Here is a 72089-nt window from a genome sequence, read left to right on the forward strand (position 1 = left end):
TTGGGTGAAATAACCCTTTAATAGTGACCCAGCTAACAATTTTTGGTTCCCAGAACGTTCTGGGAACGTTAGTTTCTAGTTCCCAGAACGTTCTGGGAACGTTCCCAGAACATACATCCTAACGTTCTCTGTTGGTTAGCCAGGAAAGTTTTCTTTACGTAAATAGAACGTTCCCTGTTGGTTTGGAGAACGTTCCCCTAACCTTCCCAGAACGTTCTCAGAACGTTCCCGGAACGTTCCCCTAACCTCTTTTTACTCCGATATAATTTACCCTGTTGTAGGTTAGTTATCACTCTGTGTCCCATATGGTATAAGCGGCACGGAAGATCGGATGAATGGACGTCAATACTACAGACCATGTCTTGTTTTGAACTTTTATTTAATCAATAGAAATATATTATAAATAATCCGAGCACATAAAATTTATGGAGGATTAAATAAGATCGAATTTATGCATTAATATGTAAGATTTCGTGAATTGTATCACTGACACTGTACCTCTAGCAGATTTTACGTTTCTTAAGCCACAAACAATGACTTCAACACAATATGGGGTTTTTAAAATATTAATTTTATTCACAGACATACATTTTTTTATAACAATTATGTGACTTTAACTGGGATAACATTACATTCATTTCTTACCACTGAATTAGCGGGTGCTCTCTTTTGGTCGTTAACAAAAACTCCTCGGTTAACATCATGTTGTCTTCAATTACCTGTCGAATGTCTCTAAAAACACACTATTTACACTCCTACATATATTAATTATAAATAATTATTCAATAAAGAGATCGATAAACAAATATTATAGTCAGTCAGTAAAATGAAATGACCGTTATTTTAAATTACGCGAGTGCGCGGCTCTCTGTGGAAGACAGAAGCGCGTGCTGGAGAAGCGCGTGATCAGAGGCGCGCAGTAAAGAAAGATAACCCTTCATCTCTGTAGCCCATTTGTCTATCATAGTTTGGTTATAATGAAATCTAAAAATAAAAATAACCTGCAGGGAACGTTCTGGGAAGGTTCTCTTAAGGTTGAAAAAAAGGACCAAAAGTAACCTGCAGGGAACGTTCTGAGAACGTTCTCTTTAGGTTACAAAAAAGAACCAAAAAGTAACCTGCAGGGAACGTTCTGGGAACGTTCTCTTTAGGTTGCAAAAAAATAACCAAAAAGTAACCTGCAGGGAACATTCTGGGAACGTTCTCTTTAGGTAATAAAAATAAACCCCCAAAATAACCTGCAGGGAACGTTCTGAAAACGTTCTCTTTAGGTTGCAAAAAAAGAACCAAAAATAACCTGCAGGGAACGTTCTGGGAACGTCCTCTTTAGGTTCTAAAAATAAAACCCAAAAATAACCTGCAGGGAACGTTCTGAAAACGTTCTCTTTAGGTTGCAAAAAAAGAACCAATAGAGAACGTTCCCAGAACGTTCTTATTTGGTTCCCCAAAAAAATAACCAAATGGGAACCATATGGGAACGTTAGGGGAACGTTTGTGTTTGCTGGGGAGTAGTGACATTGGCGATAGCCAAGGGCGCCACCTCTTGGCGGCGCCAAATTTCTGTTTGTGCCATATACCCGTTCCTCGTTATGTCACGAGCATTAGTAAAATTTTGCTGATAAATCCTCTGACGAGTGAGATTACCGAATACCTATTTGAAAAACAGTGTTTTCCTGACTTAAAAAAAAAAAAAAAAAAAAAAAAAAAAAAAAATCAATGCCGTATTTTCTGTCTGCTGTTCAAGAATGAACATGAATAATTTTTCATGAATCGGTCTTAACAACTCACTCGCACACTGAATCGTTTAGAGCGGTTTTCTGAAAAACTGTAGAACAACAAACCGTTTAGAACACAATGAACTATAACTGTTACTTATAAACTGGACTAACCTACAAATCCATCCAATCGCCAAAGACGAGAAGGTCTTTGTGAAGATCACCTGCAAGTGCAGCTTATGAGACTGTGTAACCTTACTGCAGGTAAAAATATTTAGTAGCATACATGAAAACAAAATAACAAAAACGTCCCATGTACGGTTATTTCGAGGTTAACTGTTCTAGTCGTTCTTGTCAGATAAGCAATGATATATATGCATTTATTTCTGTCCTATGGAAAGGTTGTTCCTCAGTCTGTTGTTTGTTTGTACCAGACTCATTTGTCCTTGTTCTGTTTGTTTTGGTGGGCAGTGCTGTGAGGTTATTGTGGTTAATTCCTGATTTGTAGAACATATTTATCATGAAGGTGAGCTGCACTGGGGTAATAGGAATGGGTTTGTGTGGAACAAGAGTATCCTGTGATTATCAGAGGAGATTATGTATGACATAAGACATAGTCAAAATATGTAAGATGATGTGAACTGGCTCCAGGCTCCAAAGAGGACAGTAGGAGTTTTTTCACGTTGGTATAATGATGTTTTTAGCAATATTTAGCAAAAAGTTTGGTCTGGAACTGGGCCTGGCTTACAGTTTCAGACAAGACCGCAGTCTGACTTCCAGTGTAATGAAGATTTTAATGACCTCAGTCACTAGTCTGTGTGGTATCTACTGAAAACCCCACAGGCATTAATTGAAAAGGAAGTTGTGAACTTGCAATATTCTTTTCTTCCCTATTGTAACATATATCAAAGTCCCTTTCAAGGAAAGTCTGTTCACTCGGCGACCATATTTGCTAAGCCTCCAGGCACCTATTTCGGGCATCCAAAACAAATGGAGGAATCCTGAACTCTAAGAAAACTACTTGCTGAACTCACAATTAAAAAACATATTTCAAATCAGCAACAAAATAAATGTTGTTTCTTATGATGAATTTGATGAATTCATCCTGTTTTAAGGATTTGTAAGGATATTTTATCTCAAAAGCAAGTTTTTGCAGTACTGGTGTCTGATATTGGTCTGATATTTATTAGCATAAATTCATAGCTTAATTTCTAGAATATATTTGTGATATCATTAACAGCTTTTAGTTTCAGGGTCATTAGTCGCAGAAATCAGCAGTCAGTAACACATAGACGCTGACTTGCTTTATCTTAAACTGATTAGGGACCACTGAGCCCCACCCGAATCCCTGCACTATGATGTCATCACCGTCTCTTATACAAACCAGCTGTTTGCTTAAATGGCCTTTAGATAGCAGCCAAATTTTTGCACGTGTGTAGAGGAATGAGAGAGATAGATGAAGAGAGAACATATGCGTGCATATCATATCAAACAAAAAAGCTCTTGAGTAAACAGCCCAGCAGCCAAATAAATGAAAAACTGCATAATATAGATCCAAGGCACACAAAGACGAGGTCTCACTGGGGTAAAGTAGAAATGAATAGTGAACATGTACTGATTTATTTTCCAAAACTTTATTCCTATCACAAACATACATCAGTTTAACACAATGCTAGTACACCGATCCAAAATATAACAGAACACCGGAATGTTAAAACGAAATGTCATAGTTGAAATAAAGGACATGATATTCATATGTATATATGTTCATATATTCATATTAAACCTTAAAACATACAATTTCATTTCCTGTTGGTTTATTTCAAGAGATACAGTCACTCTAGCACCAAATTTTGACCCCAAGGTTCAGTTTAGTCTTGTGTCAGAAATCTTGTGAAGAAGTGTGAATGAGATATGGGTGTAGAAATGTTCTGCACTGTTTCTTGTTGTATTGTAGTGAATTTACTAAAACTGAAGGCAATGGTCCAGGGTTTCGTGGCTGCGCAATTACATACTTTCTTTGCCTAATGATTTATGTACAGTGTAGTAGCAAATGTAGATACAAAATAAAACACACCCACCCAAGAAAGTTCTAATAATTAAGGCAGGTTATTCAAACGATTTAGTCAGTCATTCAGTCCATAAACACTACATCTAGATGTCTAGAATAAAAATATTACAAAAAGAGCATAATACTGGTTTACAAAGTACGGTGTAACTCAATCCAGAAATGTCAGATAATATTTAGCTGTCACCCTGAGCGCTAACGGGCTTTGCAGCATACCTAATTTGTTGTATTTTATGTTAAGGGTTGTTCGCAGCAATGAAATGGAGTTCATGTTAACGCTTAAACTGATTTTTCATGCTCACCAACTCCATAAATCATTACTTTGTCATGCAGTGATATTAACAAAATTATACAAGACTATTAACTAGTCAAATCATACTGTACACAAAGACGAACATATGGAACATTTCATAGAGTCTACAAACAACGCAAACAAATCCACAACTCGCACCCAGTGGATTCTGAGTGTTTCTTTATGGTGTGATGGGCTTTACACTCAGCTGTGGAGCGCTGGGACTGGAGCATGAATCCTCCCAGTGTTATGTTCCAGTCCTGGCTGTACTAATGGAAGCTAGCAGTGACTCATGGGAAAGGTTCCCCACCCCACAGTTGTATTATACTCAAGGGATGCACCTCTTGGACTAAAACGATTTTTGTTGCATCATATGATTGAGTTTATATGATGTTCTCATTATAAATCATCACTGTCATAACTGGCATTTTACAACTTTCATAACATCACAACAATCTTTCATATAGCATTCAAACATTGATATTTATTTTGCTAGATAAGGAGGATGATTACTTGACCAATTATTTTATCCCATTTTTTATCCTGTATATGTGTATCCCATAGCTGTAACTTTGATTCAGATGTGTTTTTAATTGTTCCGTGTGACTTAAAGTTGAACATTTTGCATCGTATTTACATGTAAATGTGGGAATTTGAGTCTTTGTCTCCCTCGTGCCTTCTGACGGCCAAGGTCAATATGCAGTAGATTGAGTTGGGTTTAAGAAGCAGGGGCTGAGTGTTTCACCCACACCCTTGTTGGCAGAACGGCTCATTCACAGCTCTGTATCTGCCGTCTTGGTGGTAGAGTGGCCATTGGTGGCGGCAGGGGGAGTTTGGGGCTTCACTGCCTCTTGTGACTCTCCATTAAGACTTGGCTTCTCCTGGGGCTCGGGTTGGTTCAGAGGGGCCACGGACACCAGAGTGTTGCCCTGGTTCTCCTCGTCAGCCATGTATGACTCCTCAGCCTGTAGGAAAACAAGATACAACCAGATTTTGCTTTTTATTATTTCTCCTATTTTTATTATTATTATCATCATCATCAGATGCTAGCTTGGAAGACTTAATGGAGTTTATTTCAACTTTGCCTGAGATGTTTCTTTGATGAAAAATGTTGGAGTTCATATTGAGTTTATATCGAGATCTGACATTGATAAGATGTATTCAGAAACTCTAGAGAAGTTCTTAGTCCAAAAACAATAACAAAAAAATTACACACTCAGCTTGGTTACAAACATTCTTCCAAATATCTTCCTTTGGGTACAGCAGAACAAAGAAATGTATACAGGTTTGGAACAACTTGAGGGTGAGTAAATGATGACAGAATTTTCATTTTTGGGTGAACTATCCCTTTAATGAGCAAGACCCTTAAAATAAGGTTAGTGTGTTTTTTGAGCAGAATATGAAAACTGCTATAAAATCATTTTTATTTGATAGAATAAATTTCATGATGCATCTTCAAAGCTAAAGCTTTCATTGAGCAGCATATGGCTTACGAAATGTTTTTTTTTATAGTTTTTTTTTTTTTAGTGTAAGCCTCTTTTTGAGGTCCGATGGAGTTCACTTTGTTTCAATTTCATAATTTGACATCATTTAACAGAGAAGGAAAACAGCTTAGAACTATTGGCAAGAAGATGAAACAGTTTGTGTTTCACTAGCATGTGTTGTGGTTCTGAACATTAGATTGGGCGTGTGCTGGAGGAACTTTGCGCTGTACTGATATGCTGCCAATTGTTTCCTTCTTAATTAGAAGCTTGGCAGCACTTCCTTACCAAATACACTAAACTTTGCAATTAAAATGTGTGCATAACGCATTCAAAATGGGAATTTGATTGGGAACACTTGGTGGTGGAGATACAGTTGTTGAAGTCATCGATTTGGGGGTTTATCAGCAGGAAATGTAGGAAATGAATGAATGAATGTGTAAATTTGCTTTAAAGATTTGCTTGGTATTGATATTAGTAAGGATATTACAGTTAATGATTAAGGATGTTTTCTGGGGTTCACTAAGTCTGACTCTTTGCTGGTACTCACCAGTTTCATGCCTTTGCCGTTGCTTTGCCGATGGCACTTGAAGTAGTATATGCCGACTATTATGGCAGCAAGCAGTAAGCCAGTCACCAGCACAGACACGAAAACCGCAGGAGAAGACCCAGAGTTGGCATTCTCTTCTTTACTATCTTCCGCCTGTAGAGAAAAACATAAACATGATCATGATCATTTATAGCAAGGGCATAGGTTTGATTTTGACATTAATCATAATATCAACATAATATCAAAATATCAAAAATAATATAATATAATATCAAAAAACAAAACTTTATTTAGGGATTGACATTAAGGTTTTTAGTTGATATTGATTTCAATTAATCAGTTCTGTAATGTTATAAGTTAAAGGCAGTTTAACAGATACTACATAGGCCTATACATAATGTATATGTAATACTCTCTATATAATATATATATATATATATATATATATATATATATATATATATATATATATATATATATATTTTCAGAGCACTCTTGATAACTCTGCACATCACTTTATTTTAATATCAAAAATATACTGTCTGACCTATTGATGATTCTGAAAGGAAACTAGACTGGGAGTTTACTGTTGCTGTAGAAATGAACACAAATTTCACGTGCATCTGATTGAAAGATAACCCACACTGTTAGTTCAAATATCCACAAAATTAAAAACAACACTGAAATAAGAGGTTAACGCTTGTCCACGCACTAAATGCACATCCTTATAAGAGTGTAGTTTTTTACGAATTTACTTTGACTTCTCTGGGAATGCCAATGGACCCATTTCAGATTTGTCCAAAATTACAACAGCACTAGTTACATATATAATTTTTTTTTTTTTTTAAATCAAAATTATTGCTATACAATTCAGTATTGCTGAATATTGGTAGGGATTATGTTCCTTTGATATTTAGCATTCCTAAGCTTTCCCATTTTTAGACATTTCCCACTCGTCCTGACATGCGTCCCCTATATGAAACGTATCTGTTGATGTAGAAAACAAAAAGAGGAAGTGAACAGGAAGGAGTCTTTGTAGTACCTCTCCCTGCTTTTCACAAAGCATTTAGGTTATGATGTGTCGTGCCATGGTGTCAGAACGAACAACGCCTATCATGATGGGGAAAAAATTACTGATCCTGTATCAGACTGGCCTATCAAAGCTATCAACTCACCCACTGTAATTTCACTGGTCTCAGATCAGTTCTTGCCAACAATAGACACTCATCATCTCCCCCCACTTCTTCTGTCTAACCTCTTTCCTGGGTTATAACCGCATGGCAGCAGCGAGAGGAAGCCCCTCTTCTTTCTCACTCATTCATCTTTTGTATGCAGGGATTATTTATAGCGAATGACAAAACAGGATCTCCCTAATCTGAGCTCACAGGCATCAACAGCTCAAACTGCCTTGCTAAACTTTATCCTCTCAGACACGAAGCTTCCTTCCTTTCTAATGTACACGGACGCAGATGACAGCAACTGAAAACATCTGAAATCATTCTGTCCAAATGGTTTGGGTTGGCAAAGAGTCTTCAACTGTTGTAGAGAAAACTGTATAGTGGAGTTTAGATAACTGTTAATCTGTTCTGATGACCTTTTTTTGTACATATGATGCTGTTATGGCCTCACTGTAACATAAAAGTATGTAAATGCAGTGGAAACGCAGTGTTCCCTTGCAAAAAAAAAAAAAGAAAAGCATTTTGGAGGTGTACATTGGTGGTATTAGATGGTAATACTCTTGTACTTTGATGATGGTATTACGATGGTAATATAATATAAGGTACTTTGAAATATACCATGGTACTAAAATTAAAATGTACTTTCCTTTCAGAATTACCATAATACTGCTTTGGTAAATTTTCAGAAATATGGTAGTACCATGGCAATTTTTTGTAAGTAAATCACAAGGAGTACCAAAAAGACTAAAACAGAAACAACCATGTGTTTTGGAGACGTACCATGGTATTATTAGAAGTACCTTTACCGTACTTGTTTTTGTAAGGGACATGTAACAAACACCACAGCATTGGTGTTCTATTCCAAAATGTTACTTTTTATTTACTAATAATGAAATGTGAATAATGTGAATTCTAAATGTTGGGTTTAGGAAAATGTCAGCTTAATTAACATTGGTCAAATTAAATGAAATTAAATAAAAATACACATACAAAAAACATATGTATTTCATAAAACTTTTCTTTGTATTCTTCATGAAAGCTGTTGACCATTGAAAATCAGTGATCAATAATAAATTGAAAGAAAACTCTTACATTTCTTAATTAAACTGTCAAATTACATTCTTTTTGCACCATTGTTTTTTACACCCAGAATTCTAATCCATGAAATCAGTGACCCAAAATTACTTACTTTATAATGTATGGATTCTTGATTTGAGGCCGGATTGTTTGGGTTCACTGTTTCCCGTACCGCATTATCAATAGGGGCATTGGAGACTGTGGTTTCTGTTTGTATTGGTGGGGATTCAGTCAGGCTGGCATCTTTGCTGCTTCCAGAGGCGGTGGTTTCTGATGGAGCTAATAAAAACAAAGAATCAGGTAATAGTAGTTTCACCAACTAAAAACACTTCTGAAATTATTTTCTTGGATGCCTCATACCATTTGGGTCAGTAGTGTCAAGTATGGTTGGTTCAGGTGTTCCTTGAGCAGGGATCTCAGTGGTTGAGTATGCTGGCAAACGTGTGTTTGGGTTTGTTACTGTGATCATTGTTGATACCCCTGTGGCTGCTCCCGTGTTTGGATAAGTATCAGTTGAAGGTGTTGCGGTCTGTCCCTGACAACCTACATGGAAAAACAGAAAATGCTTTTAAGTTAGACTTCCACCTCACCTTGCTTAATTATGTTGGCTCCATGTTACATATCATGGGAACCATCTCATAACTCACATTCAGCTAAATTCTGCATACATAGCACTGATACAGGCAACCCTAATATTAATTTAAAAAACACATTTTAAAAGTTTGGATTTTAATCAAGGTTTCCATGCCACCCATTCATGCATATTACTATGCAATCACAAAGGGCTTGCAGGGTTGGCCCTGAGTGTCAGATGCTCCTCATCCAGCAATTGCCACACAATGTTTGCTAGCATGTGGGTGGTAGGTGAACCCTGAGGTTGAGAAGAGGTTAAAAAGGCTTGGCCCCTCCTGACTGTTATTTAATGCCCTTCTGTCTCCACCCTCTCCAAAAATGTGTCTTGTTTGCACAGCCACTCTACATTATTAATAACTTAAGCAGGAGGGTAATGCTGCCGACACTGACTGAGCAAATAAACATCACCCTCGAAAAGTCAAGACCTTTGGCTTTGCTGTACATTATCACACTCCTTAAGAAAGAGTTTTGTCTAGAGGCGTGGAATGCAGGAAGCGTGCGGCTGGGCGTAGTATGGGTGAATTCATTTTCTCATTTGTTTTAGGTGTTGCATCCTCAACTGACTACGCCATATCCGAAAGTCATTGAACTTGAATACTTGATTTTTCACTTTTAGGGTGCAATAAAAGTTAAGCTCAATCAACTCAAAAGCAAAACATTTTTGGTGGATATAAAAAAGCGTAAATTATTGTAATTGTAACACTTACACATTCATTCTATTGCTAAAACTGGTGCATTACAGTATTTGAGTAATTGGACAAATTTACACATAAAAGGTTTGTAAGCAATTTTTTTTCAAACTAGTTATGCTTATTGTTTACATCTTGTGGCTAAACTATCGAAACAGTGAATATTTTCACATTTTTTTGATTAGCCCCATTCTCTTCTATCACATTAAATTTGTAACCCAGAATTTTCCTTTTTTTTTTTAAGGAAACAGAGGACAAGTGGAATTGTTTTTTTTTTTTTTTTTGTGGTAGTTAACATGCCACAAATGCTGCTGATTGAGCACAACTTCTATTAATCCCAGAATACTCTTTTAAGTGTTTTTTTTTAGCAAAGAGTAGATTAGATTTTTGGGTGGGCATTTGGTATTTGAGCAGCTGAGCTCTAAATTTAGAACAATTTCTGGTGTCATTTAGGACACCACACGTCTTGCCGTCAAACTCATTGTCACGCAGGCTTCAGAATGTCATCTGGAGCTCATGCTGTGTGGCCTTGTGTTTTTCTAACTAGCAATACTAAGATATCTGCCACACCCTGATCATAAACTAATTCTACATTTGTCTCAACAGGTGTGACTGTAACAAGGCCACTGTACTGTATGGCAGCAATGCTGGAACAATGAACCTTGATGAATCTTTTTAGTTAAAACACCAAAAGAAATGATTGGTCAAGCTGAGATCTCATCGCTTTGATACCTCGCTTTCTGTTTGTGATTCTTAGCATTTTGTGATTTTAAGGGTGCATGGCCACCATGATAGCACTGGTCCGTGTTTACAGTGTGAAGCTCCCCTCCCTCATTTCAGATACTTACAGATGACTATCTTGTAAGCGGGTCTATCGTGCTTCATACTGTGAGTGGCTGGCCATATATTTTAATTGGCTGAACTGGGCATGTATCCTACAGCTCTTAAAAATGTTAATAAAACTAAGCACTGACTTACTCAAGCCAAAACCAGACATGTTTATTGATATAATAACTGTTAGGAAGAATGTTCCCTCTTCTCCCAACATCACATAAACAAGACCAGTATACGAGAACTCCTTTGTACACTTCTGTATTTGTGTGTTTACTACAAATGAGAAGCACCACAATATTAATTTTAACATGTATGATAATGAATGTCTATAATTATGCACAGACCAAAATACCCCTCCTACTTTTAAAAGCAACACACGCTCACACAGTAGTAACATCCTGTTTTTCATACTTTCTGTCTTAAAATGGTATTGGTTTGTGAAATTAGAATTAGTGCATCCCAAAAATCATAACTTTGGGGTTTTATAGCTAGATGTAAAAATGCAAATGCAGACAGTGTCCAAAAGGTGTGCTTCCTTGGTATGTTACTGTGCACAGACATGATTGTGTTGTGGTACATCATCATCATGATCCGTATAGCAGGGAACACTGATCTTTGAGGTGAATGAGGTCATCCTAGACAATTTGGGAGTTAGTCTTGGCTAACCCGTGAATTTCCATGTAAATATTGTTTCTCATAGCCAGACCTCTGATTAAACCTTGTGAACACACAACTTTGTTTCCACTGGGACTGATGAAAACCTTGTGTTGCGCAAAGTAAGCCAGTCAAATCTGAGTTCGCCAGATTGGGAAAGTACTTTCTAGTTTTTAAGTGGGCGGTCAGGGAGCATGCTGAATGAACGTATGCTTAAATTTTATGCACGAATTTATTTATGCATAAAACGCATATATTTTATCCATAAGTTTTATGTAGATCTTAGGCATACATTTTCTATATACATTTGTTTATGTATAATATGCAAAAAAATTTGTTACCACTTGTAGTACACTATGGGTTCAAGTGGTAACTAAATATTTCAACTTCATTTTTCATGGTGTCTCAAAATAGCACAGTTGAGTACACTTAGATGTTCTTAAGATTATCATAAGAAGTACCAAAGAATAATTTTTAGTACATCAAGTACAAAATTAGTGCATGAAAATAGAACACTTTTTTTTTTTTTTCACCTGGGAACTTATAGCTACATTCATCACACATACACTTGCACACACCCTCAAATATGCACATAGTCTAAAATGATATGCTAGAGATGAAAGGTAAAGATTAGCTAACGTCACCATGGCAGTATGAGACAAATTAGTGATTGGAAAATGCACATTTTAGTTCAGTGAATTTGGTCAGTTGTTTTAATTCAAGCCCAAAAAGCATACAACTCATCCCATCAAATTTTCATCCCAAATGAGATGTTCTTCTTGACATATCTAATATTTCACAATTTGTGTGGCAGTGAGATCTGGCCATCAAACTGACATCTGGATGCCCCGACAGCAAGCATAAACAGAGATCTGGAAGAGTGATGTTGTGGCTCCACCTAACCGCTTCAGTGCATGTTTTTCATCCACCAATACAACAGAAATATGACCGGAATCATTGTTTTCCTAAGAAAAGTGACACAACAGGGACTAAATGTGCTCTTCAGATTTTGGAATCACTCTAATCCGTTCCATGGTGTTCTGGCATGTCTGGTCTGATGTAATGAGACAATCTCAGGCAAAGACTCCCCAAATCCCCAGTTGTGCCTGAATGGACGTATGCAGTAAGCTTAACCAGACACGTCTTGACAGCTCTGATATAAACCTGCGAGCTAAAGCCTCCTTCTTCCACATTCCCTAAAAACATGAGCGATGCCTACAAAATGCTTAGGTTATTTTAAAGTAAGTACCTCATTAAATGGACAGTTATGCAGATGACAGAGTTTTCATTTTTGGGTGAACTGTTCCTTTAAGTCTTGGTTGTAGGCTTCAGATTTCAAGAATTGAGCTTGATTTTGTTTTTATCCATATGGAGTTATGCTGAGCTAGAAAGGTGGCAGAGGAACTCCAAATAACCCTTTTTCTTTGGATTTCAAAGCATTTTAAGTCATGTTTTGATCATTGTCTCTTTAAACGTCCCATGGGTCTACTCATAAGACTAAAAATGATGTCACTGTAATTTTCCCAGAGACATTTATTTCTGGGAATCTAAAGGCATGTCTGCTTTCATTGTGACTCTAGAAGATTTCTGGTTTGTATCCTCAACTCAATCCCCAGGAGGAATGCAGCGATAAGCAATCTGCCTTTTCACGGCTCTTAAGGGAGCTTCTTTAATCTCTAAAATACCCGCATTAATGCTTAAATCACACGCTTGTTGAACTCTGGGGCAATCTCTATAGCTTCCTAACAAAGACATCCTCTTCTCCCTTCCTCACTCAGATCTGTGACGTGATTATCTTGCGGGAAAGAATGCCATCTCAAGATCTCCTATCTCTCACCTCTCTCTGGGTCTGGTTGAAACTGGAGAAACTTAAATAAACAGCTCAGCGAAAGAGGAAAGAGTGTAATGACAGATGTAGGCGACTCAAAAGGGTTGGTAATCACTCTAACAATCCCTAAAGTGTTGTCCAGCAGGGTGGAGTCCATCTTTCTCCATCACCAGATGCACAGATCTCAAGGGAACCACTCTCCTCCCAGTGTACTTTGTGCTTAAACGTCAGGCTCTGACGTCTGCAGCCGGCTAAGCTGGACGGCGGCCTGGGAATCATCGCTTCTCCACCCAAACCGTAGAGAGCATCTCTTGGTGATCACAGTCAGCTGCAGCCATATTCCTTCTCTATCTATGTTTCTATCTATCGTGTCATTAATTTTCTCTGTTGGGAGAGATGTTTTAAGTTATAAAACTTTCTTTGTCAAGCCAACATTTAAAATTTGTTCTGGCAAACTTGACTTTTTCATTTAACATTTAACTTTCCCTTTTTAAAAAAAAAAAAAAAAAAAAAAAGTAGTAGTCTTTTTCGTCGGTTTATTTAAAAAATCTTAAAGTGGAAGCCCCTGTGATGCACTGTTGGTGCGATCCCAAAATATTATTTCTCAAAAGGTCAAAGAACTTCATAGGCTCTTTTAACGAACACACTAAAAATCCAGTGGTCACTCTATCCACCCCAAGTACGGCAGAACTATTTCCATTAGGGAGCAAGCTGATCCTGAGAGTTTACTTAGCATTGAGCCCACAGCCCAGTTGTTTTCTGACAAAACAAAAACGGGGTGAAGGAATTAATCAAATTAGTGTCAGGTGTGGAATGTTCCCCAAGCCAGACAGGATGTAGGTATCTCAGATAGAAACTATAGACAGTAATGATCCCATTCCTGGCCCCTTTGGACCCAATTCGAGATGTATATTTAATACACAGACCACCTACTAATAGATTCCTCTACTATTCTTCTACAATAGTGTCTCATTCACTGTTTTTGCTGTGTTCATTTCCATAAGAACCATCTAGATCTATACAGTACAGATATTATAAGATTTTAATTGATGGTTTGGTTAATGAATGTTGAAGATTTTGGTGTTTTTAATACATCAAATCTCATTTTTTTTAAAGAGCACCCCCTACTGTCCAAAACGGGCATTATCTTGTCACCCCCCTCTAGCTGCCAGCTGCCTCCTCTTTTTGCAGCTCACTGTCAGCACCAAAAGCATTGCGTGTCTGCAGATGTCCATGGACCATTTCCAAGCTCTTGTTCTTTGACGACATCATGCAGATTGATTCAGACAATGTAATTGGATATCTAAATGTTTGATCCGCTGCCATGCTCAGCTTATACAATGGCTGGAGAAAAGGCCACAACAGAAAGATGAGTGTGGGGGTATTGAAGTGTCTATCTCTCTCCCCCTCTCTCTCTCTCTCTCTTTTTTTTTTAACTTTTCATCACACAAAAGAAAAACTGGGGTTGGGTTTTGCCCCCTCTCTCACTTTCTGGCTAACCGTAACAAATCCCCTGGGCTCTGTAACAGTGTGGTTAAGGAGGAAAGACTGCTGTGAGAAAGTCCTCGTGCTTTTGATGGCAGGGAAAGGATAAAATCTTATGTTTTCAATTAGGGAACATTAGGTAGAATTGCCCCAGTGTTGTGCTGCTTGCTGAACATTAATTACCCCACTGGTTAAAGAGGCTCAGCCAAGCCACATTAACTCTGTTTATTCCTCAGGCAAAATGGCAAAAACCACCATAGAACTGCAAAATTCTCCATAAAGTTACATGCATGTAACAAGTATTACCAAAAATCTTTGTACGTAATAAGCAATTAAAGGTGCAATTCTCTTCAGAAACATTTTTTGTTATACTGGTTGAAGGTCTCCTCAGATCCTGATAGCATTCGCTATGTTAAATGGTCTAAATGTATTTTTATATCATCTGTTGAAGGCGTAGAACCATATAATGTTCATCCAATTATTATATTCGGTCTGAATGAAATAATACAACGTCCTACCTGCCTGTCAACGTATGTTTTTACATTCCCTCGCGCACCGTCACATCATACGTTATCAGCGCGTTTCATGCTATGCAGTTTATACAGATTACAGACAGACCTCAGTCATGAGCACGGCCACCTTTTACAGGTCCTCCAAAACAACGAGCTTATGCTGCGTTCACGCCATAACTACCGTAGTTATGAGATGGCAACCTGTGATATTCTAACCAGAGCTGTTCACATCCTCAGACTTGGAATTATGCATATTCATGTCAACAGTATCAACACCGAAATTAATCTGCAGCAGCCAGGTACAAGCTCTTTTAATTTGTTTATGTTCATTATTATTGTAATGTTATGTGCCTTGAAACATGATGTGGTTTAACGCTTTGCCGAGAGCAGCTGTGTTTGTGCGCGTTCATGTGTTTTGGAGAAGGCGGGCTTTGGACGGCAATTTGCAGGGAGGGTGGGATTGTATGCTTTCGATGCTAGCAGGCTAACGTTAGGAAAACCTTAATCATGGAAAAAGCACAAATACTGTATGGCTAGTTACAGCATGTTGCACAATTTTCTCATCAAAGTTTTTATCCTGAATGTTACAGCTAGAGTTTCTGTGAAATTGAAATTTTGCCATCACTTTATAAGTTGTTATTTGACTAATACGATGATCCAACCAGCAGACTGGTCCAAACAAGTGTCCTGGAGTTTCCACTTGTTACAGATTTTGTTGAACCACAGGCTAATTACACACTAATGTTTGGACCCAGGTTTTTGGGTTCTCGTATTACCAGAGCACTATGTCAGATTGAGAGCAGTTGGAAGCTGCATGCCAGCTGTGAAGACGCAATAACTGCAAAACTGCATTGGAGTGCCAGGGGAACCACAGAGTAACAGACTCACAAGAGCAACAACAACAAACCCTAATATGAATCCAGATTGTCTTGTTTTTCTCATTTTAGATGATGTTCAGCTAATTAAACATGACTGTTAGTTGTTATGCATTTGTTCATAATATGATACGTAATAGTTGTTTTGTATCTTTTTCTTAATTATAAGTGGGGTGATGGACATAAATGTCTAAACATGCAACTTGCCGTAATTACTGTTTGCTCAGATGATCTTTTCACATAATCAGAGTATGAGCTGCTTATTTTTCCACCCTTTCAGTTTCAATCGATATGCATCGGTGAAAAGCCCAGTAAGACCGAGCACACCCAAATCGTAATGATGTAAGGTATCTTACAGGATTTGTGTATAGGCTCCCCACCCCTGGGTACATGACGTTAATCTCAACGAAGTGGCCTGGGACTGCAGGAATGCCAGGCAATAGCTAAAGGCCATGAGAAAGTGGCAGCTGCATGTTTTTGTTGGCCAAACAGCACATCATCAGCCAAGGAGAATATTACAGAACTAAAGTATGCAGATATGAGCTTATCATTTCCCTCCTTGCCTTGTAGTGACCCCTTCCATCCATTTTATTTTATCATGCATGATGCACTGGCATGCATTTACTTCCTCTTCCTCTGTGCCTTGACTATGTGTCTTTGTGTGACTAAACCCATGAAAATATGCATCTGTTCTCCACTAAATAGCTTTGCTCATACTGACCGATGCAATAAAAATGTGAGTGATAATAGTGCCTTTTAACATCCTGTATTGTGTAGTTTGGAAGTTCCCATGTGTTGGTTCAGATCAGGATGGATGAATTGGCTTCTGTTGGTACAGTTGATCTAGGCCTTGGATTTTAACCAGATATCTAACTGTAATACACCACAGTAGCAGGAAAAGACCTGCTTCAGGGACGCTAGGTCTGCCAGGGAGCTAAAGACGCGTGAAGGTGTTTTCTCACTCGCCGTTGAGCTTAAAATGCAGCCCGATTTAATAATATTCCATGGTGATTGGGTGTCACCAACCATCACCTTGGCACTTGTCCACTGAAATGCCACATAGCTGCCAGGGTGTATAATGGCTGAACTCACAACATGGGAAAAGGTGGTAACTGAAATTTAGCATGTCATTTGGGTGGCTAACGTAACTATGGGGTGAATGTGAGCTCAGCTAAACACATTTGCCAACAGGCTGTCATAGCGAATCATTCCTTCTTGCTCTTTTCCATCCGTCAGAGGAGGAAGGTTACACCTCAAAAAGAGCTATACTTGCAATGGGATGTCAGTGTCACATTTGAACAGTGGGTGGCCAGTTGGAATGCAGTACTTCTATCTTCTGAGTCTTTCCTCTGAGGTCTTATTCAAATACCATGTAATTTGACCCTTTTTAGCCACTTAGCTTCAGTTAATTTAATTCTGCAGCAACTGTAGCGTGTGGTTAAGTGTCCACATGCTGAAACCACTGATTCGGTTATCGTAATTTAAAAGTTTTTCAGATCAGTCTTTCCCATTTTGTAAATTTACATTTACATTTATGTATTTAGCAGATGCTGCTTAGGTAAGTTTTGTCAGTTCATGCATTCGCATGCATACAGAGAAATGGAAATGGGTTTCAAATGTCATGAGGGTATGAGTAAATGCTTACAGAAATTTCTTAATTTCAGCATTAAAAATTTAGCTTTGAGTGAAGCATGGCATCTTGTGAAATGAGCTGAATATGGCACCAGAGCAACATTAATATATCAAATGAATACATTTCTGTCACCAGAGTGATGTTTCTTTATAAGAGTCAGTTGTTAATTTCATTACAAATGTACCACTATTTATTTCTGTTAAAATACAAAGATCTTGTCACGAAAATAGCCATAGATGCTTGTATGGCTCTTATAAACAAATATTTATGCATCAAAGAATTTGCAGTCAGTTAACAAGAAACATTGTCCTAGAGGCCTAATTCAGTTTGATCAGTTTGAATCGCTATGACAAGCATTTAAGATTTTCTGTTGAATATGATTAACTTTAATGGCGTACCGACATGTGGACCTGATGCACACATATTTCCATGGTTGGCTGAAAAGTGCTGCTATGTTCTGACCGTCCATTGGCAAAGTCTCACAAGGGTGCCAATTGCACTAAAGTGCCAAGCATTTAACAGACTGGTGGGAATGGAAACGTATAGTGCTTTTCGGTCTCTTGGTGGGAAGAGGAAGAGGCTTCATTTTAACAATGTCTTCTTGCAACCTCCAAAGTCTTAACGGCAGCATGGCTAATGAATTCAGCTGGTTTACAGTTTCACATTACTCTTTATTAAAGCCACTGAGCAGGACATTTGAGGAGAACTATAGGAATATAGGGTACGTTAACTTCAGATTTCGTATTACACACTAGCTTTTGCAAACTACGCAGGTTTCCCTTTAACAAGGGGGGCAGGCTGCATAATTCAATTTTTCATTTAGCTTGAAAACTGATTATGTGCTGTGTGAGTGTTTGTTTGCTATGGAACTGCATTTTTGTAGTTCAACTAACCAAAATCATAGTTTTTTCTTTTCTAATATTTGTTTTCTTTTACATTTCAACAACTGGCTTCCTGGTAAAAGTCTGTTTGGTTCAACCACCACGCTTTTGAGAAGTTGCACTGTGTTTAAACTAGACTTCCCACCATTAAACTATACTCACCTCTTGGGAAAAGGGAATGGGGCGTACAGCTCTGCCCTGCCCACATGGGCGTCACTTACAAACCAGCTCTTTTTACTCCTATTTGAAATAACGGACCTGTGGTATCCTCCCTGAGAAGAGAGTGCCGTTTACACACGACTGTCTTCATCCCTGTGGCTGATAATGTAAACATTCGTCTATTTTCAGGAGTACATGAACCAAACACTGTGGGCCACATTTCAGTCTACAATAAATCCATTTGTACGTCTGCTTTTCAAAAGGACAATTTCACCATGCAGTCACAGAGATCAGGATAAAGATGCTGAACAGACTCCTCAGACAGTTTCCAGGCTTTTCCAAACTCTTCAGTCCCTAAAACACACATATACGCCCATGTTTCGGCCAGCTCCACCCAGACGGAAAGCAGTATATAGCCCACAATTACGATCAACGGCATGTTTCCACTCTAAGCCAGAGCCCTTTGTTTTAGTTTCCCGCTAGATTTTTAACTTCATCTCCTCTGAGTAAACACTACAAACTGCTGGCTGTCACATCAATCAAGATGAGACTATTTAAAAAAAAACAAAAAAAAACCCTGAGCAAAACCAAATATTAGAGCTCAAAATCAGTGATGTTTTTATACAGCTTAAAATATGATGAATCCTGACAAATTATAAGGTAATGTTCCTATAAATCTGTACAAAAAAGCTTAAACAATGATACAAAATGTAAATAAGAACATGAAAAGGATGTAAACGATTAAACAATGATAAAATGCTGCATGTAATACGCAGTATTTAACTTACAGCTTACAAAAGTCTTTAAATAAACTTACTGTGAAGCAAAAGAAAGCCAAACATTAAAGCCAGAGCCATGGTTTTCCAGAGTTCATTCATTCTTCGTACAGCCATTCTGGTCTCTGAGCACGCTGAGGTGTGTGAGAGGGTGTATGCAGGCGCTGGGGCAGGGCTGAAAGAGTTTAGGGGTTTCCTGTGCCTGAAACAGAAATGAGCGGGTCACAAGATAAAGCATGGCTTGTGCTCCAGGGGTTTTATATGGCCTCACTACACTCCCCCCACATCTCTCTCTCTCTCTCTCTCTCTCAACCGTCATCCTTCTCTTCTTGCAGGCAAGACCACCTCCTTCATGTTGTGTGCATTTGATAGTATAAGAAGAGTTGAAACATGTATGTGTAGCTGTATATTTATTATAGTGATTTTGTATGTTTATATTTATTACTTTGAAAAAGTCTTTTAGCACCTGGAAAATTCAAACTCTACAAAGGCAGCCACCAACTAAACCTCCAAGTAGATTCAGAGAAATTAATCTAATTAATTTTTATTGATTGATTGATTAATAATATCATTTCAAACATTTCATCTGTTGGTTCACAGGAGTTCATGGACAGATACTATATAAATCATTTAGGATTTCCTTTAAAAAATATATCCATATTTTATATGTTGTTGTTGTACATTATCACACAAGTTGCATTTTGCCACTAAGGAAACAGATAAAAAAGCTCATTTTGACTTTATATCTTACAATTGCAGCTTTATATCTCATAATATGACTTATATCAATGTTACTATTTCTTATTTTAATCTCACAGTCATGTTTATTTTTACGCTGAGGTGGAAACAAGTTTCCATAGCTAATGGTTTTTTAATAATTTGCATTAAAAAACAATATATGGGCCGTCTTAGAGTTTGTATGTGAGTTCCCTGGGTCTGAAAAGGTAAATAAATAAATACATTTTCCTTCTCTGATTTGCATTCCATTTGCATTTCCATTTTGGTATTTTAACTATGATATATAAATCACAGTGTCCTTTCTTCTTTCATCTCTGCAGCCTATGTGTTCACCGCTGATCAGCTTGTGAAAGCACATGCCGTCATGTACGCTGAATTTGTGTGTCCCTGGACCAATGAGTAATACAGTGAGTCATCTTTAACCCTCAATCACCCAAAAATACCATCACACACACTCACATTGAAGGAAAGAACGGAAGGGAAGCTGAGCAAGCCGACACGCACACGCACCAGTGCATCTAAACACGCACACACCCTCACGCAATCCCGTTTCTCCAAAAAAAACTTTCACTTCCCTTCAGTGTGACTGGGCGGGAATCGTTCACATGTATCTGTGTGTTGGCGCCGCGCGGAGAACATCTGGAAACAGTGCAGTGTGAGCAGCTTTGTGTGTTCTTGGGGACTACTCGCAAAGTTACTCGTCAAACATTTCGGCCAGATGGGGGAGAGAGCAGAGAACATGTGTCCCCCTCCCACAAGCCTGATTTTTTTTCATTTCCCTCCCTTTTTGAGGTGTGGGGAGTTTGGAAGTGAAATGATTGATAGGCTTAAGCTCACAACATCCACCTGGGCTGTCCAGTTTCTGGCCAGCAGCAGCGGTGGGAGGAGTGTGACTGCTAGCACTACGGTGTGAGGAGAGTCCGACGGCACGGCCGAGGCTCCACATATGGAACCACACGTAACCTGAGCTGTTTAAGAACGGTACAAGACACTCCAGTTACAAATGGCCAATGCGTCTCTTGAATGTAGCATTGATGCATTAAATGAAAAGAACAAATCTGTAAATTAATTCCTGGTGGCTGTGGTTTTGTAACACAAGATGCTTCAGGCACTTAGCGTGACCATAACTCAAAGGAAAACTCATCTGTTTTCTACTTCAGAGTGGATGATTTTTTTTTTTATTCTTACGCAGACAGAGAAATGAATCATTAAGTGTGTGCTTTTGAGGGCCGTTTAGTATGCAAGTAGCCATTTAGCACATGCATTTATCAAAAGCATTCTAAAGTACTCACTGCAATCCAATCCTAATCGTTTTTTCAAGACTGCTATGAGATTAAATGGAGTGCAAACGGAAATGATCTATCTATAAAATATAGCCAAGTTAATTTTATGTCTCTATGCTTAACTCTTTTTCTGTCATTGACTGAATTTTCTGTCATATGACAAAGCGCTTCCACACCATTGATGGAATTTTCCGGCAATCCATGTTTTCAATGTTATACGGTAGGGGGCGCTATTACACTTTTTCTGAAAAGGCACAGAATCTCTGGAATCAAAAAACAAGCAAAGAAGCAGCAGAAACAAGCAATAGAAGCACTGCTTAATGCTTATGTAAAATAACGCGATTATCAAACATGAAACGGTATATAAATCAAAACTGCCTAATGTTACCGAATGAAATGTCAACCCAGGAAGAGGTATAGGACTGTGCAGGCTTTGGAGGTGTTGATGGACTCAATCTACTTGATCAACGTTCTGAATGCGATCCAGACAAAAACTTGATTTTCATAGGTTTTTGTTCAAAATGTTGCATTTACATGAAACACCCACATTTGAGTGTTGATAATAATATTATTAAGCAGAGGTTCTGTTCTTTCTTTTGATATATTGTATGTTCAGATATTCAGTTTTTTTCAGAGTTTTGTGAAAATGATCAAAAATTCTGGTGCTGACTGGCAACTTTTAAAAAAAAAATGCTGGTGGGGAAAGAGTTAAAGGGATAGTTCACCCAAAAATGAAAATTTGATGTTTATCTGCTTACCCCCAGCGCATCCAAGATGTAGGTGACTTTGTTTCTTCAGTAGAACACAAATTATGATTTTTAACTCCAACCGTTGCCGTCTGTCAGTCAAATAATGTGAGTGAATGGGAACACAATCAATAAGAGTCGAAAAAACACGCACAAACAAATCCAAATTAAACCCTGCGGCTCGTGACGACACATTGATGTCCTAAGACACGAAACGATCAGTTTGTGCGAGAAACTGAACAGTATTTATATCATTTTTTACCTCTAAAACACCACTATATCCAACTGCGTTCAGCACTCGCTTAGTGAGGTCTGATCGCGCTCTGACAACAGCAGTGATGTCTCGCGCATATACTTCAATGAGTGCTAGGCATCACTGCCGCTGTCAGAGCGCGATCAGACTTCACTAAGCGAGTGCTGAACGCAGTTGGATATAGTGGTGTATTAGAGGTAAAAAATGATATAAATACTGTTCAGTTTCTCGCACAAACTGATCGTTTCGTGTCTTAGGACATCAATGTGTCGTCACGAGCCGCAGGGTTTAATTTGGATTTGTTTGTGCGTGTTTTTTCGATTCTTATTGATTGTGTTTCCATTCACTCCCATTATTTGACTGACAGACGGCAACGGTTGGAGTTAAAAATCATAATTTGTGTTCTACTGAAGAAACAAAGTCATCTACATCTTGGATGCGCTGGGGGTAAGCAGATAAACATCAAATTTTCATTTTTGGGTGAACTATCCCTTTAATAGCCTCATTTTTGGCTATTTTTATTTATCATCTGAGAAAAGACAAAGCTGATTGTTTAATGAGATATAACTGAGCTATGAAAAAGCAACATCTGAGCAATAAGATTGTTCTCTCCTTCATCCTGGAGCAACCTGAGTTTACGCGTCTTAATCAGAGTTATATTTCATGACTCATGGGGCTTGAACCAGCAACCTTCTATTCAACAGCCCTTTAGCCACTATAAAACACCAGCCTTACATAAAGAACTTGTTGGGCAGATATAAAATACAAGTGCTCTCATTTCCTGTTTGTGATATTTCCTGCTCCCTGTCATTTCCTGTTTGTGGAATTTATCGTTTTGGTTATCATAACATGGAACGCTAAAACATACAGCATTCTTGTACATTCACACCACACAGAGGCACACGCAACCACTTTCACACACCTGTTTTAAATTACCATCAAGAAGGCTAATCATCTTTTTCTTCCTTCTCTTCTCTTTCTTTCAGAGTCTCAGGGGTTTTGAGAAGGCATTGCCTCATAGCGTGTATGTTCTGCCTCCTCCTTCCACAGCCACGCCTGTGAGAACACAGAAAAGAACATGTAAATCTTCCTTCACTCAGCACAAAGAGACCGTCTCTGTGGCCGTGGGCCATGGCTTGGGCACCGTTCCGGCATCATGAGGCTCAGGGGTGGCGGGTAAATGGTCAGAGGCACTTGACCTTTCATGACCTTGTTATTTTTCAGTCCATGGGGGCAAGCGGGGGGATGGTTTACACAAACTGCCACAATGTTACTAGCATTCCACTGGGAAGGAGGATGACTTCCACATGGAATGCTTAAGAGCTATGTTCATGCATATAAAGGATAAATGGGGCTGATAGCTAAAATCATTTTATATAAATATAATGATATTGTATATATACACTACCGTTCAAAAGTTTGGTGTCGATACGACGTCTCTTATGCTTATCTTATGCTTTTTACATTACTCCAGTTTTCAGTCTCACATGATTTTTCAGAAATCTTTCTAATATGCTAATTTCTTATAATCGTCAAAGTTTAAAAAACAGTTGAAAAAGAACAGCACTTATTTGAAATGTAAATATTTTATAACATTATAAATGTCACTTTTTTCAATGTGAAAAAAAAATGGCCTTTAAAGGGATAGTTTATTCAAAAAATGAAAATTATTTACTCACCCTCAAGTTGTTCTAAACCTGTATGAATTCCTTTCTTCTGTTGAACACAAAAGAAGATATTTTGAAGAATGTCGGTAACCAAATAGTTGATGTGCCCCATACCATAGTATTTTTTTCCTATACTATGGAAGTCAGTAGGGTCCATCAACTGTTTGGCTACCCATATTCATCAAAATATCTTCTTTTGTGTTAAACAGAAGAAAGGAATTCATACAGGTTTAGAACAACTTGAGGGTGAGTAAATGATGACAGAATTTACATTTTTGGGTGAACTATCCCTTTAAGCATTTCAGAGGTTATTTCCATCAAAAAGCGCAACAATTTTTGGTCAAGATCTTGTATTGTCAATGCAAGAGGTGAGCACTCTGTAAAGTCTACTCCAGCACATCCCAAAGGCTTTCAATGAATTTAAGGAGTCTGGACTCAGAGGTGCCAATTACTGTGTGGAAATAATTCTTCATGCTCCCTCCCAACCATTCTGATGAATCTCAACATTGTCATCCTGGAATACGGCCATGTTGTGTCTTCATACGTGGCTGTTTAAGAAATGAAAAGCTACACACTCCATCAATTAGGGTTAAAAAACTGTTCCTAAACATATAACATATTAGAAACATACTGTAATAATCACAGCAATATTGATCTAGTCATAGACTCTTAAGTATTTGCCTATAAGAGTCTGATCCATCATTTGACCAAACAGATTAAATTCAAAAGGTTTTATGCAGAATGTAAAACATATGATTCATTGAAAATGACAGTTTGAAATTTGGAATGGTTCATGTAAATATCACCAGATTGCAAACATGTGACCCTGGACCACAAAACCAGTCATAAGTCGCGCAGGTATATTTGTTGCAATAGCCAACAATACCTTTAATGGGTCAAAATTATCGATTTTTCTTTTATGCCAAAAATCATTAGGATATTAAGTAAAAATCATGTTCAATGAAGATATGTTGTAAATTTCCTACCATAAATCTATCAAAAATTTATTTTGTGAGTGGATATGCATTGCTAAGGACTTAATTTGGACAACTTTAAAGGCAATTTTCTCAATATTTTGATTTTTTTTGCACCCTCAGATTCCAGATTTTCAAATAGTTGTATCTCGGCCAAATATTGTCCTATCCTAACAAACCATACATCAATGGAAAGCTTATTTAGATGATGTATAAATCTCACTTATGACAGGTTTTGTGGTCCAGGGTCACATATATTGTTATAGGCCAATATTACATAAATATATGCATTTGATACATCACTCAGCCCTATAGTAACAAATTCTCTCATGTTAAATGCCAAAAAGTATGAACTCAATTAATGTAGCATCTGCACTAGTTGTGCATGTTTCTAGCTTTGGATGTTTTTCACCTCTAGTTGAAGAGAGCGTTAAGCTTCCCCTGACTCCAGTAAGGAAGTGGGGAAGGGAGGAGAAACCTGTGGCTGTGACTGCGGTTTGATGCAGTGACGCTTCTGTTAAGCTGTTGTGCATCTGTCCAGTGTTCATAATTCACGATGACATTATGTTAGCGATCTGGTGCAGCGTAACTGTGAATGTATGATCAAGTCTCTGATTTACATAAGTGGAGTGGGTGGTTGCTGGGGCATTGCTGTGGTGATGCTAAGGTGTCCTGGATGGTTGATAGGATGATTCCTTACTGGCCCATAAGAATCAGTATTATTCTGGTCTCTAGATATGGCTCATGTTTCTTCTACATTGTAAGTCTATAGGATGTTTTTTGCATGTTTTATTGTCTACCAGAAAAAAAGTAAATCCACAATTCGACAACAAGCAGCACGATTTGATCGTTCATGTTTGTAGCACAAATGTAGAGGGATGAGTTACATACTGAAGTTTAATACTTTGGATTAGAGGTTTTTAGAAATTAAAGCATCAGTAATAAATAATGCATGTAAAGGTATAAATCTTTAAAGAGTTATTAAATAACTGTGAAGCAATTTGTGAAGCTAAATTGCAAATAAATGAGCGCAGCTGATCCCCAAACTCCCAAACTGTATTTAAACGGCGACATAACTTACACTGGCTCCTCTTCTCGACAACTGGCATGACAAAAGCTTCTGAAACCTATAAATAAGCTAAAACGACAAATGTGTAATGGCCACAAAATTCCTCCCTTGTCTGTCCAAACAAAAACGAAGGGCCTGTTCAAACAAGCAGTGATCGAACTGACCAAGACCAGGCCTGTGTTCACATCTGATGCCAAATGTGACACTGATATCATCAATGGGGACTTAAAAGAAGAAACAAACAAACAAATGCCAAGCCAAAAGAAACACAGTGACAGGCAGCTGTTGAGTAATACATGGAATTATGGGAGATTACTCAAGCTGCTAAATGTGTCTATCAAGCACATTCAGGTGGTGCAAATCGAGTTCCCGACTGAAAATAGGCAGATGCCGAGGAGCTCACAGGAATCTGGATTGCGTTCCTGTAGAACGAATGAGATTGGTGTTACTTTGGCCAGAGAAAGCAGGAAACAATACATGGAGCCCCTGTTCTGCACAGTGTGATAGCCAACACTCCCTTCTTCCTGTCCAACTATTGCCTGCTTCCTGTCTTTCTTTGGTATGTGTATATTTATGAGTGTGAGAGGGTGTAGATAGTGAACCCCCACCAATTGACCCCCTGTCATCGGACTAAATGTGGACATCACTCTGGGAGATGACCCTCTGGATCCTGGTCCAGGTCAGAGAAACTGTCCCACGCTCATTCTGCACTGATGACATTATTCTTTTGTCCTGTATTAAAGGGATAGTTCACCCAAAATGAAAATTTGAATAATTTACTCACTCAAGTGGAGTGAGCAGAAGACAGTTACACACACACACGTTTGTTTTTGTGAATTGTGGGGACATTCGATAGGCGTAATGGTTTTTATACTGTAACCGTATTTTCTATTGCCCTACACCAACCCTACACCTAAACCTTTCCAAAAAAAATTTATGATTTATAAGCCTTTTGAAAAATGGGTACATGGGGTAATGTCCTTATAATTCACCCTCTCCTTGTAATACCTATGTCATACCCATGTCATTATACAAATTTTTGTCCTTATATGTCACAAAAAAAATGTGTGCACACACACACACAAAAAAAGATATTTTGAAAAAATGCCCAATGAAAAGTCAATGGAGTCTGAACCCCAATGTTCTAAATATCTCCTTTTGTGTTCCGCTGAAGTAAGCAAGCCATTCAGAATGACATGAGGATGACTAATGCAAAAAATAACTGTCTTCCTTAGAATGTTTTCTTGTTTTCCAGTATATAAATATGACTCAAGATATTAAGTCTTGTTTCTTGTTCTGTGTGTGTATGTGTTTAACAGAAGAAATAAAGTCATACAGGTTTGAAATTACATAGGATGAATAAATAAAGAAAATTTTTTGTCAGGTGAACTATCCCTTTAAGTGAAATTTCCACATACCTCTTTGAATTTCCATGTTTTATTATAGTGGAATTGTCTTCTGGCTCACAGACACGGAAAAGGAGACAGACCCTGAAACAACATACAGCAGGCACTTTTCCATGTGGGGAAAAATCGATTGGGAATAACAGGAAAATGAATTTTAGTAGAAAGTGCCATGGCAGATTAAGATATGGTCGTTTAAGATGCATCTGTACTGGTTTTATTTCTGGAGTCTTTTAAGATCAGTCCAGTGAGAGGGCATCCAGATGGAATCAATTATTACTTCCTGCCAGATCCACCTCAGAATTGATTGTATCATATATTCTGGGAAAATGAGGCTTTTCATTCATAGATCATTTACAACAAGACAGCCTGGCTCAAACAAATTCTTAAAGTTGAAATATGTTGTGTTTTTTTTTTTAATCCCTGTCCCGGTCTAAAGCTATTCATAGGTTGATCCTCAAAATAAAAGTAGTACTTCACAATAGTAACATTTTTACTGGATTTTTAAATAAATAAATGCAGCTTTGGTGAACATAAGAGACTATTTTCAAGGTAGTTTGGCTTTCCAAAATTTTGTCTGGGCCAATTAAATCACTTCAGGCCAATGCTGCTCCATGAGGAAATGGACAACTGTATGAAATCAGAGAGACGTGTGCTTTGAGTAACAACACGTACCTTTTAATCTCTCATGACAACAAGAACTTGGCCTGAACTGATTTTTATAGTGATTGTGGTTGAAACTGAAATTGTCACTAGCAACCAATAGAAAACACAGACCACTTACAGACGTAATGAGTAGCCGGTTGGTTTGTATCTAATCATTTTTAAGTAATCGGGTTAAATTGTTCATGAAATGCAGTGAAAACTTCAGAACACAAATCTCTGTGTTTCTTGCACTCTGTCCAAAATCCCCTCCATTTGTTCTAAACTCCTCCCTTGTTTCTTCACTCTTTTCTTTCTTTATAGCTGTTGTCTAAGCTGAGCATGTGCAGATGTTTGACTTTAGCAGTTGTCTCAGGAGGAAGGACTCTCCATGTGCTAATAAAACATCTTCACCACACCCAACAGAAAGCGTAACCTCAGCAGTATGGGAAACAAAACATACGACTGACATTCAATGGAGTACAGAAACAAGAATGCAAAAAAACACAATACATACTGTATGTTTGTATATCTGCTTTTACACTCAGAGGAACTTGATTGCATTAAAACAAAATATTAAATCAAGTGACATTTATTTTAAATAAAGTTAACAATTTGTAAAAGAACAATTAGTTAAAAATATATATTTTTCCTTTATTTTAAAAAGCTGATTTAAAAGAGTAATTTGTTAAGAAAGGAACTGGTTCAAAATAATTATTTGGTCAAAAAAATAACCAGTTCAAAAGAACAAATTAGCCGCTTTTTCCACCGTCGGGCCGAACGGTTCTTAGAATGGTAAGGAACGGTTCCAGTTGTGTTTCCACTGGAGCCTGGTACGGCACGGCACGATTACAAACCGTTCTCGGCCTGGAATTCTCAGCACGGTTGTCTAATGCTGCGTTCACACCGAACGCGTCTGGGGCGTCTGATTTACATATTAAGTCAATGTAAACGCGCGTCTAGGTGTCCTGCGGCGCGAATCAAGCGTCTAGCGCGGCGCGAATCGGCCGTTGACACGCGAATGGCGCGGCGCGAATTAAGCGTTCACGCGGCTGACGCGCGAATTGAGCGTCTGACGCCCAAACGCCCGAGTTGAAAAATCTGAACTTTGGCGTAAATTCGCGGCGCGTTAACCAATCAGGGACTCTGCTTTGGTAGTAACGTGTTTATGATGTGATCAGTGGTGGAGACCAGAACAAAGATGTCGCTGTGTGTGGCCACCCTGAGCTCTATGATGTGTCATTATATTTTTATCGAGACAGGAATAAAAAGGACCTTGCCTGGAAGAGAATAAGCGAAGAAAGCGGACAATCTGGTTAGTTGTAAAACTTTTTGCATGATTTTAGCCGTTGATACTAGCCCAACTTCTAGCTAGCAAAAGTCGGCCGGCATAACCGAGTTAAATTGCCGCTACAGGTTTCCAACTGACGAGATTATGTGTTTATTCAGAGGATCTGTGCAGAAAGAGATGAAAGCGCCTCCCATGCACGAATTCGCGTCTGAACACACTTTGTTTAGACGTGCGAATTGATCGAATTTTACGTCAGACGCTTCAGACACGCGTAAAATTTGCTCAATTCCCACACCGAACTAGTCTAGGGGTCCGTCTAGTTGGACGCTTGAACATTTTGAAGTCAGACGCGCGTAAAATTCGCTCAATCCCTGATTGGTTAACGCGCCGCGAATTTACGCCAAAGTTCAGATTTTTCAACTCGGGCGTTTGGGCGTCAGACGCTCCATTCGCACGTCAACGGCCGATTCGCGCCTAGACGCGCGTTTACATTGACTTAACATGTAAATCAGACGCCTCAGACGCCCCAGACGCGTTCTGTGTGAACTCAGCATTACTGTACTGAATCGTGCTGGTAGAATCCAGTAGCCCCTCACTGCAGAACACTCGAGATCCAAGGGGGCAGAGACGGGTAGGTTTAGGGATATGTAAAGTGGGAGTGGTTGGATCTAGATCCAACCCTGCCCCCTGGATCTCGTGTTCTGCAGTGAGGACCATTTCGTAGAATCCGTGAAGTGACGTCGACACATGCAGGATTGGTCACTTGTCTGTTGCCTGGCTACCAGTTTCTCCATAGCTGGCTAAACGCTCTATCTGAGCGACGTAAACACAAATTAAAAATAGAATTAAAAGAAATATCTAATCATCCGCCATAACGCAGTCATTATTACATCGCATATCATAAGTAAACTGTTGCGTTACCAAGGCAACAACTGACGCTTTTATATTACATTCCAAAAAGCAGCTGTTATCAGCCCCACAGTGGTAAATGAAACCGTAACCGTACCAGCTGGCCCGTATCGGCAGAGAATGGAACGGTTATGCAATGAGAACCGTTCGGCCCGATTGCGGAAAAGCAGCTTTTGTTTAAAAAAAATCTGATTTAAAGGGGGCCTTGATTATGATTTCACTTTTTTAACTTTAGTTAGTGTGTAATGTTGCTGTTTGAGCATAAACAACGTCTGCAAAGTTACGACGCTCAAAGTTCAATGCAAAGGAGATATTTTATTTTAAAGAATTCTCTGTTTAAGGACTACAACCAATGGCTGGTAGGGACTACAACAAGCTTCTTCCCGGGTTAGTGACATCACTAACCCTAAAATTTACATAAACCCCGCCCCCAAGAACACAACAAAGCGGGCGAGGCCATATTGGGATGCTTTAGAGAAGAGGAAGAGTTGTTGTAGTAGAGTGTTGTTACCATGCCGTCATTTTTCATTCAATTCAACACTTGATTTGCACAAAAGATTAACATGACGGCACATGCTAGTCGATGAGTTTAATCAACTACATAAATTTATCCACTAACCGTTCAGAAATGTCCAGTTGCATTTTAAAAGTTGTAACTTCTTCCTGAGTCTCTCCATCAGTGTCCGACTCCGGTTTGAACAATGTAAGGCTGAACACCGTTACTGACAATCGTCATTTTGGCTGTGTGAGATTCTCCAGCTTTGTTGTTGTTGAGCAACCGAAGCGTGAGCTGTTAAAGCTCAGTTGTCTTTAGGAAAGGGGGCTGGGAGCAGCAGCTCATTTGCATTTAAAGGCACACAACAAACAATGTGTTTTTGCTCACACCCAAATGGGGCAAATTTGGCAAGCTATAATAAGTGACACATTCTGGGGACACCAGAGACCTATATTACATCTTGTGAAAAGGGGCATAATAGGTCCCCTTTAAAAGAAAAGAACTTGTTCAAAAGAATGATCTGGTCAAAAAAGAACCAGTTAGGAACAGTTCAAAAATGATTCAAAATTCAATGCAATTTGTAAAAAAAAAAAAAAAAAGAGCTAGAGATTTGATTCAAAAGAATAACTTGTTTAAAAAAGATCCAATTCCAAAGAACTACTCAATTTGCACAATTTGCACAAAAAAGATCTGATTTAAAAGAGGATTTGTTCAGAAAATATCTAGTCAAAAAGAACCAGTTCAAAATAGTTAAAAAAATAATTCAAAAGAGCTATTTGAAAAAAAGGGGGAAAAAAGAGATTCAAAACAATAATTTGATTAAAAAAAAAAATTAAAATCATTTGAAAAAATAATAAAAATAAAAGAGCGATTTGTACAAAAAAGATATGATTTAAAAGAAGAAACAAAAAAGAACCAGTTTTTTTTTTTAAAGAACTGATTCAAATAAGGAATTTATAAGAAAAGAAAAAAAAGAACTGAAAGAAGAACCAGTTCAAAAGAATAGTTTGTAGAAAAACTATTTGTAAAAAAAGAAAAAAAGAAAAAAGAAAAATGGAAAAAAAAAAGAACTGATTCAAGAGTGATTTGTACAAAAAAAGTTCTGATTCAAAAGAATACTTTGTTCAAAAGAGAACTGGTTCAAATAAATAAATTGTTTAAAAAAATATGAACAGGTACAAAAGAATAATTTGTTCAAAGCTGAACTGATTCAAAAGAATTTGTTAAAAAGAGAACCTGTTCAAAAGAAAGAAAGAAAGACAGAAGGAAGAAGAAGAAGAAGAAGAAGAAGAAGAAGAAGAAGAAGAAGAAGAAGAGGTTCAAAATAATTTGTTCACAAATTGGACTGATCCAATTCTCAAGTTCAAATCACTGACTCAATGATCCGGTCAGCTGTTGTCAAATTAACAGGTATTAGAAGACTTGAAATATGGTGCACTATGGACTACTTTCATGGTACATTTACATATGAGAGATGTGCTTAATCAGAATTGTAATTGTATATAAAAAAAAAAAAAAAAACTGCAGATAAAAAGACAAACACACCATACAAAAGTTTGCTCATCAAAGATACAAATTCTCTCATCACTGATGCCAGTTCTCTCTGTACTGACGTGGTTCTGGGAGCCAAGCACTCCATTTATCTGTCATGTTCTGCCTCTGATGTGGCTTTAACCACATCCTTCTTTTCATCATCTTCTCATCTCACTCTCTCCAAGCTCATTCCTATAACTGTGTCTCACTGTCTTTAGCTGATTGAAGAGGACAGAACACACCACATGACCAGCCCTAATTGGTGCTGATTGGGCGGCTTGGCAGCTCTTATAAGTGATTTATTGTGGATGTTTAATCCTTGTGAAATTCTCGAAACCTTCTTGAGACATCAGAATAACCCTTAAAGTGAGACCTAGGGGAGATATCAAGAATAATAAAGCGTAATTCCTAACCCTTTAAGTGCTGTCATTTCATAGCATATTACTTCTCACCCAAACCCGCTTCCCACAATGCCGTTCTTACACACACGGATGTTATTCTTCGTCTGTGTGGTTTTCACTCAGATCTCTTTCATTCTCTCTCTCCCTGTTTGGTCTGTTACAATAAATCAGACTGAAGCCTGACTGCAAAATGAGTGCGAGACAATACTTGGAAGAGAAATGAGAAAAAGCAAACAGGGATTTTGCATTGTAAATTCAATCGTTTTTGTGCAAGCCTGAAATGACATGCAGTTGTAAAGCATGTCTGGGTTATGGAGTCTATTTTTTACTGTAAATCATTAGAAGTGTGTGTATGTGTGTGTGCGTGTGCATGTGCGTGTGTGTGTGTGTGTGTGTGTGTGTGTGTGTGTGTGCGTGTGCATGTGCGTGTGTGTGTGTGTGTGTGTGTGTGTGTGTGTGTGTGTGTGTGTGTGTGTGTGTGTGTGTGTGTGCGTGTGTGAGAAAGCTGGAACAGAGTGAAACAGTTTTGCCAGAAAAGGCTTGTGAGATTGATCCATTACGGAGGGCACGCACATGGTTCTCATTATATCTGCTATCAGAATCATATCTGAACTGAGATCATACTGTTGGACTGTCATGTTTTCATTTGACGGATTTCTCACACAAGCATTTTGCCTGTGATAGATGCCTTAAGGTTATTCAATACAGTAAATAATAGAGTTCACAATCTCATATGAATTTATGAAAAAATAACTTGTGGTTACCCTTCTTTTTGATACTGTGTTCACCATCAACAGCAATAAGGTCACTGAAATATTTGCAATTCTTAACTCCTGTTTTCTGGGAGGTTTGGATGAGGAGACAATTCGCTATATTGAACATGATTGCCTCTTTTCCCTAGTTGAGTCAATTAATCTGATTCTCTTCCTCAATGGTTCCGAGTTTGAAATTGAAGAGTTTCATACGAAATCATATTCTCCTCATTAGGATAGAAACACAGAAACACAGGTGGCCTGGCCAGTTCACCAGCCACCAGTTTCCTCCACCTACCGCTCCAGTGGGCATCCCCCTATGGCCATGCCTAACCCTCAGCACAAGCCACCCAAAAGGAGGAGGTCCAGACGGCCCAAGAAGCCAGTCTTCCACGAGCCCGCTCCAGCCTTCCAGGAGCCCGCTCCAGCCTTCCACGAGCCCGCTCCAGCCTTCCACGAGCCCGCTCCAGCCTTCCACGAGCCCGCTCCAGCCTTCCACGAGCCCGCTCCAGCCTTCCACGAGCCCGCTCCAGCCTTCCACGAGCCCGCTCCAGCCTTCCAGGAGCCCGCTCCAGTCTTCCACGAGCCGCCAAAGGAGGCGGAATGGCTAATATAATTTTGGACTGAACCAGCGTTCCCAGCCTTCCTTGAGCCCGCTCCAGCCTTTCACGAGCCCGCTTCAGCCTTCCATGAGCCGCCTACGGAGGCGGAATGGCTAATATAATTTTGGGCTGAACCAGCAGTCCCAGTCTTCGCCGACGAGCCCGCTCCAACAGTTCCAGCCCACAATTCCCTTCTTACCACCAGGGACTTCCCCAAGAAATTTTTTTTTTGGGGGGGGGGGGGGGGGGGAGCCTTCCAAGGCTTTTTTGGGGGGGGAGCCTTCCAAGGCTCCAGACCCGCCATGGCCTGCCACGGCTCCAGACCCGCCATGGCCTTCCAAGGCTCCTGACCCTCCATGGCCTGCCACGGCTCCAGATCCGCCATGGCCTTCCAAGGCTCCAGAATCGCCATGGCCTGCCACGGCTCCTGACCCTCCATGGTGGCCTGAACACCTGGACCCGCCCTGGAGACCTCCGTGCCCGTCCACTCCTCTCCCGGCACCTGCGTGAGGTCTCCAGGGTGCCCCCCCCTCCCCGGTTGTTCCATCTATGGCACGAGGCCGCGCCTACCGGGAGGGGGAGGTACTGTCACAGTTCCCTCTGTTCCCAGACTCCATTTCCCAAGATCCTCCTGTTTCCACACCTGCACTCACTTCCTCGTCATCTCCCCATCATCACGGATTACCTGCACCTGTTCCTGATCATCTGCACTCTCTTTATAATGGACTCACTCCCTTCACTCCTTGTCTGTCCTATTGTTAGTTTTACGTGTTGTTAATAAATACTCTACATTGTGGATATCTGTTAACGTCCCATCTCTACCACACCAGCACCCGTAACATAGTGATGGCAAAAATATTTACATGCCCTGAAATCTCAGTGTCTCAGTGAATGGTCCAATATTTATTTATTTATTTTTTTTGTCAGCTGTTTTCTGAGCTGTCTTGTCATTATTGTTTAACAGATATAACAATATATATATTAAAATTAATTAAATGATATCTAAATTAAGTTTTTTTAAATTAATACATATTTTAAATATACCATTTTTATTACAGTATTAAGATGTTATTTTTCAAAACTTTCATGTACTGTTTCAAAAAACAGTTGAAATTTTGCAACCCTGAAGGCCCAGCGTTGCAATTTTGGAACGTTTTCACAAATTATACCTTGATGCAAAACAAATATCTTCCAAAGACATATATAAGTGTTGAAAAATAATACAACATGTATATCAGTGCTTGGGTCTCTGAGGGTGAAAAAAATCTAATAAATCTTCCATTGACTTATACTCGCAGTTTAAAGCATTTACAATTTACTTATGAATTATGATTGGTCTTCCTTGTTGGATTTATTTGTATACTGTATTGTGACTGTTCACCATCTAAAGTAAACTGACACGATTTGATGGGATTTCACTACTTAAGTGTACCTTCTTTTGCTTCCTTGCAAGCCCTTATTTTCCTTTCAGGAAATGCAAACCTGGTTATAATTTTGTTTAGATGCGAGTATGCTTCAAGTTTATTATATTAGTAATCCAGCTTTCTCCACTTGATGGCAACATAAGACCAGTTAAATCTTTGTAGTGTTACAGCAGATAGTGAAGTTGTACCATGTTCAAGTATGCCCTCTAATGGTCAAACATAGAATCGTCTGTGAACATACTAATTATCATGCACCTCATATTTCATAAGACAGCACAGTCTAGAAAAAGCAAAAGCTGCTGGGAAAACATTTAACAGGTTGCTTTGATCCCCACATTCGTCATCTTCAAATGTATCACTAAGCTGCATCTGCCAATGAGATGCGTTCAATAAAATGCAAAAATCTACTGCAAAATATTGCATTCAACTATATCTTTGTTTCTCACTGTGCACATTAGGTGGTCACATTAAATGTGCTTTATATGCATGACAACTTTTTGAAAGTGTTGAGCTAGACTGAGACGCTAAAACCTCTGTAACTTAAAATTTGAGCTCTATGATAAAAATCTATTTTAGTAGAAAATAAATGTACAAAGAGTTTATAGTCTTGTTTTACGTGTGTGTGTGTGTGTATGTGTATGTATTGTTTGCCTCTGATGTATTTGCTCTGGGCTTGAGCACAGACTCACAGGTTCTAGGCATCAAATATTTATCCCACAGTAACTCTTATGCCTTAAATAATTCTCAAAGAACTGCGGCAAAAGCAAGCCCTTACAAACCCAGACACGCTTCAACCTGGACAATGAATTCAAGGGAACAGAGGAGAGATGGACAGACCAAAAAAATAAAACTAATATTGGGGGGAAACCCAGAACTGACATGAACTGAGAGACGAATAAGCATTGTTTAACTAAACCTTAGCATTATGTCTTTAGCTAAACTAAACTCTCCAGGCAGTACAAGCTTTAGGTTCACTTTAGGTTCAACACTTCTCTGGCAAAGTTAATAAACTTCTAAATCTTTTACGTCTAACGGATTGACCATTTTGTTTTGTTTTGTGGAACACAAAAGCAGATATTTTGCAGAATGTTCACGCTGCTCTTTCAGATAAAGAGAACGTATATAATGAGCAAGGACTGTCAGGCTCCAAAAATGACAAAAAGCACCACAAAAGTGCTCCAAATGGGGCGTGTACTATATTCCAAGTATTCTAAATCCATATGATCACCTTGCGTGAATAAAGTTTGATTCCCCACAGATCTCAAATCTCAATTCAAACTTTCTAGGCATGTTACATTCAACGCATACCCTATTGGTTTGGAATAACTATGTCGCTTATGCTCTCCAAGGCTGCATTTATTTGATCAAAAATACAGTTAAAGCAGTAATATTGTAAAACATTATAAATGTAAAATAACAGTATATATATATATATATATATATATATATATATATATATATATATATATATATATATATATATATATATATATATATATATATATATATACTAATACTGTCATTACTCCAGGCTTCAGTGTCACGTGATCCTTTAAAAATCATTATAATATGCTGATTTGTTGCTCAATAATTAGGTTCAACATCGGTTGATAAAGACTGGACTGTACTCTTGCAAAGATTTTAGGCTGGAATACATGACTTTTGACCCCCTTCCTTCCCTCGGGTCATTTTGACCCGAAACTCGTTTTTACATTTTTTTTTTTTTTTTTAATTGAGTGTTCATTAGAGTGGTCCAAGACCCCAAGACTTTTGTCGCACTTGAATCACGAATACACCAAAAAACATTTGACTGGATTCGACGCGTTTTATGGTTGAAATTTTAAAAAGTAACAAATCCTTCCTCCGCGGGTCAATTTGACCCCCATAGGAATGAATGGAATGCGAGGAATGCTTCAGTACACATAGAAACCTAAATATGCTCAAAATTCAAACTAAAATGCTAAAACTTTACCCAAAAAAATATTTTATGTCTACATGTGTATCTAAATGCACACTGAAGGGAACTGACTTTGGGACCCGACTTTGGGACCCATCGGAACAGCTCATTTGCTCCATATAGAGCTATAAAGGCCATCTAGTGGCAAGAGTTATGAAATATCATGTTATATATATTTTTTTCCCACAAGAGGTCGGCAAAGACTCCCAATGTAAAATATTTTGAGCTGAATTAAAAGGGTTATGCATGAAATTGTGTTATTTTAAATTTAAGCGACGAAAATGAAGGATGTGCTTAAATGATTATTCATTTATTATTTATTGATAAAATCTAGTAATTTAAAGGTAAATAAAACAAAAAATCTCCCAAAAATTGCATTAAAAAATAGAAAGAATATCAAAATGAAACGAAAACAACAAAATTGGCTTAATATACATTATCAAACGGAATCATACTGTCAAGTCTGTGACCAACATTTTCTGTAAAATCTGTCATCTCCTGACTGAATTAGCCATAGAGGTGTGAGGGGGTGTGAGGTGTATTAATTAGCGACTTACCCTCCGAGCTTCATGAGTGGTAAACATGTGCATATGTTAATAAACATGCCAGCAGGACAATCTTGGCATGAAAATGCCCAACTATGCCTAAAGTCAGGGTGTGCAATGAGACTGAATTTGATATGCTGTCAAATGAATGCAAGAGTTAGATGTTTCCATCAACAATACATGGACATGAACTATATATGAGAATGAGCACTAATGGGCCCATACGCACATGATCTTACCACACTCGAAGCCTCCACCACTGCCTCTACAGCTCAACCCAGATGGTGTGGGAGCGTGAGGGGCCACTGAGGGCCATAGAAGTGCTCTGCATTTGTTTACCACACTCTTACTGCTGCTGTCAGGGAAGAAAAAAGAAGGCACTCATAACAGACCGTCAGAGCAGTTGAGCCTAGTGAATCATGTAGTTCAGTGATACTGGATGAATTACACGTCTAATGAGACAGGAAAAACATTGAGAGGAACATAGAACCAGGAAAAACTCCTCTGCTTTCTTGTGACGCTCAACAGTTCTGACAGAAAACAAGTGTATACTATGTTGACAGTCTGAAAAGTAGGATGATGCCAAGACTAATGCTTGTGTACAGCCCTATGAAATCCATTTTATGTTTTTATTTTTTTCCAAAATTCAGTTTATTTTTTTTTTTAGATTCTTTTTTAATGGTTTAATTAAATTTTAATAATCAGAATGTCAGTATGTCTATACAAACTAATTCGTAAATCTTTAACAATTTAATAATTTGTTTAAATTTTAACAATAATATTTTTTATATATATATATATATATATATATATATATATATATATATATATATATACACTGAACAAAATGATAAACGCAACACTTTTGTTTTTACCCCCATTTTTCATGAGCTGAACTCAAAGATCTAAGACTTTTTCTATGTACACAAAAGGCCTATTTCTCTCAAATATTGTTCACAAATCTGTCTAAATCTGTGTTAGTGAGCACTTCTCCTTTGCCGAGGTAATCCATCCACCTCACAGGTGTGGCATATCAAGATGCTGATTAGACAGCATGATTATTGCACAGGTGTGCCTTAGGCTGGCCACAAAACCAGTCTGAAAACCAGTCAGTATCTGGTGTGACCACCATTTGCCTCACGCAGTGCAACACATCTCCTTCGCATGGAGTTGATCAGGTTGTTGATTGTGGCCTGTGGAATGTTGGTCCACTCCTCTTCAATGGCTGTGTGAAGTTGCTGGATATTGGCAGGAACTGGAACACGCTGTCGTATACGCCGATCCAGAGCATCCCAAACATGCTCAATGGGTGATATGTCCGGTGAGTATGCTGGCCATGCAAGAACTGGGATGTTTTCAGCTTCCAGGAATTGTGTACAGATCCTTGCAACATGGGGCCGTGCATTATCATGCTGCAACATGAGGTGATGGTCGTGGATGAATGGCACAACAATGGGCCTCAGGATCTCGTCACGGTATCTCTGTGCATTCAAAATGCCATCAATAAAATGCACCTGTGTTCGTTGTCCATAACATACGCCTGCCCATACCATAACCCCACTGCCACCATGGGCCACTCGATCCACAACGTTGACATCAGCAAACCGCTCACCCACACAACGCCACTGTCTGCCATCTTCCCTGTACAGTGAAAACCGGGATTCATCCGTGAAGAGAACATCTCTCCAAAGTGCCAGACGCCATCGAATGTGAGCATTTGCCCACTCAAGTCAGTTATGATGACGAACTGCAGTCAGGTCGAGACCCCCATGAGGACGACGAGCATGCAGATGAGCTTCCCTGAGACGGTTTCTGACAGAAATTCTTTGGTTATGCAAACCGATTGTTGCAGCAGCTGTCCGGGGGGCTGGTCTCAGACGATCTTGGAGGTGAAGATGCTGGATGTGGAGGTCCTGGGCTGGTGTAGTTACACATGGTCTGCGGTTATGAGGCCGGTTGGATGTACTGCCAAATTCTCTGAAACGCCTTTGGAGACGGCTTATGGTAGAGAAATGAACATTCAATTAACAGCTCTGGTGGACATTCCTGCAGTCAGCATGCCAATTGCACGCTCCCTCAAAACTTGCGAGAAGTAGGCCTTTTGTGTACATAGAAAAAGTCTTAGATCTTTGAGTTCAGCTCATGAAAAATGGAGGCAAAAGTGTATATATCAGTGTGTGTATATATATATATATATATATATATATATATATATTTTTTTTTTTTTTTTTACTTACTTTTGATGATGCTAGTGCTGCAGAAATTATATTTGCCTTACCTAACAATAACACTTATTCCTTAAACCTGCAAATTTGCCCTTTACATGAAGAGAAAGAGGGAGAGAGAGATAGAAAGTAAGGAAAGTGACAGATAGATCAGGTGAACAGGCCATCACTCTAAAAATAACTCTACTTTGAGGCATGGAGGGTGATTTCACCCTGACGTTTTCTCTCCCCCACCAATTGTCCTTTAAATCAGTCTTTAGACATGCCACTCTTCCTGCACACCTCTCTCCTCCATTAACACACAGCTGTTCTGCCTTATATCTCCATCTCTATTCCTCCTTTAATCTCTTGCACTGTCGATCAGAACCTCACTTCTGTTTTCACAAAGACTGATTATTGTACTCTTTCTCTCCCTCATAGTTCAGCCTTGTGTGACAGCCCTTCTCCAGTTATTATTTCATCATTTGTTCATTATTCCATTATTGCTCTTCCGTTCTCTTCTGCGTTAGCCACACTGCTCATTCTGCTTTTGTCTCTCCAGCCTTCACACGTTCAACTCTCACATCCCCTCATCATTTCCTCCCCCTCTCTCTCCATCTGACAGGTACCCTGTGTGGACAGCTTTTTGAGGCTTTAGTTCTGTAACTAGCCTCGGGGGATGCAGTGACTAGCCGCTGTCAGAGTATCCAGAATTAGGCCGTCTGCTCGAGGCCTGCGGATGACAGCGCTGCCCATCTCTTCACCCTTGGCATCGCTGGAGGAACGCCATAAAGGTGAACTACAGATAAAACCAAATTATTGATCAAAGCTTCTTTATCTTGTTATGGTTACATTATGGTTACTTCGATATAAACATCATTTTAATGCATGTTCTATGCCAGTGTTTTTCTGGTGGTCCGTGAAGACCTGTAGTCTATGATGATGAAAAAAAAAATGACGATAAAACTGTAAATGGTAAATCAACAAAAAGCACCTTTTAAATTAATCTTGAAATAAGTAGGCTATCTAATAATCTGCTAATTACCATGAGATCAAAATGAACAATTCCTATTTTTTTATGTAATATTGCAGTATTTATTATAAATGATTTATCCATGCACATATATACATGTATATCTGTTCTCTTCGTCTGTTCTCTTTGTCTGTTCTCTTCAATTCCCAATTGACAAAATTGTTCAAGTTCTTGTTCAAGAAGCCGTTATACTCGGATATTCGTCACAATAGAAAAGAAAAGACTATCCCAACTTTTCATGCTATGCCGTTTGTTAGAGTGCAGGGCCTTATAAAATGTTGCGTAGAAACCGTCCTATATTTGACCTTACGATAATTTCTCAAAGGTGCGTACGTGCGATTCAGAGAATGATCATATGTATGCCTCTCTTCCAGATGTGAAATTTATAATTTGCAAATAATCATGAAATTATGCACAGCTGAATAGTTTCAGATCTCCGCCTATTTAATGTCATTACTATATAGAGAGCGACAAAAATTGCTTAGATTTCCAAATACCTGCAGTACTCTGCCACAAGAAAAAGTGCACAGGCCTGCTTAGACTCTGACGCGGTGCTAAGCATTTTTTCCACGTCAAAAAACATTTTTATAAATATGAATGTGGGTGTGGATTTTAGCATATACACACTCAAATGAGGCCACTTAACTAAGTGAGAATAAAATGAACAAATATTTTGCGATGGTAGAGTGTGCTGCGGGGATGATGAAATTTTGTAGTCCAACCCAGAAGTTCATTTTTTAGTACCCTAGTTCCCTTGGCAAAAAACAATAGGATTTTTCCATTGACCTTATTCATAGCAGCGCCATCTTTGATTTTTAACTGGAAAGAAAGCGAGGCTGTGAGGGATAGTAATACATCCCTACAGTGGGTTTTACTATTATTTAATGTGTTTTGGGATTGTTCTGCTGACGAAACACTGCAAAAATATCTTTCTAAGAAATTTCACTAGATATAAAACTCCAGACAACATGAGCTGTGAAAAAATTATAAGTGATATAGGAGCTTTATGCAGCAGATGCCATTGAAAACCCGGTAAGTCTATCCCTCATAGCCTCATTTTCATACATGACATGGCGCTGCTCTGAATAAAGTCTATTGGTTTTTGAGTTATTGCAGAAAATAAGCTCTGACTAACAAAAATGTATGATTCTTACATGTTTTGTTCTTCAATATAATCTTCAAAAATGAACACAACATTTATTACATTTTCAAGACTATATAATCACCAGAAGTAAAAAGTATAAACTATATAAACAAACTACACCACTGTCAAATCACCACTTCAACATCACCCCTCGTTTTCACAGACAAGGCTTAAGCCTAGTCCCAGACTAAAATGCATGTTTGAGCTGTTTTAACTGAAAGCACTTTGCACTGAAAATCTTCTTAATATATGTCAGTGCAATTTTTTTTACTAAAGGAATGTTTATAAAAGCTACATAAATGTCCTAATCCTAAACCCTGTCTGTGAAACCAGGCCTATAAGTTTTAGATTAGCTTTAGATTAGGAAGTTTTAGATTCGTTTGCAAGTATGAACACAACAAGGCTGTAAAAGTGGACTAGAGTAGTTTCCTGTTCAGTGTGATGACATTTAATGTCTCTCACAACCTCAGTAGTCCCATTTAGCCAATTGTTAGCAACCACCTTTTTGTAAAAGCTTAAAAAAATCATGGGGTAATACTGATGTATTTTATGTTCTAGAATAAAATGTGATTAAAATATCTTAAACTTGAGTTAACCACAACCCTCAGGCATTTAACCAACAACCCATTCAAAAAACCCCACTGACCTTGGGACGATGGAGCCAGAAGTTTCAGGGTTTTAAGACTCGATCCTGCAGCACTCTACAAAGCAGAGTCTATGCCAGTGATTAATACAAACTCCTCTGATTGGCCATTGCAATCCCAGCAGCCGTAATTGTAATTGCATTTATTTTTCTGATTAATTGTGTAGCCCAAGGAGTATGTCTACTAAGAAAGATTAATACTGTTGGTGCCAAAGTTCCTGTTGCTGCAACGTCGTTTTCCTTCCCATCAAATTATCCTGCTGAAATAAAAGCAGCCTGATAATGTGGTTTGCTGATCTCAGCTGGTTTAAGATGGTCTAGTAGCTCTTCAAGCCTGATCAAGCTGGCGTTTAGCTAGTTGGGCAGCTAAACTGACCAAGAGAAAAAAGCCTAAACCAACCGAACCAACTTTTTGTTTTTTTCAGCAGGATAAATATAAAGTCTATAAACTTCATGGTCATACACCAATGGGGTAAGATGAGCCATTGGGTAAGTTGACCCACTGCCTGTATCTTGGCAACCGTACACTTTTTGGGTCATGTGACCATACATTTTGGAACCATCCGTCATTTCTGCCAAACTGTGAAAAGGAGAAGCACATGGGAGGAGTGGTAAACCAATTTTTGGCTTGTCAGAGTAAAATTTTAACATATCAGATGTAATGGCTGCTACATCAAAGCAAATTTATCAAGGTCTAAAAATAATTATGATGCATGTTGGTGATTTACCAACATACAGCCATCATTTAGCTAAATATTAGCCTGAATTGGTGAGCTATTTTTTTTTTTCCAAAATGGCAGCTATGGGGCAAAGTGAACCAAATGCTGTGGGGTAAATTGATCCAGCTGTTCAACTTACCCCACCATAAGGCACTGAAGTTAATGTAGTACTACCAAAGACTATAGAATAACACTTAAAGGGACTTTGGTAGTATTAATTTGTCCTGCATTACAGTTTATGATGGACCATCATTCTAAAGTGTTACCAGTTTATTTGATAGGGACAGTGTAAAATACACCAAATCCTTCTCTGATAAGAACCAGAAGATGCTTTGCACCAGGTTATAATCATGTATTTTTTCACCTGTAGTCCCTAACATGTTCGACATTCGAAAACCTATCACAGCAAAAACCTTTTGAATTAAATGTTTATTAGTTTCAGTGACATTTGTTTATTCATTCAATTAAGTTTTTATGTAGTTTTATTCTACAAACACTGTTTTTGGGAAGGTTACAACTTTGGTGTTCAACAAATTGTTTCAGAAATGCAAACAATTAAATACTGAAATTTAAACTTTATTTGGTTGGTTTTATGTTGTTTAAATTAACTTTAAGAAAAGAAATGTGACTATTTTTAAAAGGAAAACTGATTAAAAGAGGTCAATTGTCTTTAAAATTTGATATGGGTTTGATTCAGATTCAGTTAGATGGTCAGTTTACCCCCTGATGGTGCAACTTACCCCTAACCTGTGGCAAATTGAGCCAAAGGAACACTTTTTAAATTTTTTTTATAAGAATCCATATTTTTCTAACCCTTTATCATAGGTGCATTCTGATCATTTAAATTGATACGAAGTCCTAATAGTCAAACAAAACATATGGATTTTTTTTTTTTGAGACTATTACATATGTACATATACATTAGTCTACTATAGAATAGCCATTTCAAATTGACATCATTGCCAATTAAGCTTAAACAAGCACCTCTTTTAACAAACATTCTTAACTTGCTATTGAAAGCTTCTCACATTCCCACATCAAAACACATCGACAAGCCATCAGCATTCACTGTGAAGTATCACGGCTAATGAAGTTGCACTAAAACCTGCTCCACTGCCTTGGGCAGCACCTCAATGGCGATCAGTGGTCTCGGCAGAGCACACGCTAAAATATTTATGACCAGCTATTACACGCAGCCTCTTTCATTATTGATGGCTGCAGTTGATGGCGCCCTTTGAGCCGCGCGGACTGTACCGGACCTCTATCTATTTGACCAGCTAATTAGCGACAGGCCTCACCACACTAGCTAATATTGACTAGATGCATAACCATCAATGACAGATGGATGGTGGTTGAAAAACTAAATCGACCAGCAGCTATTTTCCTCACAGGTCGTTTAGCTAGCTGCTGCAGCTGCTGGGGCGATTTATCCTGCAGCCCTGCAGGTAATAAGAAACAGAGCCAAAACACAGATCCCCATGTTCTTCAGCAACCCATGTGAAGTCCCTGCTGAAAAACACTGCATAGATGCTAACCAGCATATGTTGTGTTGTGTTGTTGCTAGTTAGATTTTTTTTTTTTTAGCATGGGCTGCTATGCTACTCTGCTGGAGTCTTCTTAAAGGGACAATTCACAGAGTTCTGTCATCATTTACAGTACTTACCATCGTGTCATACCACATCAGTGTTGTTATTGACTCTCATAATGCGATTATAATGGGATTTTGGCAATATTGCGATTAAACTTTACCTCATGTAAATGCAATACTTCATCAAACAAAATTGATTAAGCTCATATTTGTAGTAACCATAATCACATTAAACTAGGTGCTGTATTCTGATTTTAATCGCAATAAACAGACATGTAAACACCTTAATCACATTATTACCCCTCTGACCAATGTGCGCACGTGCTCGGACGTACACCGGTGCTGCAAGTTGTTCACACAACTTCATGAATGAACTCTGACATTATTATGAAGTTTTCTCTTCACCAAAATCACTTAACATTATAAAAAAAATAAAACATACGTACATGTTGGGGCCTATAAACAGCAGCTTCTGCTTTTAAAGTGGGAACTGCTTCATCTTTCAGTAGTAGCCTTTGTGCAAATCCAGCATTGAACTCGTGTAGATCCTGGAAGCTGTCTTCCGTAAAATCTGCAGCACAGACAGCTAAATTAACACTATAATTGTCAGGAACAGAATTAAACATACATTTTAAACATTGTTCCCGAAGTCCAGCGTCCCTAGGAAGCCCAAACACAGAAGACTTGTATGAACGCGACATTGCCTCGCCCACTTTGTTGCGTGTTCCCGTGGGCAGTGTTTATGATGTCACCAACCCGGGAAGAATGCTGCGTTCCAGGCAGGTTTTTGAGCCCGTAAGTCACGATTTCAAATCACGACTCACGACTTTGTTGCGTTCCAAGAAAGTCACGCCAAACTGTGTAAAAGTGTAAACAAACCAACATGGCGGACCGTACGGGGCTTATAATTATTTCTATCGCCAAAGGTGCTTACTCCTTGCTTATTTAAGGGAAACAGAGGAGGAAAACGGCGCATAAGGCAAGATAAGCTGTTATACCTTTTATTTTTCCGTGCACTTGCATAAACACGGCATCCGTAGGGGCTGCCATTGTTGTTTCACGGGCTATGTGACGTCAGAACTCGTAACTGGGAGTACATTGATCTGGTACGAGTTCACGGGTGGGAAGTCTGGGCTTTGACTGCTGTTCCAGTGCACTTTCACGGGTAGAAGGTTGGAAAAACACGGGTTACGGGTTGCCTGGAACGCGGCAGAAGCTCGTCGTAGTCCAAACCAGGGGTGCGTTTCCCAAAGCGAATTCCATCGTTACTAATAGAGTTCAATGGGACTTAAGACCATAGTTGACTAAGGATGCTTTCGGGAAACACACCCCAGGTCGTTTTTGTTGGCATTAAACTACCATAACTTTAAAATACAATATCTCCGTTTGCATTGAACTATCAGTGCTGTAATACGGTTTATGCTCAAGCAGCAACATTACACACTAACTAAAGTTAAAAAAGTGAAATCGCAATTAACCACGCCTTTAAAAACTGTGAATGAAGGTTACGGTGAATAAAGTTACAAAACACATTGCCTTAGGCTGTATTTGGTGGTTTTCTTGCCCGAACTAGACATCTGTATCGATTAAAAACCGGCACATCCACCTCAGTCCCGCTGGGAGCATTTTACACGGCCATCCAATCAGAAACCACCGGCCCATTACCATTGTAATGTAATTTGTCTGAGTGTGGTGCGAGAGAAATGTCCAGCTAGGGATAATGGCCACGTGGAAAGACAAACTGCAGCGCTGGGCTGTTTAAGCTCCATTGGTTACCTTGTTACGCTGAGTGCGAGTGTTCATTGATGGCAGGGTTTAAATTGCATCCCTAGATTAACCCCAACTAAGTGGGATGAATGTGAGGCTATTTTTCCCCTCGGGGCTGACAGAAGTCATTCTGATTCAGATAATGACAGGGTAGGATATTTCTCAATGAGTCGAGTAGAACCACCGTTTTTAACCAGTAAATTTTATTTATATATAACAACAGTACAAAGTGAATCCTTGGCTTGCAAAATAGGTGTGCTTCATATTTACAATAGGTACACAGTAATATAATATAACAAAACAAAAGCAATTAAAAAAACAAGACCGACTTTTTTCTTTTTAAATACTTTAACTCTCTTACAATTTTCACAACACTTAAAAAACAACAAGAACAGACAACCATAAGTGTTATTATTATCATCATCATCATCATCGTCATCATCATCGAGGTCATTATTATTTCTATGTACTATGTTACAGAACTCCAGTGTCTACAAAGAGAGATTCGTTTATAATTTTGCGTGATTGTAAATGGAAGGATATTCACCTCTGAGGTGATCAAACTGACTACAAAAGCCTTTTACGCTCTCGTTTTTGTTTACGATCGGTAATATGAAGAGAATATGAACATTTCACTTGTTCGTAGCATGCTATTCCATCACAGAGCAAAACATGAGCTAAAAACAATAAAAGTGCACAAAATTGCTTCCAAGTCTGTCGATTCGTGCCAAATATAAAACGAACAGCAGTTGTGACCGCCACAGATGACTGCTGATATTCCAGAAAGCTGCCCAGTGCTGTCAAATTTTATTCTGCTCTGCAGAATAGCGCAATAAAAATTATAATTAACTTTTTTTCAAGGGATCAAATGTCTTCTAATAAACATTAATAAGCGTTGAGCTACTGAAATCTCTCTCAACAAAGTGCAATTTCCTGTGCCACATCATTTCGAACAAAATGTTAGGACCAGAATACATTTTGTTCTCTGAATTTTTGCACAAGCAGGAGAGTCGTCCCTCCTCGACTAATGTGGCAGCAAAAAAGCTTCACAATAAAACTCGGCCGCATCCGCGAAGGGCAGTGGGGTCAACGGAAGGTCTCTCGCCCTTGTAGAGCTAGGATGGGCTCTGATGAACGGAAAACGGGGAAGACTGTGGATAACCGAAAGTAGGAAGCTTTGTCATGGACCCTAATGTCACTGACATGGCTTGTAAATTCACATATGTTGACTATACAGTAGTGTGTGTTTGTTAGAGGAGTGTGTGGTTGTTCAGGAAGAGTGGAATTATGCCATAACTTCAAGTAATATTTCATGCCAAAATGGAAAATCTGTCATAATTTAATGATATGACATTCATTCTTCCAGGGAAGACAATCTAAACATTCTTAAATCAATACATATTTATTTGAGAAGCAAAATAATAACGTCTTGTTTCTTTTCTTTTTTTTTAAAAAAATGAAGTTAATGCTTAAAAATATCTGCCAATGGGAAAAGACAAATAAACTAAGATTTTTTTTTCTTACCCCATTGGAAGATATGTTTAATATTTATATATTAAAATGATTTAAGAATGTTTAGATGTTTGTTCTGGAAAACAAAGACACTGAAAATCACTTTTTTTTTTTTTTTTTTGCAGTAAAGACTGTCCAGGTCACCCTTTTCCATATAAATCCATATGAAACTTTCAAATTTCAAAAAGGACACAAACGCACCATAAAACATGTCTTATGAAGTTATACAAGAATTTTGTGTGAGAATCGGACCTCGATTTCTCATTATTCACCTTAAAGGGTTAGTTCACCCAAAAATTGTCATTAATCACTCACCCTCATGTCGTTCCACACCCATAAGACCTTCTTTCATCTTCGGAACACAAATTAAGATATTTCTGATAAAATCCGATGGCTCAATGAGTTCGGATCGCATAAACGAAGCCTCATTTACTGAAATCACGTGACTTTGGCACTCCAAACCACTGATTCGAAACAAAAGATTTGTAAAGCTTCAAAGCAGTGTTTTGAAGTCGCCCATCACTAGATATTGTTGAAAAGTTTTTTGTTTTTTTTGGCACACAAAAAGTATTCTCGTCATAATATTAATGTTGAACCACTTTAGTCACATGAACTGTTTTAAATATGTTTTTAGTAGCTTTAAGGGCATTGAAAGTGTTAATTATCTTGCTGTCAACTGAACCATCGCATTTCATCAAAAATATCTTAATTTGAGTTCCGAAGATGAACGAAGGTCTTACAGGTGTGGAACGACATGAGTAATAAATGACAAAATTATCATTTTTGGGTGAACTAACCCTTTAAACCTTGCCACCCCTCCTAGATTTTTCAGAATCACTCTTTTGACTCGGATCTTTTCAATGAACTAGTTGAGTCAGTTCCCAAAACCAGTCTGAACGATTCACACTTTCTCTTTCAAGACTTCATTTTGGTCTGTCTCCAAGCCACATCTATCCTATGACTTCTGAAGCCTTTGTATAAAGCACATAAGACATAAGTAGCACTTTTATGATGCTTTTGTATCCTTCATAAAGCTCGCGAGCATCATTCAAAGTCAAACAAGTTTCTAATGGACATGAGGGCGAGTAAACGATGATAGAATCGTCTGGGTGAACTATTCCTTTTACAGATTAATTCATTGTCTTTCATGCAGCTCTTCATTTGCAATCTCCTGCACTGGATCCTAGTTTTGATGTGTATTTTTTTTTATCTCCTGATCACACTGTGCACACGACTAGTTGAGATCAAAGGCGAGCTTCAAAGCAGCAGGAGGAATCTGAAGCTAAAGGGGTCTGTCTCTCTCTCCATCTCATTCCTATGCTTCTCAAACACTCCGGCAGACACCACCCAGCAGCCGTCTGAGAGAGGGCATGCCTCTTCCACCCTTCTTCATCGTCGCATTGCCTCTCTTTATCTGATCAGTCTCAAACACAGCTAACAAAGACAGGGAGAAAAATGACACGTCGCTGATTAAATCAACTAGAAACAACAGATTAAATGTTCTAAGGCCACAGGGGGAAAACAACAAGCGCCATTTGAGTCTATTTCTTCACATCCGATACTGCATTTTTACTGAGGAGAAGTCAAGTCTCTCCCTGATGCCTCTGTGAACCTAAGATGCCTCTGACCTGAACGACCTTGTCTATTTTGGTTCGGATGATCTTCAAAAACAGCTCTACCTGCCATCATGCATTATAAATGAAAGCTATGTTGTCTTTTGTTCATGCGTTCTGTTGACATATTTCATGTCAGATGGGGGAAAAAAAACAAAAAAAACAAAAGAGATTGGAAAGAACCCACTCCAGCTATTCCAGACATCTAAAGTATTTTACAAATACTTTTTATATTTACAAATACCGTTCCAAGCTCATGGTCTTTTCGTACCTGAATTTGCGAGTGGCGAGAATGAAACTTCTAAACCGGAGATTTTTTTTTTTTTTTTTTTTTTTTTTTACAGTATACAGGGTCCGTTCCCTTAATAAAGCATCAACCGACAAGTGCGTAAGTAAGCGATCTTTTGGCACTTAATCCCGACGTGTGTGTACGGAAAGGAAGTGACATGGTATATTACATCAACGGCGTTCCTCTGAGTCATCCACAACTCACGTGACCTCTTGGCACTTGAACGTAGGAGTAAATGGGAAAGGAGACATTATTTTTTTTAATATGAGGTACTGTATAATGCATGCAGACTACACACACATTGGACCATACATAATAATTAATACTTTCTGGTAAGATCCGAGTCCATTCATTTGAAAGGGAAGGTGGGGTTTCTCCACACGTGATTTGAGCTGAAGGTGCTACTCATCGCTGCTTTCGTATCGGAATCTCAGCAGCGCTATTATGGAGAAGGAGGTTCAGTTCTTTAGGACGTCGTGCCGGAGAGATCAGCTCAACTGACTCCCGTTTTAGAAAAGCAACTAAAATGCGAAGACAAAATAGAGTAACGTTTGTACATTCACATACGCTAACGTGTAGAAAACAGGACATATGCACACAGAGAGACCGTAGAGCGGAGTTCGTCCAGTTTGATACTGGTTTCTGGTCCTTTGCAGTCAATTAGGGACATGCTGGTTGAACTTTGACCCCCCTTTTGTTAGTTTCATTAGCTCCCAAGCCATGTAGATGCCTCGTGGTCTCTTAGGTCAGAGGGACTCGAAAGTTTGTACTACTGTGTCGACATGCACACACGTGTTGGTAGCAGCCGCTGCTTTCCAAGGACAGAAAGACACTGGAACTTTCGCCACACCAAGATGAGGAATTATACTAGCTGACTCAATGAAACAAACTCAAAAAGCACTCATGTATAAAAATAAAAATTTGGAAGTAAAAGCCATCAACTGGACGGTAAATGGCGAGGCAGTAGATGTCCGTTTCCTTCGGTCCAATCCTCCTGAAATGGTTTTTAGCAAGCACATTTTTTGAGGAAGTACCAGCATCTCTTCAGATTCTGCAAGTCTTGCATCCATCACGATAATCAGTGCTAGGCACATCGAACCAAATGAACTAAAACAAACCAAACAAATAGATAAACAAACAAAAAACGCCTCAGGAAGCTGCTCGTCCCACAAGGTTTTAAACTAAAAACAGAACACCATAGTTTCCACGCCTGATCCGATCCTCAAGATGAAAGCCATGTGACTTGCTTTCATCAAACAGTTGTCCATTGGTCTTAAAAGTTGACCTCTTCACAAAATTGTAGAAAAAAAAGCACAAGCTATTGTTGGTGTCATGTCTCTAGCCAGTGTTGCTCTCTTTTGTGTGAAGAGGCTTTGGATGATGGTTTGACCGAGTCTTTCGTCCTTCGTTCAAGCTTTGTCGTTCTCTCAGCTCTCCAGCGACATGGCGGCGATGAGCTGCTCCACTTTGTAGGCCAGTCGCTGTTTCTTTGCCGTCTCGTCCTGTTCCAGTGCAGCAGTGATCTACGAAAAGAACAGAGGAAGGTGTTAATCACTCTGGCATTACGGCAGATGTGAGGTGAGGGGTCAGATCTCGCTTGCTCTGAAGAACACATTACAACAGAATAAAGGGCGAAAAAATTGAAAAGTTTATAAAGCATTTAATGTGATCCGAGGACAGAGGGGGAGCGTTAACACAAAATTTAATGCAGCATTTAATGAAATGACTTTATAGCAGAGTAAAATATAAATAAAATATATAATATAATATAATATAATAATTAGTTACATTTATCACATAAGAAAATTTAGATATTTTAATGTGATCCCAGAGGGATAGAGCATGGCCACAAAACTGATATTTAATGATATGAGAGTAAAATATATAAAAAATAATATTATTTAAAATATATTTAAAAATATATAAATTTATATATATAAAAAAATATAATATAATAATATTAAAAATGTATCTTATTTAATCTTAGATATTTTTAATATTTACAATATAGAATATTAAAAATATCTAAGATAGATTTAAATAAGATACATTTTTAATATTATATTATATATTATATGTTATTTTTTATAAATGCATATATATACATAATTATATTAAAAATGTACCTTAGATATTTTTAATATTTACAATATATTTTTATACTATAGATAAGATACATTTAAATAAAATACATTTTATATATATATATATATATTTTTTTTTAAATGTATATATATATATATATATATATATATAATATAAAATATTAAAAATGTATCATATTTAAATGTATCTTATCTTAGATATTTTTAATATTTACAATATAATATAAAATATATCTTATTTAATGTTTAGATGTTAGGAAAGTCTCTTGGCAGATACAGACTACACTGTCTAAACAAACAGATCCGAATTGGGTTTAATGTGAACAAAGCTTCCATTTGCATACATCCACAACTAGAACATAAAACTGATCCAGGCAGCCATTAAACACCAGACACTTTCTTCAGACGGCATACTCTATATCTAATTATCACAGTTACTGCTCACTGTGGTATAAGACTTGGACTAATTTTCAGTCTCTGAGAGAAAAATTGCCAGAGACTTCATTTCATGAATATTTCATTAAAAGGGAAAGTATAACTTGAGTCTGACCCAATCTGCAGAGTGCCATCTCTCATTTTCCATCTGTGTGTTTTTTTGAAAACAGAGCAGTCAAAAATGTCGAGTCATGTTGAGAGGGGGCGGACAGACGGGATCGACCCCTCTCTGTGCTCATGTCATAGTCTCCGACTGTGGTGTCAGAGGAACAAGGTGGGAAGTGGCATTGTGGCTGCTGTCTGCCACTCATTTGCACATCAAACAGTGAAAATAATGGGAAATTAGATTGATATGGGCACTTCCAACTAGCCAAGAAGGGGCTTCATTAATGATATCTTTAAGATGCCTAAAATGGAGGGCAGTGGAGGATGGGTGTATGTGGGAATCTCCTCCCGTAACTGCGAAAGAATGAGTGATTGTAAACAAAGACTCTGAAACTCACATCAATCTACTACTTCTAACTTTATGAATACTGTCACTTAACTGACGCTTATCCAAACTATACAAGTAGTGCTATAAAGTAATCTATGCTCAAAAGCACAATGTCATGAATCTCAAATAAACCATCAAACTTTTGGTTAAACGTTAGGATCTTTAAAATATGCTATACCACCTCAGACAACATTCAAACCAAGTTCGGCCCACCCTTTCTCGGCTTTAAGTTTCTTCCCACCTTCAATAAGGAATTACAGTGGGGATCGAAAGTTTGGGAACCCCTTTCAGAATCTGTGAAAATGTGAACATTTTTAACAAAACAAGAGAGATCATACAAGATTCATGTTATTTTTTGTCTACTACTGTCCTGAGTAAGATATTTTACATAAAGGATGTTTACATATAATCCACAAGACAAAAAAATAGCTGAATTTATTAAAATAACCCTGTTCAAAAGTTTGGGAACCCTTGATTCTCAATACTGTGTGTGATTACCTGGATGATCCACGACTGTTTTTATGTTTTGTGATGGTTGTTCATGAGTCTCTTGTTTGTCCTGAGCAGTTAAACTGAGGTCTGTTCTTCAGAAAAATCCTCCAGCTCCTGCAGATTCTTCAGTTTTCAAGCATTTTTGCATATTTGAACGTTTGAACAGGATGAAGATGTCCACATTTTTCTTATTTTGTTTAAATATGATTTTTTTTTTCATTTAGTACTGCCCATCGGAAGCAACAGAAGATACTTGCATGTTTCCCAGTAGAAAAATTAAGTACAATTTACCTTGATCTTCAAATTCAAAAAGTTTTCACCCCTCGGCTCTTAATGCATCGTGTTTCCTTCTGGAGCATCAGTGAATGTTTGAACCTTTTTTAATAGTTGTGTTTGAGTCCCCCAGTTGTCCTCAGTGTGAAAAGATGAATCTCAAAATCATACTGTCACTGCTGGAAAGGATTCAAATATGCAAAAATGCTTGAAAACTGATGAATCTGCAGGAGCTGGAGGAATTTTCTGAAGAACAGAGCTCAGGACAAACAAGAGACTCATGAAAAACCATCACAAAACATAAAAACATTCGTGGATCATCGGGTAACCACACACAGTATTAAGATCCAAGGGTTCCCAAACTTTTGAACAGGGTTATTTTAATAAATTCAGCTATTTTTTTGTCTTGTGGACTATATGTAAACATCTTTTATGTAAAATATCTTACTCAGGACAGTACTAAACAAAAAATAACATGCATTTTGTATGATCTCTCGTTTTGTTAAAAATGTTCACATTTTCACAGATTTTAAAAGGGGTTCCCAAACGTTCGATCCCCAGTGTACATTAGTATCACTTCACCATTAAGAGCCACTCTGCGGCAAACAAATTCATGAATAAAAGTCAAATTTGGAAGCCATCGACAGGATCGTGAGGCACTAGATGTCTGTTTCATCTTCCATCAGCATCCAGTATTCCCAGGACGCCTGCCATGGGAGCAAAGTTGGGCCCACACCTGCTCGGTTTGTCTCAGCGGCTGTAGCTACGGGGCAGGTCAACACTTCTACAGCCGCTCCGAGCTTCCGTTAGAGGCTCACAGCATGAGCATGTATTCGATGAGGAGCGCGTGCACTGAATTTTTCATGCATTTCAGCACAGCTGCAGGAGCACTCTCCACATCATTGTGTCTGATTCAGTCGCCTTCATTTTAAGGAGAGCACATATTCTCTCTCTCTGTCTAGCGCTCTCTCTCCCTCTCTCATCAGGTTAAGTGCTCCAGAGCGCTGACAGAGGTAATTATTTTCAGTTGTCCTATTCGCATTGTATAATGAATCTGAATTACTGCATGCAGGTACGGATTGTCCCGCCGTACGCATTTGGCTGGGTGAACAAAAGGATGTTCTCCTTTTAGCTTTGTGCTTTCTTTTTTGAGATTCTGCAGGGAAAATAAACACAAGCAGGTGGCTTCATGGTCTACACTTGTGTTTCTCAACATTGTTTGTCACTCACAAGGCTCAATTCATTGACAGCAAACCAGACATGTTTTCTTTTTCTTTTCAACTTAACTCCGATTATACGGAATATCGAATACAGTCTTTCTATCTTCATTCTATGCAAGTTAGAAAAGGTAACTGGCGACATCTTGAGCGGTTACTGCTTTAAAAATGGCGTCTGATGACTTTAGTATTGAATTTATGTTTGATAGATAGAAAGATGCTCAGGAGTCCCTAGTTAAAGGGATAGTTCACCCAAAAATGAAAATTCTGTCATCATTTACTCAACCTTAAGTCGTTCCAAACCTGTACTGTATGAGTTTCTTTCTTCTGTTGAACACAAAAGAAGATATTTTGAAGAATATCAGTAACCAAACAGTTGATGGGCCCATTGACTTCCATAGTATTTTTTTTCCCAATAATATGGAAGTCATCAACTGTTTGGTTATCCATATTCTTCAAAATATATTCTTTTGTGTTCAACAGAAGAAAGAAACTCATACAGGTTTGGAACAACTTGAAGGTGTCATTTTTGGGTGAATCAAAAAGAACTTAAAATAGAAGACAAGTAACTTGAATTGCAGATTAAAGGTCCCGTTCTTCGTGATCCCATGTTTCAAACTTTAGTTAGTGTGTAATGTTGTTGTTAGAGTATAAATAAAATCTGTAAAATTTTAAAGCTCAAAGTTCAATGCCAAGCGAGATATTTTATTTAACAGAAGTCGCCTACATCGAACGGCCAGTTTGGACTACATCCCTCTACTTCCTTCTTTAATGACGTCACTAAAACAGTTTTTTGACTAACCTCCGTCCACAGGAATACACAAGAGTTGCGTTTGTAGAGTGTGTTTGTCGCCATGTCGTCGAAACGCTGTTATTTTCATCCCGCAGTCCAATCACCGGGTCTGATTCCGGCTCAGATTGATAGGGTAAAATTAAAGACATGTTTACAATAACACTGAGCGCGTGCATCTCCACGTTATGGTAAGAGGCGTGACCTTTCCGGGCAAGATGCGCTCAGAGCTGTCGAATCACAACACAGGAACCGCTGGCACAATCAGAACTCGTTACGTATTTCTGAAGGAGGGACTTCATAGAACAAGGAAGTCATCAGCCCGTTTTTATGACAGTGGAAACAGCGGTATACAGATAAGTAAATTATGTGAAAAATCCTGTGTTTTTTTACACGCGAAACATGAACACATGTTATATTGCACACTATAAACACAATCAAAGCTTAAAAAAAAACACGAAAAACGGGACCTTTAACAATAATATACTCTATACATTAATATCTGTAAAATAGATTTTACAATATTTTAAAAGCAACATATTATGGCCGATTTCAAAACACTGCTTTGTAGCTTTACAAATCTTTTGTTTCGTATCACTGATTTGAAACAAAAGATGCGTAAAGCTCTGAATCTTCATGAAGCAGTGTTTTGAAATCATCCATCACTAGATATTGTTGAAAAGTCATTATTTTGTTTTTTTTGGTGCACAAAAAGTATTCTCGTCACTTTATAATATTTAAGTTGAACCACTGTAGTCTATATGTCTATATGTTAAATACTATATGTCTTTAGTACCTTTCTGGATCTTGAGAGGTTTGGTGACATTGCTGGCAATAGAGGCCTCACTGAGCCATTGGATTTCATCAAAAATATCTTCATTTGTGTTCCGAAGATGAACGAAGGACTTACAGGTGTGGAACGGCATGAGGGTGAATAATTAATGACATTATTTTCATTTGTGGGTGAACTAACCCTTTAAATCCACTTATTTAAATCTACAAAGCAAACTTAAAATCTTATAAGTACCCCCTGGAATCTGCTCAAGTACCCCTGATGTATACATATGCCTGGTTGGGAATCACTGCTCTATTTGTAGAAAGGCAGACCTAGTATATAAAAGAATGAAAGGATATGCAAAAAAGAGTGTACGTAGGAATGTGAGGACAAGAGAAAACAGACCAGCAACCAAAGAAGGATATTTACATGAGAGCGAGAGGAGAGGCTGCAGGCGGAGCTGTGTCTCCGGGCTCTTGGCGCTGTCCTAAATGCTGTGTAAAGTAAAGGTCAGACTAATGGGTCCCCTGAGTGGAGCTGCCATTACGGTTGGAACATCTCCATCGTGGGCCCTACTCTAGTGCTCTTTGTGTCGGAGTGGCTGTCAGTGATCTAGCTGTGTAATCTTCCTCATCAGAAGCCTATTCATTCTCTCTCCCTGTCTGTCCCCACACTGTGCATAAGTGTGTGTGTGTGTGTGTGTGACTCTGAATCCTGCTGCTGGCTTTAGAGACTGTTTAAAGATGACATCATTCTGTGAAACTCTTTCACGAGTACCTCTTGTTTCAATGCATGTTATTCTAGAAATAAAGCTGTACTGATCTGGAGAAGTATTTATGGCTGAGGAACTACACTAGTATAATATATATTAAAGGTGCCCAAGAATGCTTTTTCACAAGATGTAATATAAGTCTAAGGTGTCTCCTGAATGTGTCTGTGAAGTTTCAGCTCAAAATACCCCATAGATTTTTTTAAATTAATTTTTTTAACTGGCTATTTTGGGGCATCATTAACAATGCACTGATTTAGGCAGCGCCACCCCTTTAATTTGCGTGCTCCCTGCCACACGAGCTGTCGACTATATTACAGCGCATTTACAAAGTTCACACAGCTAATATAACCCTCAAATGGATCTTTACAAGATGTTCGTCATGCATGCTGTATGCATGCTTCGCATTATGTGAGTAAAGTATTTATTTGGATGTTAACGTTTTATTCTGAGTGAATTTGAGGCTGTCCTCCGTGACTAACGGCTAATGCTACACTGTTGGAGAGATTTATAAAGAATGAAGTTGTGTTTATGCATTATACAGACTGCAAGTGTTTAAAAATGAAAATAGCGACGGCTCTTGTCTCCGTGAATACAGTAATAAACGATGGTAACTTTAACCACATTTAACAGTACATTAGCAACATGCTAACGAAACATTTAGAAAGACAATTTACAAATATCACTAAAAATATCATGTTATCATGGATCATGTCAGTCATTATCGCTCCATCTGCCATTTTTTGCTATTGTTCTTGCTTGCTTACCTAGTCTGTTGATTCACCTGTGCACAGATCCAGACGTTAACTGGCTGCCCTTGTCTAATGCCTTTTATAATGTTGGGGACATGGGCTGGCATTATGCAAATATTGGGGCGTTCACCCCGACTGTTACGTAACAGTCGGTGTTATGTTGAGATTCGCCTGTTCTTCGGAGGTCGTTTAAACAAATGAGATTTATATAAGAAGGAGGAAACAATGGAGTTTGAGACTCAATGTATGTCTTTTCCATGTACTGAACTCTTGTTATTTAACTATGCTGAGGTAAATTCAATTTTTGAATCTAGGGCACCTTTAAGGTACAGACCTCAAATGGTTATCTTTTGGCAACTAAATCAAAGTATATATATATATATATATATATATATATATATATATAGAAAGATGATTTAAATAAAAAAAAAAAAACATAATAAAAGATTCAAAATACTACTTTAGACATGAGAAACATCAGCTTTAAACATAACAGTCTGAAGATCCAGTGTATTTTTATCGTTACATGTATCCAGTATAGACAGATTCTACACTCTTTGCCTAGAACCATCGATCCATAAACAAAATAAATATTTTATAATTCACTTTTGTGGCTCTGTTTAGGCACTTTAGACAGCAGAGAAGTCGGTTTCAATACAGAGCAGATTGAGAACGTTTTGAACATTAAGGTTGACAGCATGTTTTCAGATGAATCTTCTTTCGCCTCACCTCTTCGCTGTACTTGCTAATGTAGGAGTAAATCTCGTTGAGGGCACTGAGCATGTTAAACTCATTGGAGTGAAGTCGTGCCTGTTCTGCCAAATACGCATTCATGTCCTGATCGGAGATGGCTGGCAGCCTGCTGATGTCAGCGTAGTACCTGTGGAGACAGCCAGGGGGCGATAGTCAATAGCGAAAATCAATGTTGCGTGGGAGCTTGTTTGTAGTATTGAATTAACATTATATGAAAAAAATGAGAATGAAGGGGTTTAGTTTGTTACAAAAATAACATTAAATAAAAAGTTAAATATTGTTAATGGCATTCGATTGTTTTACCTTTCTACCCAGTTCTTGTAGTTGGGGATATCTTTAGCATAAAGCAGCTTATTAGAGGGCGAGTCTTTGCCCAGTCTGTGTTCAGATGTGGAACACGAGTCCATGAAGGTCTGAGCCACCACAGACAGACACGCATCCGTGATGCTGCTCTTGTGGATGTCAAAAACAAACTGGGGATTCTTTATCACATTCACCCAGAAACGCAGAGGAAGGCTGTGAAGATACGCACACAAAAACAGAAAGAGAAAGGTTACATGGCTTTCTATTGCAGAAACTGGGAAAAAACAACTTCTTGAGGTTAGGTAGTGTGTACACGAGTGTGTCCTCTCACCAGTTGCTTTTCCAGGTGTGGCGAACATCGGTGTCATGGATGCCGTGCTTGTCCGCTTGTTCATCCAGGAAGTCAAACATGTATTTGATAGCTAAAGGAAGCGCGCTGCCTCTGTGCACCGTACTGAAGAGAGTCTCGAACAGATCATCCACAAATTTCTGCAGCGTACCCTAAAAGAAAAAAGCAAAGCAGTTATCGGCCATTCAGAACTTCTATTAACTAAACCAAAAATATCAGATTATTACATTATCAAAATCACTGATTAGATTTAAACATTTATTATTAATCTGATTCTGAATCATTAAATGCATTTCAGTTTTGTGACAGTCAGTCATGGTTTGCTCAAACAATTAAAATAAAATAACATAGGATTAATAATAAAAAAAAATTCTGATTTATTTTCAGCATACTGAAGCCTCTCAGGTGACATCTATTCAAAAAAGCCAACCCACTCTCACTCTAAAAGTGTCAGATGATGATAATGAAAAACTGATTCCCCAAAATATTTCATCATTTCAATATATATGATGTCATGATGATATGCCTTATGCCTTCTACATTAGTACATTGATGGCAAATGTTTATCAATGAAAGCACAAAGGTATAATATCTGTGCCTTTATAACAGTGCGGGAAAGTTTGCGTTAATCGGACCCCTAAATGGAGGGACAACGGGTTAAAAAAAAGTCTCTTCGCCAGACATCTCAGAGGTATCAATCCAGACGTGTCATTCTCAAGTAAAAGGCGGCAGTCCAAAACAGTAAATCACTAGGATACAAACAAAAGTTCAAGGGAGGAGCTCTGATAGGGATAGGATGTAATATAAGGTTCAGTGCTTCCCACAGGTTTGAAATATTTTTGCGGTGGTAGCCGGGCGAAAAATCCTCCTATTACCCATGGCACAAAAATGGTCTACTACATGTGACAAACAAATAATGTGTGATTTTTAACAGTATTTTTATTTATTGAAATGAATTTTAATTACATATCATATTACATTTAATTACATACTAATATTATGCATTATTATGCATTGTAAATTATGCAAAATTACAGCATTTAAATGGTGATATAGTGTCTCTCTCAGTGAATGGGACACAGATTTTACTAGTAAAATTTATAACATGAATAATATATGTGTCAAATAATGTTCTTAGTCTTTTCTTCCTGTGGGGGAGACTACAATAATTTACTATGAATTAAATGGAAATCAAATTAAATACAATTTATTCTGTAACCAAAATACCAATAATGCCCAAAAGAAAAAGAAAAAACTTAGCGTGTCTTTTAATTATAAACAAGCTCGAAATACACAGGTACTCTTATTTTGAAATGTCTGTACTATTGCAGGCTGATCCTTCAGATTCTTACAATCGTCTAAAACATTTTATATGGAGGCCATAAAGTAGACATTGTAATAATTCATCAACTTGAGTTCATTAGAAATCGCTTGGCATAAATCTGCGCTTTTCATTGATTGAGAATCACTGTGAAGCAGACTGAAGTGCTGTTGCGCGAGCTTTTAGAACACGCAACAGCGCCGCCTTGTGACTTTGCAAAATGCAGCGCCTGTGGGAATGTTAGCGGGAGTAAACAGTTCTGACGCACACGTAACGAGCAGATATGAAACGACTAGTTTATCGATCGCGGATATAAAAAGTATATAAGGATAAAAATAATAAAAGCAAAAATGTGTCTCCAAATATACTTGGGCGGCCGTTATTATACGTGGGAAGCACTGAGGTTCATAACCCACCAAACTGGTTAAGTTGATGTGTGTTACCCGCCACGGTTGATTTTCACCCGCATTTGGCTGGTTGGTGGGTGTAAATTTCAAACCCTTTATTCAATTCATCTTTAAGTTTAAAATTCACCACAAAAACGTGAGGCGTTACCTTAGTAGCTAGCAGACGGGTGAGGTAGATCTCAGATACCATCTTGCTGCCGCGGTCGCCTTCCTTTTGGTCCCCGTGCTCGTGGTTCTTCACCAGGTGCCAGACTTTGACTCCGCTCTCCAAGTCCGGGGTGATCATAGGAGCACGGGAGCGCAGGCTGTCCGGACTGCCCGTGTACCGGAATGTCGAGTCTGTGGGAATAGAGAGAGATAGATATATAGAAAGAGGATTATGATCTTCTTACACCGCCATTCTTCTACATTGTCATTCTTAGGGATGAATAGAAAGAGCATGGCCCTCTCACATTTCATTTACTCTGTCTAACCCTGTGTATCTCTTTCCTCCTCTCTCTCTCTCTGTAGAGGATTCATCTCTGTATTCGTTCAAGACTGAGCGAGATGAGTCGACGCTCTCTGGCCTCCTCTTCAAAGGCCTCATAATTGGCTCGTCCTGATTCATTGTGCTGCACACATGCTTTAAACGTCTGCATCGCAGGACCTAATCAATGCATCTAAAGATTTCTAATGAGTTAAGCTCCTCGCTCATCCATCTCATCTCCTTTTCTCCTCCATCCTCGCGTGTTAAATAATCAGTCTCTTGCTCACTTCTCCAATTAGATGTGTGGCTTTTTTTTTTTGCGGTGGTTGAGTGCTCTCTTGGGAGGTCAGATCGGCTTCTCACAATGGTGGTATATTCTTCTACATCCTTTCAAAGTCTCGCTCTCTCTGTCCTCGTCACCTGGCTTCAAAGGGCATGTGAAACGGCAAAGGAAGGCAAATAGCCTCGGCTATTTCGAGACAGAAGTGGAATTTTGAGCAGGCCGGAGTCACAAGGGAGAATTCAGGAGAAATGGTGGTGTTAGCAGCGGGGCATACAGGAAGAAGTAGATTTTCGGGTTCAATCCATCTAAAGCTACTGCAAACTTGCAGTCCTTTTGGCTGTTGCCACAGTATTGGCATTGAGAGATTATAACTTTACTATTTCTTGACTATTTGAGTGTATCCATTACAGAAAATTGGAATATCTTGACTTTAACAGCACTTTTAGTGTATTCTGATTCACAAACAAATGGTCAAAAAGTATGGAAGCCCATTTCACCATCATGCTTTGGTAAATCATAATTATGACATAAACAAAAAGTCAACATTTTATCATAATTGTGACATTTTATTTCAATTTTGACTTTTCATTTCATAATTATGTTTTTCTGTATGTGTAGAATTGTCATTAAAGGGTTAGTTCACCCAAAAATAAAATTCTGTCATTAATTACTCACCCTCATGTCGTTTCACACCCGTAGACCTTTGTTCTCTTCGGAACACAATTTAAGATATTTTTGATAAAATCCGATGGCTCAGTGACTCCGTTGACAGCAAGATAATTAACACTTTCAATGTCCAGAAAGCTACTAAAGACATATTTAAAACAGTTCATGTGACTACAGTGGTTCAACATTAATGTTATAAAGCAACGAGAAGACTTTTTGTGCACCAAAAAAACAAAATAACAAATTATTCAACAATATCTGTGATAGCCGATTTCAAAACACACTGCTTTATGAAGCTTCGAAGCTTTACGAATCTTCGAATCAGTGGTTCGGAGCGTGTAAAAAACTGCCAAATTCACGCCCCCCAGTGGTGAACCATTGAAATTTCAAAACACTTATGATGTAACGAAGCCTCGTTTACTGAAATCACATGACTTTGGCAGTTTGATACACGCTCCAAACCACTGATTTGAAACAAAAGATTCGTAAAGCTTTGAAGCTTCATGAAGCAGTGTTTTGAATTTTTTTTTGGCGCACAAAAAGTATTCTCGTCCCTATACAATATTAAGGTTGAACCACTATGGTCACATGAACTGTTTTAAATATGATTTTAGTACATTTCTGGGCACTGAAAAAGGATATTGCTGGCAATTGAGGCCTCATTGAGCCATCAGATTTTATCAAAAAATATCTTAATTTGTGTTTTGAAGATGAACGAAGGTCTTACAGGTGTGGAACGACATGAGGGTGAGTAATTAATGACATAATTTTCATTTTTTGGTGACCTTAACCCTTTAATATGACTTTTTGTGTCATAATTTCAACTTTTTATCATATAATTATAACTTAGTACCTCATAATTTCATATTTTAGTACCTTTTGTGTAACAATTATTTCTTTATGTCACCTTGCCGAATGTGCAAATATACATTGTCACAAAATAATATAATATAATATAATATAATATAATATAATATAATATAATATAATATAATATAATATAATATAATATAATATAATATAATATAATATAAATAGTATGGTATTGTTAAATTATTGGACTATTAATTAGACTTTTAATCAGTTTAACAAATTTGAATTAATCAGAGGGATTAGTGAATTAATTTCTGACTCACTTATGGGCTGGATGCTTATATAATAATGTGTAAAATATTCATGATATACATGTATGTACACATTCACAGTTTAATTCACAGAGGTGTGTGAGCAGTGTGTTATTTTGGGCAGGGGTTGCTGGCATGCTAAATTGAGCCGAGCTGCTAAGTGTTGAGCATTAAATTGATATGAATCAATCAGCAGGTGCCTGTGCACAGCTGTGCCCGCTGTGCCATGGCGTGATTGATGGGCACCAGGGCTCTGCCAGATGAGATAGCTGCTTTTTATGCACCACACACAAAAGCAGGTTGTAAAAACAGCCAAAAACTGCACTGTGTTGTGCCATCTCATTCCCACTTGATGAGTTTCCTAAAATATACAACAAGCTTTTTGCAATAAAATAGATCAAAGTGCCAAACATAACCCTAAAAACTCTTAACTACCTAATTCAGGGGGAGGATACAAAAAGATTGAGGTTTGTTGGTTAACGGAGAGAGCATGGCTGAGAAATAAAGATAGCTTTATAGAATATTTCTCAGGTTGCTTGTTGCATCTTTGGACGTTTGAAGTGTTCCCTGAACTTTAAATGTCATTATGTTTACAAGTGATAAGAGAAGATAATTACATTCTTTCATTAAACTGCACAGATGCGAGAAACGTCCTCAAGCTTTGATTAACTGAATCGTGTAATACGCTGATACGGGCTGCGTTTCATGTGGATCTAGTGAATTGAAGCCAGGTGAGATGTTTGTGTGTGTAGTTTGGCAGGGTTGCTAGGTGACAACGCACAAGGGGCTCCATTTCATTGCTGGCCCTGGTATTTGGCTGCGTGTCATTTGAGTTTTTTCGCCCGTGTGAAGTATCATCGGCGGTGCATAATTAGCAATCAGAGAGTGTCCTGCAGCTCAGTGTGATGGAAAATGAGAACGGGCCAGATGGGGAGCCCTGTGGCACTCCCTCAAAGCAACGCTATGGGGAAGGAGCTAATGTGTCCATTACGGGCGGCATCCAAACTCAGCGGAGAAATCAGCATTACTGAGCTTCACGCTAACTGCTAACACCTCTCTCTCTTCCTCTTACCCTCCCTGGCATGCTCTCTCGCTCTCGCTCTCATTCTCTGGTGCCCCGAAGGCTCCCTTGGGCATCCTGCGGGCTGCAAAGCAAAACTGCAGCACGTGGCTCGTGCGCACAATCATCAAATGCATCATTTAAAGCCAGTCTTAAACTGCGTATTTACATCTGTATATCTATATCTATACTGCTTCTAACTAGCTAAACGTATAATTACAGACCTCTTCTCAATCACAGTGAATTGTGCAGCAGCATCATCATCATCATCATCATCATCAGACAAACATACTCACCGTATCTACTGATAGAAGTCCGAGAGATGCTAGTTGTGGGAGGAATGTTGTAGGAGGACGTCTGCTTGGGCACCAAAGCAACCACACAGCGGTCTGATACCTGTACAAGAAACACAACGTTCATGTCAAGCCTCTTTCCTTTCCCCTTAAATCTTATTTCACAGCTTTTGGTTTCACAGCCTTTTATTATCAAGAAATGTTTAAGATAGTGGAGCACAACTAATGCTGTTTTATTCTGCTTTTGAGGAGTTGATATTACTTCTGCAAAAATATATTTAATTCTGAACAGATTCTCAGTACATATCTATTGCTTTTCAAAAACGGTGTGAAATTGTTTGGTTTCTCCCCAGTGCTGAAATAAAGTGACGTTAAAATGCTTCAAAAAGATCTGTTCTAGTTATAAATATATTAGGGGAGCTCAAATGCGCATTAAAGCCTTTCTTGGGTAAAAGGAGAGTTTCGCCTCTTGTACTTCGCTCAGAGAAAGGACTAGATTAATTAGACAAGAAACTAGGGCTGTCAAAATGGCTGAAAAACTACATTTTTACTTATATTACAAATGAAAAACAATGAAAAAACATGACAAATTAAATTGCATAAACAATTATGATCAAAACAGCATTATGTATTTATGCATAGTTTAATACAAAAAGCTGAAGCGTCGATTAGAGCCGCATTGAGCTTCTCTATATGAATGAACGCAGCAGCGCCGCATCTAGTGGTTTCAACTGGATATGCTAACAAAAACATTAACACACAACAACGACTCTTACATCATCATCAGAAAGTCTGACGCACACCTAAAATTCGAATGCACAGTTTTTGCATTCGAATGTCGATTTTTATATTAACACTCGGAGGTCGGATGGTTGCGCCGGCGATACCACCTCATTTTTTCTTGCCAGTGTGAAAGAGACTAAAAATACTCCGGCAATTTTGGACGTACAAATAAGAGTTATATATTATTAAAAACTGTGGAATGTCTTCTTTTATTTGTATACACTCACAGTAAAAACAAAATGTTGTGCTTTTTGTGACGAATATACGAAATTCAAATTTTAACTTGACAGCCCTACAAGAAACCCATATTTACATATGACAGCACATGAGATCTCCTTCACTGGGATGCATGTCACTCTACAGCGCTCAAAGATGACGGAAGGAGTAAAAGAGAGAGAAAGAGGCTCATTGAAATGTAATGGCGTTGTTCACTGACTGTTGTGCCTCGTACACTCCACAAAGGTCAGTATTGAGCTGAAAGAGCACAAAATATAGCTGTAAGCTGCAATTTAAGTGGTAAATAATAATAAATAATATAACGTAATATGAAATTAATAATAAAATGAAAAACTTACACATAAGCTTTTTAATAACAATAAATAAGAAATAGTAATATAAATAGTAATAATAAAAACAAGAATAATCCACACCATAATCAAAATGGCTTCAGTTGAATTCATGTACACAGATAGAGAAAGAGAGAGAGTGTAACTATGATTTAGAATGGAGGGTAATGATAAAAATACAAACACAAAGAGAGGTCAAAAGGAAGAGTTTGACAGGCGAGGGAATGTAGCGATTGAGTTGTTTGGAGACGATAAAGTAGAAAGGATGAGGAAAGATGAGGTCCAGGACTCTTATATATTGGGGGTGAAACTCTCCATTTCTCTCTGTCTGCTCTGTGAGTGCTGGAGCTCCATCTGATCTTCTGGATTAATCTGAACTGTCAAGAGCTGCAGAGGAAATGAGGTCTACCCTCACAAAGACAACTGACTCAACCTCAATTCAGCACAAGAAAGCAACTTCCTGAAAACGAGCTGGCAAAATCCTGGCCGAATCACATACTAACGGCTTTTGAGGTGCTTATCTGATCTCTACATGTTTAGATGTTACACAGAGAATTTAATAAATGGGTTTTAGAGATCCAGTAATTAGTTGATTACTTGATGGATTTTCATCTAATATGGGCAAAAAACTTACATTAAAGGAGGGAACAGAGTCATATCTAAGGACCAGAATATTATAGACTTGAGGTGGGCCAGTAAGCAGCCACATACAAGTGTATATAAATGAGTGTGATACAATACAATACAAATTATCTTTAGTTTAGATTAGCTCAGATGTTTGACCATCAGATGACAAAAAAAAAAAAAAAAAAAAATCATATATGATGATGATAATGATGAATTGGATAAGGATTGTATTAGTTAACAAAAGATACTGAAAAGAGGCCAACAACCTCCTCTATAAGCCAAAAAAGGTCTTTCAGATACTAGTGAACTAGGTCAAGTGCCACAGCCTAAGATCCCCCGTCAACATAAAACATCAAATTTCGAGTTCATTTCATTTTAGAAAACCACTCTGACCACCATAATGGAGACTATAAGCACATCCTGAGCTCTGCTGAAGGCTGAGGGTAGTTAGGAGTCTTCACTCACCTCCCTACACTCACAGCTGATGATGGTGTTACTTTAGCCCCTGTATGCCCCCATAAGCTCCAGCCCTATTAGTGCAGGTTTCTCCTCAGCTGACCCTCACTGCAGAGCAGGCTAATAGCCTGACTAGAGAGACACTTGAAAGAGTCCAGGCCTGTGGACGAATCACCTCAGAGAAGCGGCAGAGTAGGATGACACTCGCAGACGTACTTTCTCCCTCCAGAGTTTCTGTTCTCCTGACCATGGGTCGTGGAACTGGGCTAGTAAGCATCAAATAGTGGTCATTGTATATAAAAAAGAAAATGATAAATATTATTTCGGATATTTGGATTTGTAACATATTTTTGGCTCTGTGCCGCCTCACGCACAATCTACCCTTCTTCTCTCACAGCGGGTCTCTGCGGTGGAGGTGGCTGCCATACGGAGCCTGAATGATGGAGGGAAGAAGCATTCGCCCTTGAGGGATAATCCTCAGCCAGGCAGGCGGGCCGCCGGTGGGTGTGAGAGTGATAAGGAGTGAGCTTTCCTCATGATAACGTTTGCATCAAGCAGACAGCTGACCCCTTTTCCTCATGTATCTCTGATCCCCCTGCCTGCGCTCTATCTGATGGCGATCCGCAAGCTAACGCGCCTTTAACTCAGACGCTGCATTCAGGCGGTGGGAAAGGATGCGGTGATGTGTCCGCCATTCTGACTCTTTTTTGAAATACGGCAGGCTCGGTCACGCTAGCACAAAGTGTGTGAAACGCCTTTGTCACATGATAAACACAGCAGAATGATGGCCGTTTAATAGCTGAAATGGATAAAAGCATCATAATACACATGATAAATGCATTGAGGGACATATAACAGGCATAGTTTACCTATAAAGGAAAATCTAAGGGAACTTAACTCTGTAATGTATATCTACATTGTATGTCTAAAAGTGATGAGCAGTTATATAATTAGGGTTGTATGTCAGACTGTAAGTCCTTGAGCGTTGTTAGCACTCGAAAAGACAGCTTAAAGGATTAGTTCACTTCTGAATTAAAATTTCCTGATAATTTACTCACCCCCGTGTCATCCAAGATGTTTATGTCTTTCTTTCTTCAGTCAAAAAGAAATTAAGGTTTGAATGATGAAAACATTCCAGGATTATTCTCCTTATAGTGGACTTCAATGGCCTCCAAATGGTTGAAGGTCAAAATTTGTTTTAGTGCAGCTTCAAAGGGCTTTAAACGATACCAGATGAGGAATAAGGGTCTTATCTAGCGAAACGATCGGTCATTTTCTTTAAAAAAAAAAAAAAACACAACTGTATATGCTTTATACACACAAATTATCACCTTGCAAGTGCTTCCACCATTCCGCTTTCCGTATTCTTAAAAAAACTTACACTGTGTGTCCTACGGCTTCCCTATTCTACTTACGGATAAAATGGAACTGCCGCTGTGTTCGTTCCGTAAGTTGAATAGGGAAGGCGTAGGACATACAGCGCAAGGCGAACTTTTGTGTTTATAAAGCATATACATTTGTATTTTTTTTAGAAAATGACCAATCGTTTCGCTAGATAAGACCCTTAGGCCGTGTGTCCACCAGAGCGTTTTTAGCCAGCTGAAAACGCTAGGCGCTCTGCTTAAAACGGCCGTCTGTGAGCGCTTGAGAGCGCTTCTGCAGCGCAGCGTTTTTTTCCGTTGAGACGCTTTGTTGCTTTGATACGGATTATACGCGCCACTGTTACTTATAACTGATTTTGCAGGTAATTTGTTTCAGACTTAAATTGTTGACACAATGTGAAATTACTGTGCTATGTATTTTTGGAGAGCAGCAATATTAATTTCTCATCCATTTTGTTCCGTTCTCTGTTTGTTGATGTTGTTGTACAACAAGAATGTTGTGATGGTTGGCCGGTGTTGTATTTGTCCCGCCCCTCCTCCACTCTGATTGGACGGCTGGCTAAAAAGTGACAGTGATGAGCGCAGCGTTTTACTCAAAGTTGAACATTCTTCAACTCGAGGCGACCAGTAAAAAACGCCGAGCTCTCAGCGCTTGAGCGTGAAAAAGACGCTCAGCGCCTCGTTACGCTCCTGGCGTTTAAAAAACGCAGCGCTCCCATTGAAAACAATTGAAAAAGTACGCTAGCAGCTGGAAAAAACGCTTTGGTGGACACACGGCCTTATTCCTCATCTGGTATCGTTTAAAGCCCTTTGAAGCTGCAATGAAACTGTAATTTTGACCTTCAACCATTTGGAGGCCATTAAAGTCCACTACAAGGAGAATAATCCTGGAATGTTTTCATCAAAAACCTTAATTTCTTTTCGACTGAAGAAAGAAAGACATGAACATCTTGGATGACATGGGGGTGAGTAAATTATCAGGAAATTTTTATTTGAAAGTGAACTAATCCTTTAACCCTTGGCAGTTATCTACGCCAATGATATGCAACAGAGATGTATATCTATTTTCTTTTGGAGCCAACAAAGCTTACTTACACTTATAGGCATCAAGGGCTTGTGCTAAATGCACACACACAGCTGGCTTCTGTGAAAGTGCTTTTTTTTTAAATAATAATTATTAGTATAACATAAAGCAACAGTTAGTTCTGAATCAGTTCTGAAAGTAAATTAATCATTCAGTCAAAAGTTTTCAAAGCACTAATTCATTCAGAAACAAAAGATGTGAATGTCTTTATAAGTGAGTCAATTAATTATTCACTCAATTGATTTGTAAGATTTTTTTTTAAATATATATTTTTACTCAGCAAGGATACATAACATTGATCAAAAGTGACAGTAATTTTTTTTTAAATGGTTACAAAAGCTGTTTAAATGCTGTTTTTTTACTTTATCAAAGAATCCTGATTTTTTTAAATAATATTTCATATTATTACTGTTTTAACAGTATTTTTGATCAAATAATTGCAGCCTTCTTTCAAAAGAGACTTCTTTCTTTTTTCTGTTTACTAATGTATGTAACTATGTAAGACTAGTTAGAACCCTGCTTAAAAAAACCCTGCATTTCACCAGCCTATATTGGACTTCTGGTGTTATCCAGCCTTGTGTGTTTTGGTGGTTTTAGAAGAGTTTTGGGCACTTGTAGGCTGGTTTAGGTAGACCAGCTAAACTTCTGCTTAGACAGGTTGAGAGAGCACCTTAAACCAGTTAAAGGAGACCTACTGTATTATGCCCCTTTTTACTAAATGTAATATGTCTCAGGTGTCCCCAGAATGTGTGTGTTACATTTCAGCTCAAATACTCCACAGATCATTTATGCTGTAAATGCTCCTTTTTAAATGAAAGCAAAAACATACTGTTTTTGTGTGTTTATCTTTAAATGCAAATAAGCTGCTGCTCCCCGCCCCCTTTCCAGAAGAGGGCTGTGCCTTTACAGCTCGTTCTTTGGATAGATACACATGGAGGACTGTGTACAGCTCACTTATGGGTGGAGCTAAGCTAATAGGACAGACTCTGTCATCAGCCGTGGGCGGGGCCTGTTTCACTGTGAGGTCACAATGGATGCATTCCTGAATGGATTGTTTTGAGACGCACTGTTTCTAATTTACGGGGAAAATAAACAGTGCATGGATTTTTACCATAATAGGGTGGTTGAGTACACACTGCTGACACAAAATTATGTTCAAAAACAATCTGCCAAAGTGAATTTTGCACAATAGATCTAGTTGAGACAGATGTAAGCAGTTTTTTTCCCAACAGTGTTCCCTAATAACAACTAGTCGAGTTTGCACACACTCCTAGTCAGAACACCTCATTGAAATTACCACTGTGACATTCCTGTGAGATACAGGAGATAATAATGCACACATTAACAGAGGCCTCTGTTTATTTGAATTGTTAATGCCAGTGTCTCTCATGCTGCTCCAACTATTTAAATTGGAAATTTGAGGAGTACAGTGGCCCATCAGGGACACGCTGCCAGTCTCCTGTAATGTCATTCAGCCAACGCAAGGTCAAGAGGCTCACTGATTTCAAGTAAGAGTGGATGAGTGAGAAAAGAAGAAAGAGAATGAGA

The 72089-nt window shown here is 38.4% G+C and overlaps 2 protein-coding genes and 1 long non-coding RNA gene across 4 annotated transcripts in view; 1 reads left to right on the forward strand and 2 right to left on the reverse strand.

Moving 5' to 3' along the window:
- Positions 1 to 1590: 1590 nt before the first annotated feature.
- On the forward strand, positions 1591 to 23901 carry LOC125259811. Its single transcript, XR_007182907.1, has 3 exons — positions 1591 to 1979; positions 20379 to 20465; positions 23327 to 23901. It is a non-coding gene; the product is annotated as an uncharacterized LOC125259811 (long non-coding RNA).
- cd34 (CD34 molecule) lies at positions 3334 to 19565 on the reverse strand. The gene is made up of 5 exons (XM_048177743.1): positions 19362 to 19565; positions 8722 to 8904; positions 8474 to 8640; positions 6107 to 6259; positions 3334 to 5040 (listed from the first exon to the last, which is right to left on the reverse strand). The coding sequence occupies exons 1-5, from the start codon at positions 19435 to 19437 to the stop codon at positions 4849 to 4851; spliced, it is 771 nt and encodes a 256-aa protein (XP_048033700.1). The 5' UTR covers positions 19438 to 19565; the 3' UTR covers positions 3334 to 4848.
- Positions 23902 to 50453: 26552 nt separating the features above from the next.
- Positions 50454 to 72089, reverse strand: part of plxna2 (plexin A2) — a 234746-nt gene continuing 213110 nt past the window's right edge. For both annotated transcript variants that reach the window (XM_048179285.1, XM_048179286.1), the window contains 6 exons: positions 65647 to 65746; positions 61900 to 62090; positions 60006 to 60175; positions 59675 to 59887; positions 59348 to 59498; positions 50454 to 52040 (listed from right to left, as the gene is read on the reverse strand). In XM_048179285.1, coding sequence (XP_048035242.1) covers positions 51945 to 52040; positions 59348 to 59498; positions 59675 to 59887; positions 60006 to 60175; positions 61900 to 62090; positions 65647 to 65746 — 921 coding nt within the window. In that variant the 3' untranslated portion in view covers positions 50454 to 51944. The remainder of the gene's footprint in view (positions 52041 to 59347; positions 59499 to 59674; positions 59888 to 60005; positions 60176 to 61899; positions 62091 to 65646; positions 65747 to 72089) is intronic.

Source organism: Megalobrama amblycephala, linkage group LG24 (genome assembly GCF_018812025.1).
Source record: "Megalobrama amblycephala isolate DHTTF-2021 linkage group LG24, ASM1881202v1, whole genome shotgun sequence".
NCBI lineage: Eukaryota > Metazoa > Chordata > Actinopteri > Cypriniformes > Xenocyprididae > Megalobrama > Megalobrama amblycephala.

Coding starts and splice junctions, on each gene's coding strand:
- cd34 (XM_048177743.1), bottom strand. CDS start 19,437: ATGGCTGTACGAAGAATGAATGAACTCTGGAAAACCATGGCTCTGGCT. Junction 8,641..8,721: donor TGACACTACTGACCCAAATG/GTATGAGGCATC, acceptor TGTTTTTATTAG/CTCCATCAGAAACCACCGCC. Junction 6,260..8,473: donor AAGAATCCATACATTATAAA/GTAAGTAATTTT, acceptor TTTTCTCTACAG/GCGGAAGATAGTAAAGAAGA.